General features: G+C 37.3%; 2 protein-coding genes and 3 pseudogenes across 2 annotated transcripts; all 5 read right to left on the minus strand.

Moving 5' to 3' along the window:
• Positions 1–2,955: 2,955 nt before the first annotated feature.
• Positions 2,956–5,456, minus strand: LOC142615118 (putative mannitol dehydrogenase; annotated as a pseudogene).
• A 5,417-nt stretch (positions 5,457–10,873) lies between these two features.
• On the minus strand, positions 10,874–24,900 carry LOC142615915 (putative mannitol dehydrogenase; annotated as a pseudogene).
• A 5,832-nt stretch (positions 24,901–30,732) lies between these two features.
• LOC142615113 (putative mannitol dehydrogenase) lies at positions 30,733–33,370 on the minus strand. The gene is made up of 5 exons (XM_075787807.1): positions 33,183–33,370; positions 32,587–32,700; positions 31,676–32,189; positions 31,428–31,581; positions 30,733–31,242 (listed from the first exon to the last, which is right to left on the minus strand). The coding sequence occupies exons 1-5, from the start codon at positions 33,278–33,280 to the stop codon at positions 31,037–31,039; spliced, it is 1,086 nt and encodes a 361-aa protein (XP_075643922.1). The 5' UTR covers positions 33,281–33,370; the 3' UTR covers positions 30,733–31,036.
• Positions 33,371–37,650: 4,280 nt separating this feature from the next.
• LOC142615916 (putative mannitol dehydrogenase) lies at positions 37,651–40,602 on the minus strand (annotated as a pseudogene).
• A 10,839-nt stretch (positions 40,603–51,441) lies between these two features.
• Positions 51,442–53,978, minus strand: LOC142617324 (putative mannitol dehydrogenase). Its single transcript, XM_075790116.1, has 5 exons — positions 53,830–53,978; positions 53,239–53,352; positions 52,323–52,836; positions 52,075–52,228; positions 51,442–51,889 (listed from the first exon to the last, which is right to left on the minus strand). Exons 1-5 carry the CDS (start codon positions 53,925–53,927, stop codon positions 51,684–51,686), a joined length of 1,086 nt encoding a protein of 361 aa, XP_075646231.1. The 5' UTR covers positions 53,928–53,978; the 3' UTR covers positions 51,442–51,683.
• Positions 53,979–72,089: the final 18,111 nt, after the last annotated feature.

Raw genomic sequence — 72,089 nt, forward strand, 5'->3', positions numbered from 1 at the left:
AAATGACAAAAATGCCCCTTAAACTTGTAAGTCGATAAAAATATACCCTAAACCAAAAAAATGACCAGAATCCCCTCTAAAACTAAAATGACCAAAATACTCCCTAAACATAAAATGACCAAAATACCCCCTAAACCTAAAATGAATAAAATACACCGGAAACCTAAAGAATGATCGAAATATCCCCAAAACCTAAAAGTGAATAAAAGACCTCCAAAACCTAGAAAATTACCAAAATAGCCCCAAAATGTAAAAATTAACGAAACACCCCTAAAATCTAAAAAATTAGTGACATTCCCTTGAAACTTGCAAGATGACTAAAATACTCATCGAACCTTTAATTTAACGAAAATACCCTCAAAACATCCAAAATACCGCAAACCCCTATTTTGGTAATTTTAAAGGCTTCAGTGTATTTTGTTCATCTTGGTATGTTGGTCATTTTGGATATTTTGAGGGATGTTTTGGCCGTTTTATAGTTTTAGAGCTATTTTGGTCGTTTTAGAGGTTTCAAGGTATTTTTGGTAATTTTAGAGGTTTTGGGTTTATTTGGGTCATTTTAAAGGTTTATGTGTATTTTCGTCACTTTATAGGTTTGTGGATATTTTGGTCATTTTTTAGGTTTCGTGGGTATATTAGTCATTTTATAGTTTTAGGGGGTATTTTGTTCTTTTTCTAGTTTTGGTTTATTTTCGTCAATTTTTAGGCTTTGGGGTTATTTTGGTCATTTTTTAGGTTTCAGGGGTATTTTGGTTATTTTAGAGGTTCAAGGGTATTTTTGGTCATTTTAGAGGTTTCGGTTATTTTGGTCAATTTTTAGGCTTCAAGGTTATTTTGGCCATTTTTTAGGTTTCAAAGGTATTTTGGTAATTTTTTGGATTTCAGGGTATTTTGATCATTTTTTAGGTTTCGGGGCTATTTTGGTAATTTTTTGGGTTTTAGGGGTATTTTGGTAATTTTTTGGGTTTAAGGTTATTTTGGTAATTTTTTGAGTTTTGAGGGTATTTTAGTAATATTAGGTTTCGGGGTATTTTGGTCATTTTTTGGGTTTCAAGGGTATTTTGGTCAATTTTTGGATTTTAGAGTATTTTGGTCATTTTATGGGTTTTTGGGGTATTTTTATCATTTTTTGGGTTTTAGGGGTATTTTGGTTATTTTTTGGTTTTGGGGGTATTTTGGTAATTTTTAGGTTTCAGGGGTATTTTGGTCATTTTTAGGTTTCAGGGGTATTTTGGTCATTTTTAGGTTTAGGTGTTATTTTGGACATTTTTTAGGTTTTGGGGGTATTTTGGTAATTTTTAGTGGTTTTGGGATATTTTAAAGTTAGGTGATTTGTAGAAATGATACTTGTATCATAATTGGGTCTAATTGGGTACTCAATTAAAACCCAATAAACATTAATGTTAATTGGGTTAATACCCATTTAACCCAATTAATAATTGGGTGGGTTTGGATGGGCAAATGAGTTTGGGTTGATTTTGCCACCCCATATTGTGACTTTGGTCAATTAAATGGACTTGGGTTGTTTTGGGATTGGGATAAGTCTAATTTGTCAAAATTTGCCGTTAGTTGGTGCCTATGTGCAAATTTCACATCACTTAAAAAATTAAGCATACTATTGGATGCTGAGGAGGGACTAAATTTTTTTTTTTTTTTTTAATTTTAGGGACTAAACCATCGTTTGGAAGGGGGAACTCAATGAAATGGAAATGAATGAATAGAATAATTTTAGAATATTCTTATCTTTCTTTTATTTGGGAGTTTTAATGGAAGAAATGAAATGTTCATTCTCTTGTTTGAGAGTTTAAGTAGGAGGGAACGAAATGAGTAGGAGAGAACACTCATTCCTCTCTATTCTCGCAAAACCTCAAATTTTCATTCTCCTGAAACTTTAGAAACCAGAAACACTAATTTGGCATTTTTAAACCACAAAATGCTTGGTTTCCATTTCGGTTGTAGGTGTAACCAACTTGCTATTAAGGATATGACAGAAAGAAATAATAGAAAAAGCACTCCAAAATTGTATTATTTATTTGACACTAATGGTTGAAGTGAATTTTTTGAAGATAAAATGGATTATAGGAGTGTGTGACTCAAACTTCCTTCTTGCATGCATCCTCTGGATTCAAATATTTTCTATTGATTCCTTTCAAAAAAACAAATAATTTGAATAGTTTGAATAGAAGGTCATATCTTTTCTTATCAAAGATCAATCCTGAACTTGACGGATCTTTCCCGAAAACCTAAGGGTTCCTCCACAAGGTTATTCCACAGAGGGTGAGTCAGGGCCTAAGATCAGGCCGAAAGGTGTAGAGAGTTGTTGTGAATCGATCCAAATTGAAGAAAGAATCGAAAATTTATTAATAAAATTTATCGTACGAGAATAAAGATAAAGTCCCATTTCGGCAATGCAATGTAGTTGGACTCTCATGTCGATTCGAATGAATCATCTTTTCCGCGGAGGTAAATCTTTGTCTACCCAAGTCCAACCCATTGGCACCCTTTAGGGGTTCTAACCAGGGAGCATGCAAATCCCAAAAACGCATAGTTTCTCCCCCAAAGGCGTAGTCGATGGACAATACGTGAATATTCCTATACTGCCCCTTGTTGGTCCCGAGAGACGGAGGAGGCTGGATTAGCCGAAAGATGCTTGGTAGGTAAATTTTAAGCACCAACAAAGTATTTTCACCATTCATTAATGTATGTTCTTTTGGTGATGTTTTCAAACTCTATGCATTACTTTTATTATGGTTATATTGATTGGGTAAATGTATACATTTTAAAAAAATAATAATAATTAAGATGCGAACAAGTAAAATGACATAGCATTGTAATAGAAGCCAGGCAATGAAGCAAACCGAAATTTATGTGTATATTAACACAAAGTTACCGGATGGGACTATATTCCCAATCCGAAAAGGAAAGAGATTGTATGGGACTATAACTCACCGGATGTTTATCCCAAACCAAAAATCACTTCATCCCTCATTTATCACAAATGCAACCCATTACATCTTTGTCTCACTGTGAGGAAGAAATATTCAGTAAACCGAAAAACAAAGATTAGAGTCTAGGAGATACCAGAAGATAACTTAATCAACTAAAAGATATTCTCATCTCACCAATGAGCCTTACTAAAAAAACAGTAAAAATCAATTGCTCGACTTCAATGTGTTCCCAATATCAATGACAAATCGGTATCTGACATCTGCTTTTAGAAGTCGTTCCATTGCAGTGTTCACATAATCAATTGGAATAACCTCAATGTCAGCTGTTATGTTGTGTTTGGCTGCAAAATCAATCATTTCTTGTGTTTCCTTCATGCCTCCAAAGCAACTACCACCCAATAATTTCCTTCCTGTCATTCCATAACATTTATTAATACACAATTTATCAATGGAAATGCATATGCAGCAATTAGGCTTGTACAACACTAAAGAAAATAATAATAATACACCCAGACTTATATAATTACTAAGTCATATCAACATAACAAGCAACTTTGGATCCCCTTTTCAGATTCAAATGTAACAATTGTATTACCCATTAGTAATGGAAAGACTGGTAACTCAAGTGGCTTCTCTGGTAAACCAACCATAACGAGTTTTCCTTGTGTCTTCAATAGACCAATTAGAGGCAAGAGAGGGTGTTGAGCAGAGACTGTATCAATGATACCATCCATTGTGCCCTGGGCAGCCTATATAGTAGATAAGTTAGAAACTTAGATAATGTACACTTATTGTAACTCACACATGCTAACTTGACAATGCAACATGTTAACATTTCAGTACCTGCATCTGGTCTTGGTCTTTGCTAACCAAAAAGGAGTCAGCACCAAGATGTTCCAAAGCTTCCTTCTTCTTGTTGGGTGATGTACTAATCACTGTCACCTTAACTCTCATAGCTTTAGCAAACTTCACTGCAACATGGCCTAGACCACCAAGGCCAACCACACCCACATGCATACCAGGTCTGTCAAGTCCATAAAATCTCAAGGGATCGTACACCGTGATCCCAAAGCACAAAGGAGAGGGGCACTGGCATCAAGTGGAAGGTTGTCTGGAATACGGACCACAAAGTGCTCATCTGAAACCATGGTGTTAGAGTAGCCTCCATATGTGATGGTTCCATCATAGTACTTAGCACCATAGGTGAGAATCATTTTGGGGCAGTAATTTTCAAGGTTGTTGTCACAGTTATCACAAGAATGACATGCACCAACCATACAGCCAACGCCAACCTTGTCTCCAACTTTGAACTTTTGTACCTTGCTCCCCACCTCCGTCACTACACCTACAAACTCATGCCTGCATTGTCCAATTCAGTTCCCATGGTTTCAATATTTTATGAAGTAATAAAATCCATTCACTCTGTTTCATTGATAATGTACTAACATGTAATGGACATATAGCATGTGAAGTATGGGAAAGTGTTGAATTGAAATGCATACAATGTTTAATCTATTTAAGTTACACATTTGTTTATAATGTTTAGTCCTTCCATAAAACCTTTATCCGAACTATGCTGTTACATTTTATTTATTTTCAAAAACATATTTATGTCATTTTGGCTTTAGCCGCGTTATATGGATGGAGTGGCTACATTGAAAACGTACATATATTATAGAAGTAGGATTCCTAGGAATCGTTAACATTAACATTAACATTCCCATGTATCAAAAAAAAAAAAAAAAAAAACATTAACATACCCAGGGATAAGTGGGTAGATAGACGAGCCCCATTCGTTCTTGACCATGTGAAGATCTGAGTGGCATATCCCACAAAAAAGAACTTTGAATGTTACGTCCTTCTCTCCCGTTGCCCTGCAAGCATACCATACCATGTTATATTTAGCAAAAACCAACAATTCAGAACTAAATTTTCTTTAAAAAAAAAATGTTAAAAAGGATGAATCATTATTGATAATAGTTGAGTAAACTCCATGCACCATGATTAATTTTGATCATGGTCTAGACTCAGATTCCCATCCACAAGTAACTAATTTTTTTTATAAAACATTCTCTATAATATCACAATAGAATAAATGAAAGCCTTTTCACTATTGTCTTTCATCCAAAAAAAGAAAAGAAAAAGGAATGCATAACAAAAAGATCCAATTTCATTTGAGATAAAAATGCGAATGATCCAATTTCATTTTTATTGGCTCCTCCCCATAGTATATGAGGAAAACAAAATGATTATAAGGCATAACAAAATGATCCAATTTCTTAAGATAATCAAAATTTTAGATTAAAAAGAAAAAAAAATCAAGCAAGATTGAATGAGAGAGAGAGGACCTTCTTGAGAAATTGAAGGGAGAGAGGAGGCCAGAAGTATCCCTGGCTGCCCATCCAAAGGCCTTGCTGGGGTGCTCAATCTCTGGTGATTTCGCCATTGAATTTTCTCTAGAAAGCAGGCTATATATGAAGCAACAATTGCAACGTTTTAGTAATGACTAGTAAATAAGTTTGTGATTTAAGTACAAATAATGTACCTATATATATATATATATATAGTAGTAGAAATGAGGGACTGTTAGTGTGGTGACGTATTGGCTCAGCAAATGGGAGCAAGAGTCTGACGTTAGACAAAATTTCAAACTTTCTTGTTGACCACTCTACTGTTTTCTCGAACCAGGAAAAGTTAAGGAAGAGGAGTTTCTTACGGCTTCTTAGTTCTTTTGCCAAGTCTTCTAAAAAAAAATAGTTTTTTTCCCACACTTTCGGTCGGTTTTGTTGATCCGTACGTTTTCTTGTTGTGTTGCCAAAAAGTGCCTTCTTTTTTTTTATAATATTATTCATTTCCTATTTGAAGATTTTGCTGTTTATGGTTCCATTGTGGTTGGTTAGGATATTCATATTCATTTTTTTCACATTCATTTTTTAAATTTAACATTTTAATTTTTAAATTTTTTTATTTAATGGTTGAGATTGAAAGTTTCTTTTTTGAATTTTCAATCTCAACTATTTATTACTATTATATCAAGTCCGTTGGTCTATTTTGTTGTTACCTACCCAAAAAAGATTGGGTTTCTATTACTAAAAAAATAAAAATAAAAATAAAAAAAATCTCCGAAATCCTTCTAAAGTGACATATGTCCTTTATTTTTTTTTTAATAACTAAAATATGATTAATAAATGCTATTTTCTTATATCTAACAATAAAAATGTTTATATATAATATTAATAAAAATTAACATAATTTTAACTCCAAACCATAAAATCAAAATTTATTATTTCATATAAAAGGGAAAAAAGTCCAAAAATAATGAAGAATGTTTTTACTAACAAGATTTCCTTATATATTCTATATATGTTATTATGGTATAAGAGTAATTAGAAGAAATAACTTAGTGTTGTTAAGTCGTTCCACATCGGTAAGGTGTAATATTGAGAAGGAGTTTATCATGTGTTCCGCGACCCTAACTGCCGCATGTAATTTTGGTGTTGGCGTATGAGTGTTTTCCCTTATCTCATTCCCCTTCCCCTATATATATATGTGCGTGCGTGCGTGTGTGTGTGTGTGTTTCTCAAAAAAAAAATTAATTAGAAGAAATAAATAGTGCATTCATAATATATAAATGTTTCTATTTTAATGAAAGAGATTAAATACATTTAGAATTAATGGGTTAATTATGGTATAAAAGTGATTAGTGGAAACAAAAATGATGCATTAATCATCTAAATAAATGTGTTGCATGTTTTTAGTAAAAGTTTAGGGGGCCATTATTTAAATTTATGTCTAATATTAATAATTTTTTTTCCTAAAAACATAAGAGGGACGAGTGACTTATGAAAAGTTGAGGGGCCATTATTTAAATTTATGTCTAAAGTTACATGTTTATTTTTAAATAGTTGCTATTATCTATTTGTCATTCATTTTTTAAAATATATTTTAAACTAATTGTAAAGTTGTTATTAACAACTATTTTGTGTTGGCTTTAATTCCGTGCCAAATTTGATTGTAAGTCTATTCAATCATGTTTACCCTATATTTTATGTGGGATTTCATTGTATGGGTTGTGTGTGAGAGAGAGTGTGAAGACTCAAGCTTGCATTGAAGAAGGAGTGGATTTCGCCGGTATCTCGAGAGTAAACTTCCCGCGAAGTAAGCCAGATGAAGAGCACATGACTGGAATGCGAAGAGTCATGACAATCCGGTGATAGTTGGTGTTTGCGAGTAATTTGTAGGTAAGGCCTTCCCGCGAAACATTCTTTTTTGCTATTTTGGCTTATCTGCTCCACCATGTCTTCACCCACACTATATATACCCACATTACCTACATATTGTAAGGAATGTTTTTCAGAGAGAAAACCCTAGCATACACACTTGAGAGTTAGAGATTGTTATACCCACAATCATCTACACAATCTTTTGTGGTTTTCCACACACTCATAAATCTCCATATCCATATCCTTGAAAGGTTGATAGCTCAAACACTTACCGCATCCAATCAGAGTGTCAAGTGAGGTTTTGGTGCTATCGGGAAGTATTGGAAGAAGCCAAGCTTTGGCGGATGCAATCGGGCGCATTGCGAAATCTGGAAAGCTAGACAAGCTACGGTTCCAAGAAGCCTTGTTGGAGTAGGAGTTTGGAGGGTTTAGGTGCATTAGGTAGATTAAGCTTGGAGGGTCTCTTGCTATTCATGTATCCTAACTTATTGTCTAGTGGATCGATTTACTGCTTGGAGGAAGGCAGAGATGTTTTTCCCCGAGTTCTTCGGTTTCCTCTTTGATAATACATCGGCGTATTATCTTGTGTTTACATTTCTCTTCCCTACTCTTTTAGCATTCATTTTACTGCTATTATATGATGAATATGGCTCAGAGTAGTTTTATTCTTGGTCACTTGCATTTACTCTATTTCGCACTTAGTTTAAGTTAGAGTAAAATAAATCGAGGCGTAATATTTTAATATGGGGTTTGAATAGCTCTTGTGGTTTTACAAAAATTCGAGCTTTCAATTGGTATCAGAGCGGGTGCACTTCTTATGGTTTCATTACCTAAGTGCGATCCTAGACCCTTTTTGTGATGGATCAACCACAATTGCTCAATGCTCCACCATTCTTTGATGGGAGAAACTATGCGTTTTGGAAAGTCCGTTTGAGGGCATTCCTTTGTGCTATAGATGAGTTCGTATGGGATTCCATTGAGAATGGGTATGTTAGACCCACGATTGCCAAGTTCAAATGGGACAAGGCAGCTTTTGCTTTGGCAAATGCCAATAGTAAAACAATTAATGCTATCTTTTGTGGTATGTCTACTGATGGATTTCACAGGATATCGCATGTGAAGACCGCCAAGGAAGCTTGGATGATTCTTGAGACTACCTATGAAGGTACCAAGAATGTTAAGTGTAATACCCCACATAATTTTATTTAAGAGTTTTCTTTGAAATATAATTGATGGGCTATAGGCTTTCTTTTAATTATTGCTGCAGCCCATTTCCCACTAAACCCACATCTTATAATACAAACTACAGGGTAGAGGAAGAGATAGTCAGGGTTTTATCTAAGAGGCTAAGAGGCTAAGAGGTGTTTTCCTTGGAGTTAGAGCACATACAATTGAAGAGACAATCAGATTGTTCAAGGTAAGATTTCTCTCAATTAGAAACAAGAAAAATTAGAATTTTATAAGGTTATTTTGAAATTTGATTTTGATCCTAAGATTTATATTCTAATGTTTAGATTTTCCGTTGGATTAGATGTTAGATTTGAGCCATGGGATTTCACGAATAAATATTGGTTTAAGTCTTCCATTGGATTTGTACATATAATCCTAGTTTGAAGTCAAACAATTCGGCCATTCTTCTTCCGTTGAATTGGTACATACATACATACATATATATATATATATATATATATATATATATATATATATATATACACACACACAGCTACACAACAAATCAATAAAATAACAAATCAAAGAAGCGGCTACACAACAAATCAATAAAATAATGGTAACGTGGCCAATGATGCAGCTACCCTTTGAATTTTAGATATTATATAGATGGATTATAAAATGAGAGAAAGGAAATTACTGTGTGGTAGTTGCACTAAAGGAACGAAGGAGACACAAATATATATATACACAAATCCAACAGAAGAACAATGGCCACCTTCTTTGACTTCTTCTATAACCATTATATATATATATATATATATATATATATATATATATATATATATATATATGCAGCTACCCTTTGAATTTTAGATATTATATAGATGGATTATAAAATGAGAGAAAGGAAGTTACTGTGTGGTAGTTGCACTAAAGGCACGAAGGAGACACAAATATATATATACACAAATCCAACAGAAGAGCAATGGCCACCTTCTTTGACTTCTTCTATAACCATTATATATATATATATATATATATATATATATATATATATATATATATATATATATATATATGCAGCTACCCTTTGAATTTTAGATATTATATAGATGGATTATAAAATGAGAGAAAGGAAGTTACTGTGTGGTAGTTGCACTAAAGGCACGAAGGAGACACAAATATATATATACACAAATCCAACAGAAGAGCAATTGCCACCTTCTTTGACTTCTTCTATAACCATTATATATATATATATATATATATATATATATATATATATATATGCAGCTACCCTTTGAATTTTAGATATTATATAGATGGATTATAAAATGAGAGAAAGGAAGTTACTGTGTGGTAGTTGCACTAAAGGCACGAAGGAGACACAAATATATATATACACAAATCCAACAGAAGAACAATGGCCACCTTCTTTGACTTCTTCTATAACCATTATATATATATATATATATATATATATATATATATATATATATATATATGCAGCTACCCTTTGAATTTTAGATATTATATAGATGGATTATAAAATGAGAGAAAGGAAGTTACTGTGTGGTAGTTGCACTAAAGGCATGAAGGAGACACAAATATATATATACACAAATCCAACAGAAGAACAATGGCCACCTTCTTTGACTTCTTCTATAACCATTATATATATATATATATATATATATATATATATATATATATATATGCAGCTACCCTTTGAATTTTAGATATTATATAGATGGATTATAAAATGAGAGAAAGGAAGTTACTGTGTGGTAGTTGCACTAAAGGCACGAAGGAGACACAAATATATATATACACAAATCCAACAGAAGAACAATGGCCACCTTCTTTGACTTCTTCTATAACCATTATATATATATATATATATATATATATATATGCAGCTACCCTTTTAATTTTAGATATTATATAGATGGATTATAAAATGAGAGAAAGGAAGTTACTGTGTGGTAGTTGCACTAAAGCCACGAAGGAGACACAAATATATATATATACACAAATCCAACAGAAGAACAATGGCCACCTTCTTTGACTTCTTCTATAACCATTGTTATCCTACTCTTATCAGTTACGAAGGGACGCATTGGCAATTTCTAATATGTACCTGTAATTATATAGAACCTTTAGAAAAGAAGAGGATGAAATGAATGTAACATTGCTATATGATACCTAGACAAGTAGCATATGTTCTGTTAGACATTTTAGTTTTCCGTCTAGGCAGCAGGAATCTATATAATTGTCCATTACATTGCAAGAACCTGGCCATTGTCTGATTGAAGTTAAGGGAACTTTTGAAAAATTCATGACGTGAATATTTTCCAACTTACCTTTGCGTTGGTACACAACTTTGTTCTAAAATCTTTACAATGCACCAACAAAGTGCTTGCTGAAACCGTTTGCATTAACAATATATAGAAAAAAAAATGTTCTCTGTTCTCTCTTCCTCTGTCAATTTCCAACCACATTGACGATAGAGCCATAGAGGCCATAGCATCAAGTATATTCAGCAACTCCCATCCCTAGCAGCTTGGAGTTTAGGTGTGGTCCAAATGTCTTAAACCCTATACCTAACAAAATGACATAGCATTGTAATTGAAGAAAGACAATAAAACAAACTTAAATTCCGAAGTGACTTATTAACCCAATGGTAGTAGTATTTAAGAAGACATTCCCAATCTGAGAAAGGGAAGAGATTGCATGGGCCAACAACTCACTGGGTGTTTAAGATCCCAAACCAAAAATCACTTCATTTCTCATTTATTAAATCTGGCCTTTTACGCCAGCTCCTGACCGTAGGTTTTCTTAACAAGCAACTTTGGATCCCATTTTCAGATCAAATGTAACAAATGTTAAATGTAATATACTTACTCACGAGTAATGGAAAGACTGGTAACTCAACTGGCTTCTCTGGCATACCAACCATAACGAGCCTTCCTTGTATTTTCAATAGACCAATTAGAGGCAGGAGAGGGCAGAGACTGTATCAATGATACCATCCAATGTGCCCTGGGTAGCCTATATAGTAGATAGAGTTAGAAACTTAGATAATGTACACTTATTGTAACTCACATAATAACTTGACAATGCATGTTAACATTCTCTGATTTTAGTACCTGCATCTGATCTTGGTCTTTGCTAACCAAAAAGGAGTCAGCACCAAGATGTTCTAAAGCTTCCTTTTTTTTTTTTTTTTTTTCCTGTGATGTACTGATAACTGTCACCTTAACCCCCACAGCTTTAGCAAACTTCACAGCAACATGGCCTAGACCACCGAGGCCAACCACACCCACATGCATACCAGGTTTGTCAAGTCCATAAAATCTCAAGGGACTGTACACTATGATCCCAGCACAAAGGAGAGGGACACCTGCATCAAGTGGTAGGTTGTCTGGAATACGGATCACAAAGTGTTCATTAGAAACCATGGTGTCAGAGTAACATCCATATACGTAGTGGTTCCGTCATAGTACTTAACACCGTGGGTGAGAATCATTTTGGGGCAGTAGTTTTCAAGAATGTCGTCACAGTTATCACAAGACTGACATGCACCAACCATGCAGCCAACGCCAACCTTGTCTCCAACTTTAGACTTTTGTACCTTACTCCCCACCTCTGTCGCTACACCCACAATCTCATGCCTGCATTATCCAATTCAATTCACATGATTTTAATATTTTGTGAAGTAAAATCCATTCATTAGTTTCATTGATAATGTATTAACATTAAATGGACATATATCATGTGAAGTATGGGAAAGGGTTGAATTAAAATGCATACAAATTACACCCTTTAACTGATTTTTTTTCCTTACATGTAGCTTTAATATTTCCATTTTGATCTATAGTTACACATTTGTTTACAATGCATATAGTCCTTCCATCAAACTTTATCAAAGCTATGCTGTTAAACTCATTTATTTTCAAAAACATAACTACGTCATTTATGGGCTTTAACTGCATAATATGTATGGAGTGACTATATTGAAAACATACATATATTAAAAGATTGAAAAAAAAAATTCTAAAGACAAAAGTAAAAACATATTAGAGTTAAAGAATGGAATTTGTAATTTAAACTACTAATAATAACAAGGGAATAATAAGTGCTAATCCAAGTATGATTATTCCAAACATGACAGCAAGCGATCCACTTTGTCTTCTTTGAGGTACAACACACATACAAAAGAACAAAAATAAGTAAATAAAAGAAGAGCAGAGGAACTAAACAGAATCAAAATTGATGATGCCGAAGAAATCACCAGTAAGCTGCGAGTACTCCTCCGATTGAAGCAAAACCTGCGAAGAGAAAGTAGGTGATCGACAGAGAGCACCGGTGTGGTGCCGGCCAAAGACCCTCCGACGATCAAGTTAGAGTCTTTAAAACAACCCTAGAGTGCCAGAGTTGAGGTAATTGTGCGTACCTTTTGTCATGAGGGTTTCTGGGGTTTATATAGTGGAGTAGAGCCGAAATAAACGCCTTGGCGAGGAAGTACTTTCCTTTTAGAAGAGCAATTCGCGGATCTTTGCATATCGTATAGAGCTCTTTTCCTTATAGGGATCCTTTTGACTAAGACCAAACGTGTAGCGAAAGGACTTTCCTTATATTCACGTATGTAGAAGTCAAGATAGATTGAGAATGGAGGTTGGATTACTCCTTCAGCTTTTTCCTGCATAGGTCGTCAACCAATGTGCACCTCCTATATTGCCGTCAGCCTAGGTACGTCTCCAAAGATATCGTCAGCTAAGGACCTTTTCACCTTGGCCGTCAATCTTGACTTCGCTATCTGGATTCCTTTAGCCTAACGTCGCCACGTATGGGGTCTGGCTTTGAACGTCAAAAGAGGTGTCAATGACAATGGCTGACGGATAGTGTATTTCCGTCAGCTTCTTAATGTGCCGTCAACATGTAATAACGTCACTATCAGCTGCCCCCCACTCCATTATCCCGTCAGCTATGGGCGACGGGTCATGGAGTTGGTGTTACTGGGGAAAAGGTGTTTGCATGGTGATTTGTGCCATGTTCATTAAATGGTGGGACACATGTCATAGACTGATTGGCTCCGTGTCTGGACGGGTGTGTCGCTTCGTCTTTCGCGCCTCCTCTCTCCTATATATACCTCACTATTTACCTTTTTTCCACTTTTTTCGCCTTGTTCATCTTGAGAGAAAGAATTCGTCATTGCCAATTTTATCACACCGTCGATCGTGCAACCGTCACCTTCTTGAGACTGTCCTCCTACACGTAAGTTTTCCTTACTTTACCTTTTACTTTTTCTAGTGACGCCCTTTAGTGAAGTCGTCTACCTAGGATCTTAGAAAAACCCGTCGTTTGTAGGTAGTCAGATGTCTAGGGAGACGCTAAGTGATCAATCGTCAATCCGCGATGGAGCGGGTTATGATGAAGTTTTCCCATCAGGTCGTGAGCCCGTGGAGGGCCTATCCTGGTCGTCAGAAAGAGACTCGTCAACTCCTTCTGACGGTGAAGTAGGGAGTTCTAGAGGAAGTGAGGTGAGTAGTGATGAAGAAGGGGTAGACGACGAAGACCAGGGGGTTCGTGGAAAAGCCAGTATCAGTGACGGGGGTGAGAGTGACGGCGACGAGGAAGCCTTAGAGAGCAACTTGGGATCCTCTAGTGATGATCGTCCCTTCATCTTACCCTCAGAGTGGTCCGTCAACAATTTTCTCCCGACGATGTCAGAGAATATTTTCAAAAGTTTACGGTCTCGTTACCAAATACCAGACGACATTCCCATCCGTCTGCCTGAGGAGGGTGAGAAGTGTTACTCGAGACTAACCGCGGACATCGGCATGTATGACGCCATGTTCGCGGCCGGACTGAGACTGCCGCTGACGGCATTACACCGTCAATTGGCTAACTTTCTCGGGATATCCGTCAGCCAGATTGCCCCCAATGCTTGGCGAACCTTCATTGGTGCCGAGATCTTGTGGGGTCGTCTGAGCGGTGGGAACCGTCGGCTGACCTTGGACGAGTTCTTTTGGTGTTATCGTCCTCAGCACATTTCCTCGTCAAAAGGAGTGTATCATTTTCCAGTGAGGGATAAGGAGTTGAAGTTAGTGTCAGATATGCCTGACTCCAATAGGAAGTGGAAGGGCAGATACTTCTTTGTAGAAGGAACAAATTGGGTATGTCGTTAGGAGGAGTGGGGGTCAATGCCCAATGGTTTTGATACCACATGGGCTTATGTTAGAGATTCAGGTTAATCTCGTCGACCCTTCTCGCCTCGTCTACTTTTTTGCTGTCCTAACCCGTCACTTTACACTGCAGCTAACAACTGTCCACGTATCATCGCGGAGCAAGAGGATTTCATTCGTCGAGTGACGGTCATTCCCTTGGACGAGAGGAAGTGTCAGGATCTAATCACATTAGATACTCTTCACTTATATTATGGTGGTCCTGAGCCGACGGAGGAGGCTTGCAAATTGAACGCTTATTCTCGCCGACGTGAGTGTCCTTCAACTTCTTGTCTTTATCCTGACGTTGTCTCTTTCTAACCCTAATTCTTCACAGAAATGGAGTCAGCTAAACAACGGGTTCGAGCTGCCGCTGCGGCCAAGAAGAAACAGCAAGAGAATGCTGGGGGCGAGTCAACCCCACCGTCAGCCCTCAGGCCTATTGGGAAGGTCGCGGCTAAGAGGAAACCTGACGGTAGGGAAGACCGTCTAAGGAAGAAAACTGCCCTAACTCCCGGGGACAAGTCTTCAAGAAGACCGTCACCTTCCAGGCCCGTTCATGGGGCAGGTAAGGGGCCCATGACCTCGTCAGGCCCTATCTCCCAGGGGTCTGCACGTCGCCTGCTGACCCACAAACATTATGCTGTAGAGGTGACGGAGTCCATTTTGAAGGATGAGGAAATGGACCCTTGTGGCGAGCAGACCGTTGACGAGATAAAGGTGTCAGGCCTTTTCGACCTTACCAGGGTGAGCCTCAATTTCTATTTTGATGCCCGACCAACTTTTTATACCCTGACATTGTCTTGTCCCCTTTTTCTTTCAGGCTATGGTTCGCATGAAGGCACTGTCAAGCAGGTGCTCTGCCAAGGAAGGGGTGATCACCCGTCTGAACGAGCGCGTCAAGTACCTAGCTGACGGTTAGGCGCAGTTCAAGGAGGCGAACCGCATCTTGGGCACGGAGCTGAAGGATTACAAGGAAAAACTGACGGAGGAGACCCGCCGACGGGAGATGGAAACGGAGGCCAAGGTGACGGCGGAGAAGGAGTTGAGGTCCATCCTAGTCCAAGTGGAGACGGCTAGGAACGACGCTGTGACAGAGTTCAAGGATTCGTCAGCCTTTATAGACGCTTGTGCTGCCTACTACGGTGACGGGTTCGAGAACTGCTTGAAGCAAGTAAAATCTGTCTATCCTGACTTGGATTTGTCAAGGATTTCCATGGATAAGTCCATCCTGTCAACCCCTGCAGGTGACGCCGTTCATGAAGAAGCTGATGACAATAATCAGAGAGACAACAGCGTCGTCCTAGCCCAGCCAGCTGCGGATCACTCCGTCACTCTGACTCCAAATCCTCACAATGGCGACCCAAATGCCGTCAGCCCTTCTCTCTCCTGTGCCCAGCCTTTCACTGTTGAAGACGATGGACAACACTGACGCCCTCTTATGAACTTAAAGCCCCTTTTTTTTTCTTTTTTTTGGAGAAGTGTAGACGGAGTTGTAGTATTTGGCGCCCATTTTTCTGGGCTTTTGTAAAGACATTGCCTATTTTAATTTTAATGTCATTTTATGCTTCAAGCATGTGTGTTTTTTATTGTAAGTCAAAATTGTCTGTGATGAGCTCGTCAGCTTAAGGGTGACGGGATTTTTCTCTTTCAATTCAATTTTTTGAACTGATGACGGCGTCAGCTTCTTTTCCATGAAAACATAGGGTCGTTTTTTACCGTTCCGTCAGTTACATGGGCGACGTCGTTGGACAACTTAATTGTATGCCTTAGTTTCCTAACAGCGTCAGCTTCTCTTTCAGCTAATCTAGCTCGATGTATCCATTTGGCAATACGCTCATCATTTCTACGAACAATGCCGTCAGCTAACTTATTATGCCGTCACTTTGAACATAACACCGTTACTTTGAACGTAACACCATCACCTTGTTGCACCATGGCAAGGTAACGAGCCCAAGAGGGAACATATCAGCATTTTATTGCCCTTGTACATCTTATGTGCTTGGTGGTAAGGCCTTCTAGTAATGAGGTCGTCCACCTTGTTGTCCTTAGATTGGGGTCGTCCACTTTATGGATTTTAGAAGAAGGTTGTCCACTTTGTGGACTTTGGAATAGGTCGTCCATTTTGTGGACTTAGGAATAGGCCGTCCACTTTGTGGACTTAGATGTAGGTTGTCCACTTTGTGGACTTATAAGTAGGCCGTCCACTTTGTGGACTTGGAAGTAGGCCGTCCACTTTGTGGACTTGGAAGTAGGCCGTCCACTTTGTGGACTTGGAAGTAGGCCGTCCACTTTGTGGACTTAGAAGTAGGCCGTCCACTTTGTGGACTTAGAGGTAGGCCGTCCACTTTGTGGACCTGGCCATAAGATTGTCCAACTTGTGGACTTAGTTGTAGAGGACTTGCTGTTTTCATCAAGACATAAAAAATTCACTAGTCGTTTCTGAATGAACCTCCTCTTATTATGATGAATGCATGAGTAAAATTTTGTTTGAAATAGGAAAAAATAAACTTTCAGCCCTTTGGAATTAAAACACACTGTAAACAGGAATAGGCTAAGACAGATAATTAAGGATCATAAACTGGTAGTGAGGAGTAACGTTCTGCTTGCTATCTTCTACTGGTAGTACTTTCTGAGGTGCTCGACGTTCCATGGGTGTCGTAGTTTCTGCCCGTCAAGGGTCTCTAGGTGATAGGTGCCCTTTCTTCGCCATGATACGATCTTGTAGGGTCCTTTCCAGTTCAGGCCAAGCTTTCCTTGTGTGGGATCTCTGGCTGCGCCCATCACTTTCCTTAAAACAAGATCTCTGACTTTGAAGTCTCGGTGCTTGACTCGAGAGTTGTAGTGCTTGCTTACAAGGTCCTGGTATCGTGCGAGTCTCTGCTCAGCCACCGCCCTTACTTCGTCAATTAGATCCAGTTGTAAACGAAGCTCTTGATCATTTCTTCCCTCGTCGTGATTGTCCACCCTATAACTTGTGAGTCCTATCTCAGCTGGAATGACCGCTTCACTTCCGTATGTCAGTTGGAAAAGGGTTTCTCCTGTAGGGGTTTGTACTGTCGTTCTGTATGCCCATAATACGCTGGGTAGCATCTCAGGCCATACGCCCTTTGCCCCCACGAGCCAAGTCTTGATGACTCGAAGCAAGGATTGGTTGGTGACTTCCACTTGTCCGTTTGCCTAAGGGTGGGCTGGGGAGGAATAATGGTTCTTGATTCCTAACTCTGAACAGAAGGCTCGGAAGGAGTCGTTGTCAAATTGTTTACCGTTGTCCGAAATTAAGACTCTTAAAATTCCATACCTACAAACAATGTTTCTCCATACACAACCCCTTATATTCTTTTCAGTGATTGTGGCTAGGGCTTCAGCTTCAACCCATTTGGTGAAGTAATCGATGCCGACGACGAGGAACTTCAGCTGCCTTGCTGCCATCGGGAATGGTCCCATGATATCCAACCCCCATTGGGCGAATGGCCATGGGGCAGTTATGGGGGTCAATTCTTCCGCCGGTTGCCGAATGATGTTGCTGAGCCTTTGACACTTGTCGCAAGCTCTCACATAAACCTGGGCGTCGTTTTGCATTGTTGGCCAATAGTATCCGGCCCGAATCAACTTTTATACCAATGACCGTGATCCGGAATGGTTGCTGCATATCCCCTCGTGTACTTCTCTTATAATATAGCTTGCTTCTTCGGGGTCCACGCACCTTAGGTATGGTCGAGAAAAGCCCCTTTTGTAGAGAACGTCCTTTATCAAGACAAACCGTGCAGACCGGACCTTCAGCTTCCTGGCAGCCTCCTTTTCATCAGGCAACATGCCATCTTTTAGGTAGGAGATCAAGGGCGTGGTCCAATTGTTTCCAGAACCAATTTCCTGTATGCAGACAACGTTAATTAATGGTGAGGACTGAATGAAAGAAAGTACCTTGTCGATGGGGGTCATAGGTTCCGCGGATGCAGCTTTGGAAAGTCGGTCGGCATGTTCGTTTTCTCCTCTTGGAATTTGGACTATTTTGGCTTGCAGCCCGTCCATCCTCTTTTTTGCTTGCTCCCAGTACTTCTTCATTCTTTCACCCTTGCACTCGTACTCACCATTTACCTGGCTTGTGACGACTTGGGAGTCGCAATGAACAACCACGTTCGTGGCCCTTACAACTTGAGCAAGGTCTAAACTTGCTATCAGGGCCTCATACTCAGCTTCATTGTTAGTTGTAGGAAAATCAAGGTGAATCATACATTTGAGCTCGTCGCCTTCCGGAGAGTTAAGCACAACCCCTACCCCACCAGCCTTCTTGTTGGATGACCCGTCAGTGAAAATGCCCCACTGGGGATTCTTTTCCTCTTCGCCTTCTGCTCTGGTGAACTCAGCAATAAAGTCAGCCACCGCTTATCCCTTGATGGCGATGCGGGGGCGATATTGTATATCAAATTCACTTAGTTCTACGGACCATAACGCCATTCGTCTGGCAGCCGTAGGGCTGCCCATTGCTCACCGCAAAGGTTTGTCAGTTAGGACGACTATTGTATGGGCTTGAAAATATGGCTTGAGCTTACAGGCCGCTGTAACCAAAGCGAAGGCAAGTTTCTCCATGGGGGGATATCTTTCTTCTGCACCGTGCAATGCCTTCCTCACGTAGTACACGGGTCGTTGGACCTTATCGTCTTCTCTAATTAAGGCCGCGCTGACGGCTGCTGGGAAAACGGCCAGATAGAGGAACAGTTCTTCTCTTGGTTGCGAGGGGCTTAGCAATGGCAGGGAAGAGAGGTAGGCCTTTAAATCTTCGAATGCTTGTTGACACTCGGCAGTCCATTCAAAGGATTTTTTCAATGTTCGGAAAAAAGGTAGACATCTATCTGCAGCCTTCGACACAAATCTGCTAAACGCGGCGACCCTGCCATTAAGGCTTTGTACTTCCTTAATATTTTTAGGAGGGGCCATCCCCATAATGGCCTGAATCTTGCCCGGGTTGGCCTCGATCCCTCTTTGGGAGACCATATACCCCAAGAACTTTCCTGCCGTCACTCCAAAGGCACACTTGCTTGGGTTGAGCTTCATGTTGTAGGAGCGAAGAGTATCAAATGTTTCCTTAAGATCCTCCAGATGAGCTTCTTCTTCTTGGCTTTTGACCAGCATGTCGTCGACATACACCTGGACGTTCCTTCCAATCTGCCGTGCAAACATCTTGTTCATGAGCCTCTGATAGGTTGTGCCAGCGTTTTTCAGGCCGAAGGGCATGACCTTGTAGCAAAAAAGGCCTTGGCTTGTTACGAACGAAGTCTTCTCTTGATCAGCCTCATCCATTCGGATCTGGTTATACCCGGAGAATGCGTCCATGAAGCTTAGCAACTGATGTTTGGCCGTAGAATCCACCAGGACGTCGACCCGTGGGAGGGGGTAGCTATCTTTGGGGCATGCTTTGTTTAAGTCCGTGAAGTCGACGCACATCCTCCATTTCCCGTTGTTCTTTTTGACCATTACGACGTTCGCCATACAATCGGGGTAATACACTTCCCTGATAAATCCTACTTCTTGCAGTTTGCGGACTTCTTCTGCTATTGCTTGGTCTCTTTCTTGGGCAAAGGTTCTTTTCTTCTGTCGGACGGGCGGAAAAGATGGCGACACGTTCAACCTGTGCACCATGATCGACGGGTCGATTCCCGGCATGTCTTCGTGGCTCCATGCGAATACATCTTTGTTTTCTTTCAAGAAAGTTGCGAGTTTCTAACGTACCGCCGGGTCGGCCAGGGTTCCGACTTTTGTCGTTCGCTCCGGGTGGGCTTCGTCGAGATGTACGTCTTCGAGCCTCTCGACGGGCTCTGTCACCACCTGACGTTCTTCTATGTTCATGGCTTGAATGTGATTTTCCATCTCCATCATGGCCACGTAACATTCTCTTGCGGATACCTGATCTCCTCTCAATTCTCCAATTCCATGATCAGTAGGGAATTTTATCATCAAATGGTATGTCGAGGTTACGGCTTTCCATGAGTTGAGGGTTGGACGTCCTATGATGGCATTGTAAGCCGACGAGCAATCAACTACCAGGAACGTTATGTTCCGGGTGACCTGCTGTGGGTATCTCCAACGGTTACCGCTAAAGTGACAGTGCCAAGTGGATGTACCCTCGCCCCTCCAAAGCCAATGAGTGGGGCATTAACCGGAATTAGTCGCTCCCTTTCAATTCGCATCTGTTGGAAAGCAGGATAGTAAAGGATGTCTGCTGAACTACCGTTGTCTACGAGAACTCGGTGTATGTTGTAGTCTCCTGCCCGTATGGTGAAGACCAAAGCGTCGTCATGGGGATGGTGAAGGCGCTGGGCGTCTACTTCCGAGAATTCAATGGGGGGATTTCCAATCTGTGACCTTCCAAGCGCAGGACTTGCCGACTGGACGTTCTGGATCATTCTGATGTATGTCTTTCGGGCTTTTTTGGAAGATCCGGCCCTTGCAATGCCTCCTACAGTCATCCTTATGTCTCTTACGGGTTGCCTGGGGCGATCATTATCTCGCCGAGGGGCTTGATTTTGTGGCGGGTCTGCCCTCTCTTTGTTGACGAACCTTTGTAATCTCCCTCGCCTAATGAGAGCTTCTATTTGCTGTTTCAGGTCGTAGCAATCGGCGGTGTCATGGCCGTGGTCTTGATGAAATCGGCAGTATTTATCCCTTGGTCTCCTATTGGGATCTCCCTTCAGTTTTCCAGGAAAGGCCAAAGTTTCCTCGTCTTTAATCTGCATCAACACCTGGTCGATGGGCATATTTAGGGGAGTGAAGTTCGTGTACCTTCCTGTAGGCGGCTTGGGTCGTCGATCATCTCGTCCTTCTCTGGTTCTCCCCCTTTTTCGTCCATTATCGGGTTTCGTATCTTCCTGTCTCTCCCTTTTCCTGGGTTTATAGTCGTCTCTGGCCAGCAAGGCATCCTCCGCGTTCATGTACTTTGTCACCCTGTAGTATACGTCGGACATAGTCTTTGGGTCATTCTTGCATAGAGAGAACAGGAACTTACCCTCTTGTAGCCCGTTCGTGAATGCTGCCACAAGTTTCTTGTCATCTGCATCGTCTATTGAAAGGGATTCCTTGTTAAAGCGGGCTATATAGGACCTTAATGTCTCGTCTTCACGTTGTTTAATGCCCAGTATACACACGATATACCTCTTGTGTCGATGACTTCCAATAAAGTGTGACACGAACTGTGCGCCCAGTTCCTTAAAAGTGCCGATAGAATTAGGCGTCAGCCTGGTGTACCAATCCCTCGCAGGCCCCTTCAAGGTGGTAAGAAAAGCCCTGCACATGATTTCATCCGGTACACCCTGAAGATGCATTAGGGTTCTAAAAGACTCCAGGTGGTCCAACGGATCCTTGGATCCGTCATAGTTTTCCACATGGGGCATGCGAAACTTTGGAGGAACGGTGCATGAATTCACCAATGCTGTGAAAGGCGAATCCATTCTATGAACTAGATCGTCCAGATTGCTTGATACCCGTCCTCTGAGGGCGTTCATCATCACATCCATGCGTTCCCTCATCTCCTGCATCTCGGCTGTGATATGATGTGGTAGGGAGTCCGAGGCGGATGACGGGTTTGTCTCCGGCCGCTCCAGCCTAGTCGGTGCGGTGCTACCTTCAGGCCTGATAGCATTCCTCCCCTCCGGGCTCGCTACTTCCTGGTCCTCCCCTGGCGCACTTTGGTGTGCGGTCATCTGCCGTAGTTGCTCTTCTAAGTCGTGATTCTGTTTAGTCAGGTGCTTAACAGTGGCAGCAAGCGTCTGAACTTGTCTCTCTAGCGCTGTAGCATGTGGTTCGTCGCCTTGGTTGTTATTCGTTGCCATCGATCGAGTGAGTACCATGCAACTTTTTGTCTCAGGGATAGAGCATGACTGAGATACTTGAGAACGTCACTTTTCCCCACAGACGGCGCCAACTGATGATGCTGAAGAAATCACCAGTAAGCTGCGAGTACTCCTTCGATTGAAGCAACACCTGCAAAGAGAAAGTAGATGATTGACAAAGAGCACCAGTGTGGTGCCGGCCAAAGACCCTCCAACGATCAAGTTAGAGTCTTTAAAACAACCCTAGAGTGCCAGAGTTGAGGTAATTGTGCGTAACTTTTGTCATGAGGGTTTCTGGGGTTTATATAGTGGTGTAGAGCCGAAATAAACGCCTTGGCGAGGAAGTAATTTCCTTTTAGAAGAGCAATTCACGGATCTTTGCATATCGTATAGAGCTCTTTTCCTTATAGGGATCCTTTTGACTAAGACCAAACGTGTAGCGAAAGGACTTTCCTTATATTCACGTATGTAGAAGTCAAGATAGATTGAGAATGGAGATTGGATTACTCCTTCAGCTTTTTCCTGCATAGGTCGTCAACCAATGTGCACCTCCTATATTGCCGTCAGCCTAGGTACGTCTCCAAAGATATCGTCAGCTAAGGACCTTTTCACCTTGGCCGTCAGTCTTGACTTCGCTATCTGGATTCCTTTAGCCTAATGTCGCCACGTATGGGGTCTGGCTTTGAACGTCAAAAGAGGTGTCAATGACAATGGCTGACGGATAGTACATTTCCGTCAACTTCTTAATGTGCCGTCAGCATGTAATAACGTCACTATCAAAAATCATGATTTTTATTTTAGGAAAACAATTTTTCCTTACAAGCGGGGTTTTATCTATATAGAGAATCAAGTAATACAAATAATAGTTTCTCAAAAAAAAGAAAAAGAAAAAAACAAAGTAATACAAATAACAACGGTCAAAGTCTTGACAACAAAAAATATATTGTGCTCTATAAAACTGATATGCTTTGTTTTGTTTTGTTGATAGGATGACATGCTTTGTTGAATAGTCAAAAGGAGCACATCCTTCTTTAAAATAAACAAAAGAGTACCACCATAGATTATAATACTATGGAATTTTGAATATTATAACACATAGAATATTGATCCATCTCTATACAATTATGTGAAATATTCAAGCTAACAAGCACAAATACAAGTATGGATATGCGTGATTATCAAAAAATATATATATACATGAATACAAGTATACATACGAGTACGATATGACAATACGACAATTTTTGAAAAAAATAAGACATTGGTACAAGTATAATGGGACATGTTTATTAAATAATTATTAAATTTTTTTATTTTCTATATAATATTAAGCTTTTTTTTTTCATATAATGTTAAATATTAAATATATATCAAATTAAGAGTAATAATAAATAATAAAGCAAATTTATGACTATTAAAGAGTGTTTAGAAATTAGAATATAAACCAAAAATATAAAATATTTATTAATTTTCAAATGCACTATTATTATTTAGAACATGAATGTTTTCTTTATTTTGTGAAATGACATGGTTGGGACATCCATGCAAAAGTGTCCTAGGCATGTCAAGTGTCCAACACAGGTGCGACATCTCAAATGAAGTGTCCGTGCTTCTTAATATTTAGTACATTATAATTCTTTATGACAAGGTAAAGATATAGTGATAGATGTATGATTCCTAGGAAACATTAACGTTAACATACCCAGGGATAAATGGGTAGGTGGATGTGCCTCATTCGTTCATGACCATGTGAAGATCCGAGTGGCATATCTTACAAAAATGAACTTTGAACGTTACGTCCTTCTCTCCCGTTGCCCTACAAAGTACAAACATACCATTCCATTTTATATTAAGCACAAACCAATAATTCAAAACTAAAAAAAAAGAAAAAAGAAAAGATGTTAAAAGTGATGGATCATTATCAATATTAATTGGCTAATCACCACGCACACCATGATTAATTGATCAAATAAAGCCAAGAGCCCTTCTCTTCAATGTAGGTGCTTCCCTTTCACTAATTATCGAAATTTTTATAGGAAGAAGAAGTTAAAAGTCTTATAACTCGATTGACACTTTTTGTATTTACAATATAAATGTCTAGATTTAGATCTCCTATCCCCAAGTATTGAATTATATATATATATATATATATATATATATATATATATATAATCTTTATAATAACACAGTAGAATGGTCAAATAAAACAAAATAAAAATTAGAATAAATGCAAGCCTTTTCAAAATATATAGCAAAAGTATAATTGAATAACCAATTTCGTTTTTATGGGCTCTTCTCCCCATAGTACACGAGGAAAACAAAATGATTAATTGATTATAATGGCATAACAAAATGATAACCAAAAAAAAAAAAAAAGGATAAGAGAGAGAGAGAGAGAGAGAGAGAGAGAGAGAGAGAGAGAGAGAGAGAGGAGGCCAGAAGTATCTTTGGCTGCCCAGCCAAAGGCCTTGTTGGGGTGCTCCACCTCTGGTGATTTCGCCATTGAATATTCTCTAGAAAGCAGCTCTATATGAAGAAACAATTGGAATGTTATAGCAATGCAATTCCCCAATGCCAGTAAAGACTAGTAAGTTTGTGATATAGTAATAAAATGTATCTGTTTATATATACAATACTAGATTATATAAGGGACTGTTGAAGGTTTGGTGAGGTATTATATATCTTAGCAAATGAGAACTCAATGTGTGTATATATATATATATATATATAAAAGTCTCGGCGATAAGTTTTACTTAATCCTTAATTTTATACGCTTTTGCACTTGTCTATTCTGCTTATAAGTTAATTTGAGCATATCTTGTTTTATTGATATATTATTGATATTGCTTTGTAACTTTGTTAATCTTGGACAATTTTCCAAACTATACTTCCAACATATATTGGAAGTATAGTTTGGAAAATTTTCCAAATTGATTAACAAAGTTACAAGGCAATATCAATAATATATCAATAAAACAAGATATGCTCAAATTAACTTATAAGCAGACAAGTGCAAAAGCGTATAAAATTAATGATTAAGTAAAACTTACTACCGAGACATGGAACTAAATTCGCTGTCCTTAAGAAGCGATTTCGCCCCCACTAGAATGAATTTGTAGGTGCAAATGGCTCAAGTGGTCGCTCTCCAGGATACAACGGCAACTCTGTTAATGTGCACTCACAAACAGAGATTCGAACTTATCACAAATAGCCAAAAGAAATTTTTTAGCAAAAACAGAGGAGCAAAAGTATCAAAGTAATATGTGTTTTATTATTTTCAACTAATATCATATATCCAGAATTTTGATAGTCTTAGAGCTCTAATATCATATATGTGTTTTCAACAAAGGAATTTTCTTTCCCATTGCCGCAGCAAGTTGTTATGTATTTTCTGCAAAATAGGGGAAATTGCGGCTGACTATTTTTTTAAGAAAATATGAGATGATTGAGGGTTTTGTTTACTGCCAAAAATTCCCTCGCCAGCTAAGGAAAATTCTAGAGCATGGACTTGGACTTTACAAAAAAATATTATGGGCTTCTGTCCTTTTTTTTTTCATTTCACTCAGGTTCTCTGTTCATGTTCTTTGCCTTCAAATTTCCAATCAATTCAGTGACTTCATTGGTAACTTCTCTCATTAACTTAATTATTCAATTTATTCTTTCAATTATTAGTTTAGCATAGCATTTTAGTTTATTTATGATTTTGTGTATGTTGTGGATTTGATTTAGAGAACTTTATTGTTTGTGAAATATTTACAGAGTAGCATTATTGTTTGGATGTAATGAACTTATTTGCTATTTGTCATTTGGATGTAAATGTAATGACTAATGAACTTATTTATTTGATTTTGTTGAAAGCTAATTATGTTAAGGATGATTGTTTGGTAATGTTATTATGTTAAATTCTTTAAAAAAAATGTTATATACTTATATTTTTTTTTAAAGAAAACATATTTATTACTATTGGTTTGTTAGTTTTAGTATATTAAAAAATTATTAATTATTTATATAATTTAAATAATTAATAATTAAATTATTTATGACGTCGCCGGTTCAACTATGAGTTGGACTCCGATCCAACCAAAAAACTGGTAATTAACTCCTTGACTGGTTCTTTCACCGTACCAGTTTTTAAAACCATGAGCCACACACAATTGTTGACTCCAAATTTCAAGCCCAAAGCTCAAACGTGTCATGATGGAAATTGTTTTGCTTATCTTATTTATTTACTAGCTATTTGCAACGATCCAGCCATCCAGATGTTGATTACTTAAAAAAAAAAAAAAAACTGTATACAGGTTTTGAATAATCATCACTCTTGAACCACTTTTCTGCTAATCCAATTTCATCACTTGAAACATTTTTTTTTCTATTGTGAATCCAAATTGTTTCCTTAAAAATTAGAAATAAATAATTTATTTTATATAGAATCATAGATTTGGATCTTTTATGTAGCCAGCTTCGGGTATGAACATGAAGAAGATCTTTTATGTATTGGCATTTTTTAAGCCAATTGTTGTAAAGGAGCATCAAGGGTTGATGTGAAGGGTGCCAAATGAGTGGGTTTAGGGTGGACATAATTGGGTTGGGTATCTAAAACTCATCTACCCATTAAAACCCATTTAACTAATTACTTCTAACACAAACTCAATCCAACCCAATTATTATGGGTAAACCCCAACTCACCCAATTATCCAATTATCAAAATCACCAAAATGCCCCTAAAGTGATAATGACTAAAGTACTCTAAAATCTTCAAAAATGACCAAAATACCCCAAACCCTTAAAGTTACCAAAATAACTCCAAAACCCAAAAAATTACCAAAATACCCCCAAAATCCAAAAAAATAACCAAAATACCCCGAAACTTACAAAATGACCAAAATACCCTCGAAACCCAAAAAATGACCAAAATACTCTCGAAACCTAAAAATTACCAAAATACTCTCAAAATCCAAAAAATAACCAAAATACCCCCCAAAACCTTAAAATTACCAAAATAACCCTAAAACCCCAAAAATGACCAAAATACCCCTTGAAACCTAACAATTACCAAAATACCTCTCAAACAAAAAATGACCAAAATACCCCCGAAACCTAAAAAATGACCAAAATACTCCTGAAACCTGAAAAAAAAAAAAAATACCAAAATACCTCTGAAACCTAAAAATGGCCAAAATAATGCCGAAGCCTAAAAATTGACCGAAATAACCTCGAAACCTAAAAATGACCAAAATACCCCCAAAACCTAAAAAATGGCCAAAATAACCTAGAAACCTAAAAATGACCAAAATACCCCCTAAACTTAAAAATGACCAAATTACCCCCTAAACTTAAAAAATGATCTAGATACCCTCGAAACCTAAAAAATGACCAAAATACCACTGAAACCTAAATATGACCAAAAAAACCCCTAAACTTTCAAATGACCAAAATATCCTCGAAACCTAAAATTGACCAAAATACCCCGAAACTTATAAAATGACAAAAATGCCCCTTAAACTTGTAAGTCGATAAAAATATACCCTAAACCAAAAAAATGACCAGAATCCCCTCTAAAACTAAAAAATGACCAAAATACTCCCTAAACATAAAAAATGACCAAAATACCCCCTAAACCTAAAAAATGAATAAAATACACCGGAAACCTAAAGAATGACTGAAATATCCCCAAAACCTAAAAGTGAATAAAAGACCTCCAAAACCTAGAAAATTACCAAAATAGCCCCAAAATGTAAAAATTAACGAAACACCCCTAAAATCTAAAAAATTAGTGACATTCCCTTGAAACTTGCAAGATGACTAAAATACTCATCGAACCTTTAATTTAACGAAAATACCCTCAAAACATCCAAAATACCGCAAACCCCTATTTTGGTAATTTTAAAGGCTTCAGGTGTATTTTGTTCATCTTGGTATGTTGGTCATTTTGGATATTTTGAGGGATGTTTTGGCCGTTTTATAGTTTTAGAGCTATTTTGGTCGTTTTAGAGGTTTCAAGGTATTTTTGGTAATTTTAGAGGTTTTGGGTTTATTTGGGTCATTTTAAAGGTTTATGTGTATTTTCGTCACTTTATAGGTTTGTGGATATTTTGGTCATTTTTTAGGTTTCAGGGGTATATTAGTCATTTTATAGTTTTAGGGGGTATTTTGTTCTTTTTCTAGTTTTGGTTTATTTTCGTCAATTTTTATGCTTTGGGGTTATTTTGGTCATTTTTTAGGTTTCAGGGGTATTTTGGTTATTTTAGAGGTTCAAGGGTATTTTTGGTCATTTTAGAGGTTTCGGGGTTATTTTGGTCAATTTTTAGGCTTCAAGGTTATTTTGGCCATTTTTTAGGTTTCAAAGGTATTTTGGTAATTTTTTGGATTTCAGGGGTATTTTGATCATTTTTTAGGTTTCGGGGCTATTTTGGTAATTTTTTGGGTTTTAGGGGTATTTTGGTAATTTTTTGGGTTTAAGGTTATTTTGGTAATTTTTTGAGTTTTGAGGGTATTTTAGTAATATTAGGTTTCGGGGTATTTTGGTCATTTTTTGGGTTTCAAGGGTATTTTGGTCAATTTTTGGATTTTAGAGTATTTTGGTCATTTTATGGGTTTTTGGGGTATTTTTATCATTTTTTGGGTTTTAGGGGTATTTTGGTTATTTTTTGGTTTTGGGGGTATTTTGGTAATTTTTAGGTTTCAGGGGTATTTTGGTCATTTTTAGGTTTCAGGGGTATTTTGGTCATTTTTAGGTTTAGGTGTTATTTTGGACATTTTTTAGGTTTTGGGGGTATTTTGGTAATTTTTAGTGGTTTTGGGATATTTTAAAGTTAGGTGATTTGTAGAAATGATACTTGTATCATAATTGGGTCTAATTGGGTACTCAATTAAAACCCAATAAACATTAATGTTAATTGGGTTAATACCCATTTAACCCAATTAATAATTGGGTGGGTTTGGATGGGCAAATGAGTTTGGGTTGATTTTGCCACCCCATATTGTGACTTTGGTCAATTAAACGGACTTGGGTTGTTTTGGGATTGGGATAAGTCTAATTTGTCAAAATTTGCCGTTAGTTGGTGCCTATGTGCAAATTTCACATCACTTAAAAAATTAAGCATACTATTGGATGCTGAGGAGGGACTAAATTTTTTTTTAATTTTAATTTTAGGGACTAAACCATCGTTTGGAAGGGGGAACTCAATGAAATGGAAATGAATGAATAGAATAATTTTAGAATATTCTTATCTTTCTTTTATTTGGGAGTTTTAATGGAAGAAATGAAATGTTCATTCTCTTGTTTGAGAGTTTAAGTGGGAGGGAACGAAATGAGTAGGAGAGAACACTCATTCCTCTCTATTCTCGCAAAACCTCAAATTTTCATTCTCCTGAAACTTTAGAAACCAGAAACACTAATTTGGCATTTTTAAACCACAAAATGCTTGGTTTCCATTTCGGTTGTAGGTGTAACCAACTTGCTATTAAGGATATGACAGAAAGAAATAATAGAAAAAGCACTCCAAAATTGTATTATTTATTTGACACTAATGGTTGAAGTGAATTTTTTGAAGATAAAATGGATTATAGGAGTGTGTGACTCAAACTTCCTTCTTGCATGCATCCTCTGGATTCAAATATTTTCTATTGATTCCTTTCAAAAAAACAAATAATTTGAATAGTTTGAATAGAAGGTCATATCTTTTCTTATCAAAGATCAATCCTGAACTTGACGGATCTTTCCCGAAAACCTAAGGGTTCCTCCACAAGGTTATTCCACAGAGGGTGAGTCAGGGCCTAAGATCAGGCCGAAAGGTGTAGAGAGTTGTTGTGAATCGATCCAAATTGAAGAAAGAATCGATAATTTATTAATAAAATTTATCGTACGAGAATAAAGATAAAGTCCCATTTCGGCAATGCAATGTAGTTGGACTCTCATGTCGATTCGAATGAATCATCTTTTCCGCGGAGGTAAATCTTTGTCTACCCAAGTCCAACCCATTGGCACCCTTTAGGGGTTCTAACCAGGGAGCATGCAAATCCCAAAAACGCATAGTTTCTCCCCCAAAGGCGTAGTCGATGGACAATACGTGAATATTCCTATACTGCCCCTTGTTGGTCCCGAGAGACGGAGGAGGCTGGATTAGCCGAAAGATGCTTGGTAGGTAAATTTTAAGCACCAACAAAGTATTTTCACCATTCATTAATGTATGTTCTTTTGGTGATGTTTTCAAACTCTATGCATTACTTTTATTATGGTTATATTGATTGGGTAAATGTATACATTTTAAAAAAATAATAATAATTAAGATGCGAACAAGTAAAATGACATAGCATTGTAATAGAAGCCAGGCAATGAAGCAAACTGAAATTTATGTGTATATTAACACAAAGTTACCGGATGGGACTATATTCCCAATTTGAAAAGGAAAGAGATTGTATGGGACTATAACTCACTGGATGTTTATCCCAAACCAAAAATCACTTCATCCCTCATTTATCACAAATGCAACCCATTACATTTTTGTCTCACTGTGAGGAAGAAATATTCAGTAAACCGAAAAACAAAGATTAGAGTCTAGGAGATACCAGAAGATAACTTAATCAACTAAAAGATATTCTCATCTCACCAATGAGCCTTACTAAAAAAACAGTAAAAATCAATTGCTCGACTTCAATGTGTTCCCAATATCAATGACAAATCGGTATCTGACATCTGCTTTTAGAAGTCGTTCCATTGCAGTGTTCACATAATCAATTGGAATAACCTCAATGTCAGCTGTTATGTTGTGTTTGGCTGCAAAATCAATCATTTCTTGTGTTTCCTTCATGCCTCCAAAGCAACTACCACCCAATAATTTCCTTCCTGTCATTCCATAACATTTATTAATACACAATTTATCAATGGAAATGCATATGCAGCAATTAGGCTTGTACAACACTAAAGAAAATAATAATAATACACCCAGACTTATATAATTACTAAGTCATATCAACATAACAAGCAACTTTGGATCCCCTTTTCAGATTCAAATGTAACAATTGTATTACCCATTAGTAATGGAAAGACTGGTAACTCAAGTGGCTTCTCTGGTAAACCAACCATAACGAGTTTTCCTTGTGTCTTCAATAGACCAATTAGAGGCAAGAGAGGGTGTTGAGCAGAGACTGTATCAATGATACCATCCATTGTGCCCTGGGCAGCCTATATAGTAGATAAGTTAGAAACTTAGATAATGTACACTTATTGTAACTCACACATGCTAACTTGACAATGCAACATGTTAACATTTCAGTACCTGCATCTGGTCTTGGTCTTTGCTAACCAAAAAGGAGTCAGCACCAAGATGTTCCAAAGCTTCCTTCTTCTTGTTGGGTGATGTACTAATCACTGTCACCTTAACTCTCATAGCTTTAGCAAACTTCACTGCAACATGGCCTAGACCACCAAGGCCAACCACACCCACATGCATACCAGGTCTGTCAAGTCCATAAAATCTCAAGGGACTGTACACTGTGATCCCAGCACAAAGGAGAGGGGCACTGGCATCAAGTGGAAGGTTGTCTGGAATACGGACCACAAAGTGCTCATCTGAAACCATGGTGTTAGAGTAGCCTCCATATGTGATGGTTCCATCATAGTACTTAGCACCATAGGTGAGAATCATTTTGGGGCAGTAATTTTCAAGGTTGTTGTCACAGTTATCACAAGAATGACATGCACCAACCATACAGCCAACGCCAACCTTGTCTCCAACTTTGAACTTTTGTACCTTGCTCCCCACCTCCGTCACTACACCTACAAACTCATGCCTGCATTGTCCAATTCAGTTCCCATGGTTTCAATATTTTATGAAGTAATAAAATCCATTCACTCTGTTTCATTGATAATGTACTAACATGTAATGGACATATAGCATGTGAAGTATGGTAAAGTGTTGAATTGAAATGCATACAATGTTTAATCTATTTAAGTTACACATTTGTTTATAATGTTTAGTCCTTCCATAAAACCTTTATCCGAACTATGCTGTTACATTTTATTTATTTTCAAAAACATATTTATGTCATTTTGGCTTTAGCCGCGTTATATGGATGGAGTGGCTACTTTGAAAACGTACATATATTATAGAAGTAGGATTCCTAGGAATCGTTAACATTAACATTAACATTCCCATGTATCAAAAAAAAAAAAAAAACATTAACATACCCAGGGATAAGTGGGTAGATAGACGAGCCCCATTCGTTCTTGACCATGTGAAGATCTGAGTGGCATATCCCACAAAAAAGAACTTTGAATGTTACGTCCTTCTCTCCCGTTGCCCTGCAAGCATACCATACCATGTTATATTTAGCAAAAACCAACAATTCAGAACTAAATTTTCTTTAAAAAAAAAATGTTAAAAAGGATGAATCATTATTGATAATAGTTGAGTAAACACCATGCACCATGATTAATTTTGATCATGGTCTAGACTCAGATTCCCATCCACAAGTAACTAATTTTTTTTATAAATATAAAACATTCTCTATAATATCACAATAGAATAAATGAAAGCCTTTTCACTATTGTCTTTCATCCAAAAAAAGAAAAGAAAAAGGAATGCATAACAAAAAGATCCAATTTCATTTGAGATAAAAATGCGAATGATCCAATTTCATTTTTATTGGCTCCTCCCCATAGTATATGAGGAAAACAAAATGATTATAAGGCATAACAAAATGATCCAATTTCTTAAGATAATCAAAATTTTAGATTAAAAAGAAAAAAAAAAATCAAGCAAGATTGAATGAGAGAGAGAGGACCTTCTTGAGAAATTGAAGGGAGAGAGGAGGCCAGAAGTATCCCTGGCTGCCCATCCAAAGGCCTTGCTGGGGTGCTTAATCTCTGGTGATTTCGCCATTGAATTTTCTCTAGAAACCAGGCTATATATGAAGCAACAATTGGAACGTTTTAGTAATGACTAGTAAATAAGTTTGTGATTTAAGTACAAATAATGTACCTATATATATATATATATATAGTAGTAGAAATGAGGGACTGTTAGTGTGGTGACGTATTGGCTCAGCAAATGGGAGCAAGAGTCTGACGTTAGACAAAATTTCAAACTTTCTTGTTGACCACTCTACTGTTTTCTCGAACCAGGAAAAGTTAAGGAAGAGGAGTTTCTTATGGCTTCTTAGTTCTTTTGCCAAGTCTTCTAAAAAAAAATAGTTTTTTTCCCACACTTTCGGTCGGTTTTGTTGATCCGTACGTTTTCTTGTTGTGTTGCCAAAAAGTGCCTTCTTTTTTTTTTTTATAATATTATTCATTTCCTATTTGAAGATTTTGCTGTTTATGGTTCCATTGTGGTTGGTTAGGATATTCATATTCATTTTTTTCACATTCATTTTTTAAATTTAACATTTTAATTTTTAAATTTTTTTATTTAATGGTTGAGATTGAAAGTTTCTTTTTTGAATTTTCAATCTCAACTATTTATTACTATTATATCAAGTCTGTTGGTCTATTTTGTTGTTACCTACCCAAAAAAGATTGGGTTTATATTACTAAAAAAATAAAAATAAAAATAAAAAAAATCTCCGAAATCCTTCTAAAGTGACATATGTCCTTTATTTTTTTTTTAATAACTAAAATATGATTAATAAATGCTATTTTCTTATATATAACAATAAAAATGTTTATATATAATATTAATAAAAATTAAAATAATTTTAACTCCAAACCATAAAATCAAAATTTATTATTTCATACAAAAGGGAAAAAAGTCCAAAAATAATGAAGAATGTTTTTACTAACAAGATTTCCTTATATATTCTATATATGTTATTATGGTATAAGAGTAATTAGAAGAAATAACTCAGTTTTGTTAAGTCGTTCCACATCGGTAAGGTGTAATATTGAGAAGGAGTTTATCATGTGTTCCGCGACCCTAACTGCCGCATGTAATTTTGGTGTTGGCGTATGAGTGTATTCCCTTATCTCATTCCCCTTCCCCTATATATATATATGTGCGTGCGTGCGTGCGTGCGTGTGTGTGTGTTTCTCAAAAAAAAATAATTAGAAGAAATAAATAGTGCATTCATAATATATAAATGTTTCTATTTTAATGAAAGAGATTAAATACATTTAGAATTAATGGGTTAATTATGGTATAAAAGTGATTAGTGGAAACAAAAATGATGCATTAATCATCTAAATAAATGTGTTGCATGTTTTTAGTAAAAGTTTAGGGGGCCATTATTTAAATTTATGTCTAATATTAATAATTTTTTTTCCTAAAAACATAAGAGGGATGAGTGACTTATGAAAAGTTGAGGGGCCATTATTTAAATTTATGTCTAAAGTTACATGTTTATTTTTAAATAGTTGCTATTATCTATTTGTCATTCATTTTTTAAAATATATTTTAAACTAATTGTAAAGTTGTTATTAACAACTATTTTGTGTTGGCTTTAATTCCGTGCCAAATTTGATTGTAAGTCTATTCAATCATGTTTACCCTATATTTTATGTGGGATTTCATTGTATGGGTTGTGTGTGAAAGAGAGTGTGAAGACTCAAGCTTGCATTGAAGAAGGAGTGGATTTCGCCGGTATCTCGAGAGTAAACTTCCCGCAAAGTAAGCCAGATGAAGAGCACATGACTGGAATACGAAGAGTCATGACAATCCGGTGATAGTTGGTGTTTACGAGTAATTTGTAGGTAAGGCCTTCCCGCGAAACATTCTTTTTTGCTATTTTGGCTTATCTACTCCACCATGTCTTCACCCACACTATATATACCCACATTACCTACATATTGTAAGGAATGTTTTTCAGAGAGAAAACCCTAGCATACACACTTGAGAGTTAGAGATTGTTATACCCACAATCATCTACACAATCTTTTGTGGTTTTCCACACACTCATAAATCTCCATATCCATATCCTTGAAAGGTTGATAGCTCAAACACTTGCCACATCCAATCAGAGATAGTCAGGGTTTTATATAAGAGGCTAAGAGGCTAAGAGGTGTTTTCCTTGGAGTTAGAGCACATACAATTGAAGAGACAATGAGATTGTTCAAAGTAAGATTTCTCTCAATTAGAAACAAGAAAAATTAGAATTTTATAAGGTTATTTAGAAATTTGATTTTGATCCTAAGATTTATATTCTAATGTTTAGATTTGCCGTTGGATTAGATGTTAGATTTGAGCCATGGGATTTCACGAATAAATATTGGTTTAAGTCTTCCATTGGATTTGTACATATAATCCTAGTTTGAAGTCAAACAATTCGGCCATTCTTCTTCCGTTGAATTGGTACATACATACATACATACATACATATATATATATATACACACACACAGCTACACAACAAATCAATAAAATAACAAATCAAAGAAGCGGCTACACAACAAATCAATAAGATAATGGTAACGTGGCCAATGATGCAGCTACCCTTTGAATTTTAGATATTATATAGATGGATTATAAAATGAGAGAAAGGAAGTTACTGTGTGGTAGTTGCACTAAAGGCACGAAGGAGACACAAATATATATATACACAAATCCAACAGAAGAACAATGGCCACCTTCTTTGACTTCTTCTATAACCATTATATATATATATATATATATATGCAGCTACCCTTTGAATTTTAGATATTATATAGATGGATTATAAAATGAGAGAAAGGAAGTTACTGTGTGGTAGTTGCACTAAAGGCACGAAGGAGACACAAATATATATATACACAAATCCAACAGAAGAGCAATGGCCACCTTCTTTGACTTCTTCTATAACCATTATATATATATATATATATATATATATATATATATATATATATATATATATATGCAGCTACCCTTTGAATTTTAGATATTATATAGATGGATTATAAAATGAGAGAAAGGAAGTTACTGTGTGGTAGTTGCACTAAAGGCATGAAGGAGACACAAATATATATATACACAAATCCAACAGAAGAACAATGGCCACCTTCTTTGACTTCTTCTCTAACAATTATATATATATATATATATATATATATATATATATATATATATATTTGTGCAGCTACCCTTTGAATTTTAGATATTATATAGATGGATTATAAAATGAGAGAAAGGAAGTTACTGTGTGGTAGTTGCACTAAAGGCATGAAGGAGACACAAATATATATATACACAAATCCAACAGAAGAACAATGGCCACCTTCTTTGACTTCTTCTATAACCATTATATATATATATATATATATATATATATATATATATATATATATATATATATGCAGCTACCCTTTGAATTTTAGATATTATATAGATGGATTATAAAATGAGAGAAAGGAAGTTACTGTGTGGTAGTTGCACTAAAGCCACGAAGGAGACACAAATATATATATATACACAAATCCAACAGAAGAACAATGGCCACCTTCTTTGACTTCTTCTATAACCATTGCTATCCTACTCTTATCAGTTACGAAGCGACGCATTGGCAATTTCTAATATGTACCTGTAATTATATAGAACCTTTAGAAAAGAAGAGGATGAAATGAATGTAACATTGCTATATGATACCTAGACAAGTAGCATATGTTCTGTTAGACATTTTAGTTTTCCGTCTAGGCGGCGGGAATCTATATAATTGTCCATTACATTGCAAGAACCTGGCCATTGTACGATTGAAGTTAAGGGAACTTTTGAAAAATTCATGACGTGAATATTTTCCAACTTACCTTTGCGTTGGTACACAACTTTGTTCTAAAATCTTTACAATGCACCAACAAAGTGCTTGCTGAAACCGTTTGCATTAACAATATATAGAAAAAAAAAAATGTTCTCTGTTCTCTCTTCCTCTGTCAATTTCCAACCACATTGACGATAGAGCCATAGAGGCCATAGCATCAAGTATATTCAGCAACTCCCATCCCTAGCAGCTTGGAGTTTAGGTGTGGTCCAAATGTCTTAAACCCTATACCTAACAAAATGACATAGCATTGTAATTGAAGAAAGACAATAAAACAAACTTAAATTCCGAAGTGACTTATTAACCCAATGGTAGTAGTATTTAAGAAGACATTCCCAATCTAAGAAAGGGAAGAGATTGCATGGGCCAACAACTCACTGGGTGTTTAAGATCCCAAACCAAAAATCACTTCATTTCTCATTTATTAAATCTGGCCTTTTACGCCAGCTCCTGACCGTAGGTTTTCTCAACAAGCAACTTTGGATCCCATTTTCAGATCAAATGTAACAAATGTTAAATGTAATATACTTACTCACGAGTAATGGAAAGGCGGTAACTCAAGTGGCTTCTCTGGCATACCAACCATAATGAGCCTTCCTTGTATTTTCAATAGACCAATTAGAGGCGAGGAGAGGGCGTAGATTGTATCAATGATACCATCCAATGTGCCACAGGTAGCCTATATAGTAGATAGAGTTAGAAACTTAGATAATGTACACTTATTGTAACTCACATAATAACTTGACAATGCATGTTAACATTCTCTGATTTCAGTACCTGCATATGATCTTGGTCTTTGCTAACCAAAAAGGAGTCAGCACCAAGATGTTCTAAAGCTTCCTTTTTTTTCTTTTTTTTTTCCTGTGATGTACTGATAACTGTCACCTTAACCCCCACAGCTTTAGCAAACTTCACAGCAACATGGCCTAGACCACCGAGGCCAACCACACCCACATGCATACCGGGTTTGTCAAGTCCATAAAATCTCAAGGGACTGTACACTGTGATCCCAGCACAAAGGAGAGGGACACCTGCATCAAGTGGTAGGTTGTCTGGAATACGGATCACAAAGTGTTCATTAGAAACCATGGTGTCAGAGTAGCATCCATATACGTAGTGGTTCCGTCATAGTACTTAACACCGTGGGTGAGAATCATTTTGGGGCAGTAGTTTTCAAGAATGTCGTCACAGTTATCACAAGACTGACATGCACCAACCATGCAGCCAACGCCAACCTTGTCTCCAACTTTAGACTTTTGTACCTTACTCCCCACCTCTGTCGCTACACCCACAATCTCATGCCTGCATTATCCAATTCAATTCACATGATTTTAATATTTTGTGAAGTAAAATCCATTCATTAGTTTCATTGATAATGTATTAACATTAAATGGACATATATCATGTGAAGTATGGGAAAGGGTTGAATTAAAATGCATACAAATTACACCCTTTAACTAATTTTTTTTCCTTACATGTAGCTTTAATATTTCCATTTTGATCTATAGTTACACATTTGTTTACAATGCATATAGTCCTTCCATCAAACTTTATCAAAGCTATGCTATTAAACTCATTTATTTTCAAAAACATAACTACGTCATTTATGGGCTTTAACTGCATAATATGTATGGAGTGACTATATTGAAAACATACATATATTAAAAGATTGAAAAAAAAAATTCTAAAGACAAAAGTAAAAACATATTAGAGTAAAGAATGGAATTTGTAATTTAAACTACTAATAATAACAAGGGAATAATAAGTGCTAATCCAAGTATGATTATTCCAAACATGACAGCAAGCGATCCACTTTGTCTTCTTTGAGGTACAACACACATACAAAAGAACAAAAATAAGTAAATAAAAGAAGAGCAGAGGAACTAAACAGAATCAAAATTGATGATGCCGAAGAAATCACCAGTAAGCTGCGAGTACTCCTCCGATTGAAGCAAAACCTGCGAAGAGAAAGTAGGTGATCGACAGAGAGCACCGGTATGGTGCCGGCCAAAGACCCTCCGACGATCAAGTTAGAGTCTTTAAAACAACCCTAGAGTGCCAGAGTTGAGGTAATTGTGCGTACCTTTTGTCATGAGGGTTTCTGGGGTTTATATAGTGGAGTAGAGCCGAAATAAACGCCTTGGCGAGGAAGTACTTTCCTTTTAGAAGAGCAATTCGCGGATCTTTGCATATCGTATAGAGCTCTTTTCCTTATAGGGATCCTTTTGACTAAGACCAAACGTGTAGCGAAAGGACTTTCCTTATATTCACGTATGTAGAAGTCAAGATAGATTGAGAATGGAGGTTGGATTACTCCTTCAGCTTTTTCCTGCATAGGTCGTCAACCAATGTGCACCTCCTATATTGCCGTCAGCCTAGGTACGTCTCCAAAGATATCGTCAGCTAAGGACCTTTTCACCTTGGCCGTCAGTCTTGACTTCGCTATCTGGATTCCTTTAGCCTAACGTCGCCACGTATGGGGTCTGGCTTTGAACGTCAAAAGAGGTGTCAATGACAATGGCTGACGGATAGTACATTTCCGTCAACTTCTTAACGTGCCGTCAGCATGTAATAACGTCACTATCAGCTGCCCCCCACTCCATTATCCCGTCAGCTATGGGCGACGGGTCATGGAGTTGGTGTTACCGGGGAAATGGTGTTTGCATGGTGATTTGTGCCATGTTCATTAAATGGTGGGACACATGTCATAGACTGATTGGCTCCGCGTTTGGACGAGTGTGTCGCTTCGTCTTTCGCGCCTCCTCTCTCCTATATATACCTCACTATTTACCTTTTTCCCACTTTTTTCGCCTTGTTCATCTTGAGAGAAAGAATTCGTCACTGCCAATTTTATCACACCGTCGATCGTGCAACCGTCACCTTCTTGAGACTGTCCTCCTACAGGTAAGTTGTCTTTACTTTACCTTTTACTTTTTCTAGTGACGCCCTTTAGTGAAGTCGTCTACCTAGGATCTTAGAAAAACCCGTCGTTTGTAGGTAGTCAGATGTCTAGGGAGACGCCAAGTGATCAATCGTCAATCCGCGATGGAGCGGGTTACGACAAAGTTTTCCCATCAGGTCGTGAGCCCGTGGAGGGCCTATCTTGGTCGTCAGAAAGAGACTCGTCAACTCCTTCTAACGGTGAAGTAGAGAGTTCTAGAGGACGTGAGGTGAGTGGTGATGAAGAAGGGGTAGACGACGAAGACCAGGGGGTTCGTGGAAAGGCCAGTATCAGTGACGGGGGTGAGAGTGACGGCGACGAGGAAGCCTTAGAGAGCACCTTGGGATCCTCTAGTGATGACCGTCCCTTCATCTTACCCTCAGAGTGGTCCGTCAACAATTTTCTCCCGACGATGTCGGAGAATATTTTCAAAAGTTTACGGTCTCGTTACCAAATACCAGACGACATTTCCATCCGTCTGCCTGAGGAGGGTGAGAAGTGTTACTCGGGACGAACTGCGGACGTCGGCATGTACGACGCCATGTTCGCGGCAGGACTGAGACTGCCGCTGACGGCATTACACCGTCAGTTGGCTAACTTTCTCGGGATATCCGTCAGCCAGATTGCCCCCAATGCTTGGCGAACCTTCATTGGTGCCGAGATCTTGTGGGGTCGTCTGAGCGGTGGGAACCGTCGGCTGACCTTGGACGAGTTCTTTTGGTGTTATCGTCCTCAGCACATTTCCTCGTCAAAAGGAGTGTATCATTTTCCAGTGAGGGATAAGGAGTTGAAGTTAGTGTCAGATATGCCTGACTCCAATAGGAAGTGGAAGGGCAGATACTTCTTTGTAGAAGGAACAAATTGGGTATGTCGTTAGGAGGAGTGGGAGTCAATGCCCAATGGTTTTGATAACACATGGGCTTATGTTAGAGATTCAGGTTAATCTCGTCGACCCTTCTCGCCTCGTCTACTTTTTTGCTGTCCTAACCCGTCACTTTACACTGCAGCTAACAACCGTCCACGTATCACCGCGGAGCAAGAGGATTTCATTCGTCGAGTGACGGCCATTCCCTTGGACGAGAGGAAGTGTCGGGATCTAATCACATTAGACACTCTTCACTTATATTGTGGTGGTCCTGAGCCAACGGAGGAGGCTTGCAAATTGAACGCTTATTCTCGCCGACGTGAGTGTCCTTCAACTTCTTGTCTTTATCCTGACGTTGTCTCTTTCTAACCCTAATTCTTCGCAGAAATGGAGTCAGCTAATCAACGGGTTCGAGCTGCCGCTGCGGCCAAGAAGAAACAGCAAGAGAATGCTGGGGGCGAGTCAACCCCACCGTCAGCCCTCAGGCTTGTCGGGAAGGTCGCGGCCAAGAGGAAACCTGACGGTAGGGAAGACCGTCCAGGGAAGAAAACTGCCCCAACTCCCGGGGACAAGTCTTCACGAAGACCGTCACCTCCCAGGCCCATTCATGGGGCAGGTAAGGGGCCCATGACCTCGTCAGGCCCTATCTCCCAGGGGTCTGCACGTCGCCTGCTGACCCACAAAGATTATGCTGTAGAGGTGACGGAGTCCATTTTGAAGAAGGAGGAAATGGACCCTTGTGCCGAGCAGACCGTTGACGAGATAAAGGCGTCAGGCCTTTTCGACCTTACCAGGGTAAGTCTCGATTTCTATTTTGATGCCCGACCAACTTTTTATACCCTGACGTTGTCTTGTCCCCTTTTTCTTTCAGGCTATGGTTCGCATGAAGGCACTGTCAAGCAGGTGCTCTGCCAAGGAATGGGTGATTACTCGTCTGAACGAGCGCGTCAAGTACCTAGCTGACGGTCAGGCGCAGTTTAAGGAGGCGAACCGCATCTTGGGCACCAAGCTGACGGAGGAAACCCACAGACGGGAGCTGGAGACGGAGGCCAAGGTGACGGCAGAGAAGGAGTTGAGGTCCATCCTAGTCCAAGTGGAGACGGCTAGGAACGACGCTGTGACGGAGTTCAAGGATTCGTCAGCCTTTATAGACGCTTGTGCTGCCTACTACGGTGACGGGTTCGAGGACTGCTTGAAGCAAGTAAAGTCTGTCTATCCTGACTTGGATTTGTCAAGGATTTCCATGGATGAGTCCATCCCGTCAACCCCTGCAGGCGACGCCGTTCATGAAGAAGCTGATGACAATAATCAGAGAGACAACAGCGTCGTCCTAGCCCAGCCAGCTGCGGATCACTCCGTCACTCTGACTCCAAATCCTCACAATGGCGACCCAAATGCCGTCAGCCCTTCTCTCTCCTGTGCCCAGCCTTTCACTGTTGAAGACGATGGACAACACTGACGCCCTCTTATGAACTTAAAGCCCTTTTTTTTTTTTTTTTTGGAGAAGTGTAGACGGAGTTGTAGTATTTGGCGCCCATTTTTCTGGGCTTTTGTAAAGACATTGCCTATTTTAATTTTAATGTCATTTTATGCTTCAAGCATGTGTGTTTTTTATTGTAAGTCAAAATTGTCTGTGATGAGTTCGTTAGCTTATGTGTGACGGAATTTTTCTCTTTCAATTCAATTTTTAGAACTGATGACGGCGTCAGCTTCTTTTCCATGAAAACATAGGGTCGTTTTTTGTCGTTCCGTCAGTTACATGGGCAACGTCGTTGGACAACTTAATTGTATGCCTTAGTTTCCTAACAGCGTCAGCTTCTCTTTCAGCTAATCTAGCTCGATGTATCCATTTGGCAATACGCCCATCATTTCTACGAACAATGCCGTCAGCTAACTTATTATGCCGTCACTTTGAACATAACACCGTTACTTTGAACGTAACACCGTCACCTTGTTGCACCATGGCAAGGTAACGAGCCCAAGAGGGAACATATCAGCATTTTATTGCCCTTGTACATCTTATGTGCTTGGTGGTAAGCCTTCTAGTAATGAGGTCGTCCACCTTGTTGTCCTTAGATTGGGGTCGTCCACTTTGTGGATTTTAGAAGAAGGTTGTCCACTTTGTGGACTTTAGAATAGGTCGTCCATTTTGTGGACTTAGGAATAGGCCGTCCACTTTGTGGACTTAGATGTAGGTCGTCCACTTTGTGGACTTATAAGTAGGCCGTCCACTTTGTGGACTTGGAAGTAGGCTGTCCACTTTGTGGACTTGGAAGTAGGCCGTCCACTTTGTGGACTTGGAAGTAGGCCGTCCACTTTGTGGACTTAGAAGTAGGCCGTCCACTTTGTGGACTTAGAGGTAGGCCGTCCACTTTGTGGACTTGGCCATAAGATTGTCCAACTTGTGGACTTAGTTGTAGAGGACTTGCTGTTTTCATCAAGACATAAAAAATTCACTAGTCGTTTCTGAATGAACCTCCTCTTATTATGATGAATGCATGAGTAAAATTTTGTTCAAAATAGGAAAAAATAAACTTTTAGCCCTTTGGACTTAAAACACACTGTAAACAGGAATAGGCTAAGACAAATAATTAAGGATCATAAACTGGTAGTGAGGAGTAACGTTCTGCTTGCTATCTTCTACTGGTAGTACTTTACGAGGTGCTCGGCGTTCCATGGGTGTCGTAGTTTACGCCGTCAAGGGTCTCTAGGTGATAGGTGCCCTTTCTTCGCCATGATACGATCTTGTAGGGTCCTTCCCAGTTCGGGCCGAGCTTTCCTTGTGTGGGATCTCTGGCCGCGCCCATTACTTTCCTTAAAACAAGATCTCCGACTTTGAAGTCTCGGTGCTTGACTCGGGAGTTGTAGTGCTTGCTTACAAGGTCCTGGTATCGTGCGAGTCTCTGCTCAGCCACCGCCCTTACTTCGTCAATTAGATCCAGTTGTAAACGAACCTCTTGATCATTTCTTCCCTCGTCGTGATTGTCCACCCTATAACTTGTGAGTCCTATCTCGGCTGGAATGACCGCTTCACTTCCGTATGTCAGCTGGGTAGCATCTCAGGCCATACGCCCTTTGCCCCCTCGAGCCGAGTCTTGATGATTCGAAGCAAGGATCGGTTGGTGACTTCCACTTGTCCGTTTGCCTGAGGGTGGGCTGGGGAGGAATAATGGTTCTTGATTCCTAACTCTGAACAGAAGGCTCGGAAGGAGTCGTTGTCAAATTGTTTACCGTTGTCCGAAATTAAGACTCTTGGAATTCCATACCTACAAACAATGTTTCTCCATACAAAACCCCTTATATTCTTTTCAGTGATTGTGGCTAGGGCTTCAGCTTCAACCCATTTGGTGAAGTAATCGATGACGACGACGAGGAACTTCAGCTGCCTTGCTGCCATCGGGAATGGTCCCATGATATCCAACCCCCATTGGGCGAATGGCCATGGGGCAGTTATGGGGGTCAATTCTTCCACCGGTTGCCGAATGATGTTGCTGAACCTTTGACACTTGTCGCAAGCTCTCACATAAACCTGGGCGTCATTTTGCATTGTTGGCCAATAGTATCCGGCCCGAATCAACTTTTGTACCAATGACCGTGATCCGGAATGGTTGCCGCATATCCCCTCGTGTACTCCTCTCATAATATAGCTTGCTTCTTCGGGGTCCACGCACCTTAGGTATGGTCGAGAAAAGCCCCTTTTGTAGAGAACGTCCTTTATCAAGACAAACCGTGCAGACCGGACCTTCAGCTTCCTGGCAGCCTCCTTTTCATCAGGCAACGTGCCATCTTTTAGGTAGGAGATCAAGGGCGTGGTCCAATTGTTTCCGGAACCAATTTCCTGTATGCAGACAACGTCAATTAACGGTGAGGACTGAATGAAAGAAAGTACCTTGTCGATGGGGGTCATAGGTTCCGCGGATGCAGCTTTGGAAAGTCGGTCGGCATGTTCGTTTTCTCCTCTTGGAATTTGGACTATTTTGGCTTGCAACCCGTCCATCCTCTTTTTTGCTTGCTCCCAGTACCTCTTCATTCTTTCACCCTTGCACTCGTACTCGCCGTTTACCTGGCTTGTGACGACTTGGGAGTCACAATGAACAACCACGTTCGTGGCCCCTACAACTTGAGCAAGGTCTAAACCTGCTATCAGGGCCTCATACTCAGCTTCATTGTTAGTTGTAGGAAAATCGAGGCGAATCATACATTTGAGCTCGTCGCCTTCCGGAGAGTTAAGCACGACCCCTACCCCACCAGCCTTCTTGTTGGATGACCCGTCAGTGAAAATGCCCCATTGGGGATTCTTTTCCTCTTCGCCTTCCGCGCTGGTGAACTCAGCAATGAAGTCAGCCACCGCTTATCCCTTGATGGCGACGCGGGGGCGATATTGTATATCAAATTCACTTAGTTCTACGGACCATAACGCCATTCGTCCGGCAGCCGCAGGGCTGCCCATTGCTCGCCGCAAAGGTTTGTCAGTTAGGACGACTATTGTATGGGCTTGAAAATATGGCTTGAGCTTACGGGCCGCTGTAACCAAAGCGAAGGCAAGTTTCTCCATGGGGGGATATCTTTCTTCTGCACTGTGCAATGCCTTGCTCGCGTAGTACACGGGTCGTTGGACCTTATCGTCTTCTCTAATTAAGGCCGCGCTGACGGCTGCTGGGGAAACGGCCAGATAGAGGAACAGTTCTTCTCCTAGTTGCGAGGGGCTTAGCAATGGCGGGGAAGAGAGGTAGGCCTTTAAATCTTCGAATGCTTGTTGACACTCGGCAGTCCATTCAAAGGATTTTTTCAATGTTCGGAAAAAAGGTAGACATCTATCTGCAGCCTTCGACACAAATCTGCTAAGCGCGGCGACCCTACCATTGAGGCTTTGTACTTCCTTAATATTTTTAGGAGGGGCCATCCCCATAATGGCTTTGAATCTTGTCCGGGTTGGCCTCGATCCCTCTTTGGGATACCATGTACCCCAAGAACTTTCCTGCCGTCACTCCAAAGGAACACTTGCTTGGGTTGAGCTTCATGTTGTAGGAGCGAAGAGTATCAAATGTTTCCTTAAGATCCTCCAGATGAGCTTCTTCTTCTTGGCTTTTGACCAGCATGTCGTCGACATACACCTGGACGTTCCTCCCAATCTGCCGTGCAAACATCTTGTTCATGAGCCCCTGATAGGTTGCGCCAGCGTTTTTCAGGCCGAAGGGCATGACCTTGTAGCAAAAAAGGCCTTGGCTTGTTACGAACGAAGTCTTCTCTTGATCAGCCTCATCCATTCGGATCTGGTTATACCCGGAGAATGCGTCCATGAAGCTTAGCAACTGATGTTTGGCCGTAGAATCCACCAGGACGTCGACCCGCGGGAGGGGGTAGCTATCTTTGGGGCATGCTTTGTTTAAGTCTGTGAAGTCGACGCACATCCTCCATTTCTCGTTGTTCTTTTTGACCATTACGACGTTCGCCAACCAATCGGGGTAATACACTTCCCTGATAAATCCTACTTCTTGCAGTTTGCGGACTTCTTCTGCTATTGCTTGGTCTCTTTCTTGGGCAAAGGTTCTTTTCTTCTGTCGGACGGGCGGAAAAGATGGCGACACGTTCAACCTGTGCACCATGACCGACGGGTCGATTCTCGGCATGTCTTCGTGGCTCCATGCGAATACATCTTTGTTTTCTTTCAAGAAAGTTGCGAGTTTCTGACGTACCGCCGGGTCGGCCAGGGTTCCGACTTTTGTCGTTCCCTCCGGGTGGGCTTCGTCGAGATGTACGTCTTCGAGCCTCTCGACGGGCTCTGTCACCACCTGACGTTCTTCTATGTTCATGGCTTGAATGTGATTGTCCATCTCCATCATGGCCACGTAACATTCTCGTGCGGATACCTGATCTCCTCTCAATTCTCCAATTCCATGATCATTAGGGAATTTTATCATCAAATGGTATGTCGAGGTTACGGCTTTCCATGAGTTGAGGGTTGGACGTCCTATGATGGCATTGTAAGCCGACGAGCAATCGACTACCAGGAACGTTATGTTCCGGGTGACCTGCTGTGGGTAGTCTCCAACGGTTACCGCTAAAGTGACAGTGCCAAGTGGATGTACCCTCGCCCCTCCAAAGCCAATGAGTGGGGCATTAATCGGAATTAGTCGCTCCCTTTCAATTCGCATCTGTTGAAAAGCAGGATAGTAAAGGATGTCTGCTGAACTACCGTTGTCTACGAGAACTCGGTGTATGTTGTAGTCTCCTGCCCGTATGGTGACGACCAAAGCGTCATCGTGGGGATGGTGAAGGCGCTGGGCGTCTACTTCCGAGAATTCAAAGGGGGGATTTCCAATCCATGACCTTCCAAGTGCAGGACTTGCCGACTGGACGTTCTGGATCGTTCCGATGTATGTTTTTCGGGCTTTCTTGGAAGATCCGGCCCTTGCGGTGCCTCCTACAATCATCCTTATGACTCTTATGGGTTGCCTGGGGCGATCATTATCTCGCCGAGGGGCTTGATTTTGTGGCGGGTCCGCCTTCTCTTTGTTGACGAACCTTTGTAACCTCCCTCGCCTAATGAGAGCTTCTATTTACTGTTTCAGGTCGTAGCAATCGGCGGTGTCATGGCCGTGGTCTTGATGAAATCGGCAGTATTTATCCCTTGGTCTCCTGTTGGGATCTCCCTTCAGTTTTCCAGGAAATGCCAGAGTTTCCTCGTCTTTAATCTGCATCAACACCTGGTCGATGGGCGTATTCAGGGGAGTGAAGTTCGTGTACCTTCCTGTAGGCGGCTTGGGTCGTCGATCATCTCGTCCCTCTCTGGTTCTCCCCCTTTTTCGTCCATTATCGGGTTTGGTATCTTCCTGTCTCTCCCTTTTCCTGGGTTTATAGTCGTCTCTGACCAGCAAGGCATCCTCCACGTTCATGTACTTCGTCGCCCTGTAGTATACGTCGGACATAGTCTTTGGGTCATTCTTGCATAGAGAGAACAAGAACTTACCCTCTCGTAGCCCGTTCGTGAATGCTGCCACAAGTATCTTGTCATCTGCATCGTCTATCGAGAAAGATTCCTTGTTAAAGCGGGCTATATAGGACCTTAATGTCTCGTCTTCACGCTGCTTAATGCCCAGTATACACGCGATAGACCTCTTGTGTCGATGACTTCCAATAAAGTGTGACACGAACTGTGCACCCAGTTCCTTAAAAGTGCCGATAGAATTAGGCGTCAGCCTGGTGTACCAATCCCTCGCAGGCCCCTTCAAGGTGGTCCTGAAACCTAAAAAATGACCAAAATACTCCTGAAACCTGAAAAAAAAAAAAAAATACCAAAATACCTCTGAAACCTAAAAATGGCCAAAATAATCCCGAAGCCTAAAAATTGACCGAAATAACCTCGAAACCTAAAAATGACCAAAATACCCCCAAAACCTAAAAAATGGCCAAAATAACCTAGAAACCTAAAAATGACCAAAATACCCCCTAAACTTAAAAATGACCAAATTACCCCCTAAACTTAAAAAATGATCTAGATACCCTCGAAACCTAAAAAATGACCAAAATACCACTGAAACCTAAATATGACCAAAAAAACCCCTAAACTTTCAAATGACCAAAATATCCTCGAAACCTAAAATTGACCAAAATACCCCGAAACTTATAAAATGACAAAAATGCCCCTTAAACTTGTAAGTCGATAAAAATATACCCTAAACCAAAAAAATGACCAGAATCCCCTCTAAAACTAAACAATGACCAAAATACTCCCTAAACATAAAAAATGACCAAAATACCCCCTAAACCTAAAAAATGAATAAAATACACCGGAAACCTAAAGAATGACTGAAATATCCCCAAAACCTAAAAGTGAATAAAAGACCTCCAAAACCTAGAAAATTACCAAAATAGCCCCAAAATGTAAAAATTAACGAAACACCCCTAAAATCTAAAAAATTAGTGACATTCCCTTGAAACTTGCAAGATGACTAAAATACTCATCGAACCTTTAATTTAACGAAAATACCCTCAAAACATCCAAAATACCGCAAACCCCTATTTTGGTAATTTTAAAGGCTTCAGGTGTATTTTGTTCATCTTGGTATGTTGGTCATTTTGGATATTTTGAGGGATGTTTTGGCCGTTTTACATTTTTAGAGCTATTTTGGTCGTTTTAGAGGTTTCAAGGTATTTTTGGTAATTTTAGAGGTTTTGGGTTTATTTGGGTCATTTTAAAGGTTTATGTGTATTTTCGTCACTTTATAGGTTTGAGGATATTTTGGTCATTTTTTAGGTTTCAGGGGTATATTAGTCATTTTATAGTTTTAGGGGGTACTTTGTTCTTTTTCTAGTTTTGGTTTATTTTCGTCAATTTTTAGGCTTTGGGGTTATTTTGGTCATTTTTTAGGTTTCAGGGGTATTTTGGTTATTTTAGAGGTTCAAGGGTATTTTTGGTCATTTTAGAGGTTTCGGGGTTATTTTGGTCAATTTTTAGGCTTCAAGGTTATTTTGGCCATTTTTTAGGTTTCAAAGGTATTTTGGTAATTTTTTGGATTTCAGGCGTATTTTGATCATTTTTTAGGTTTCGGGGCTATTTTGGTAATTTTTTGGGTTTTAGGGGTATTTTGGTAATTTTTTGGGTTTAAGGTTATTTTGGTAATTTTTTGAGTTTTGAGGGTATTTTAGTAATATTAGGTTTCGGGGTATTTTGGTCATTTTTTGGGTTTCAAGGGTATTTTGGTCAATTTTTGGATTTTAGAGTATTTTGGTCATTTTATGGGTTTTTGGGGTATTTTTATCATTTTTTGGGTTTTAGGGGTATTTTGGTTATTTTTTGGTTTTGGGGGTATTTTGGTAATTTTTAGGTTTCAGGGGTATTTTGGTCATTTTTAGGTTTCAGGGGTATTTTGGTCATTTTTAGGTTTAGGTGTTATTTTGGACATTTTTTAGGTTTTGGGATATTTTAAAGTTAGGTGATTTGTAGAAATGATACTTGTATCATAATTGGGTCTAATTGGGTACTCAATTAAAACCCAATAAACATTAATGTTAATTGGGTTAATACCCATTTAACCCAATTAATAATTGGGTGGGTTTGGATGGGCAAATGAGTTTGGGTTGATTTTGCCACCCCATATTGTGACTTTGGTCAATTAAACGGACTTGGGTTGTTTTGGGCTTGGGATAAGTCTAATTTGTCAAAATTTGCCGTTAGTTGGTGCCTATGTGCAAATTTCACATCACTTAAAAAATTAAGCATACTATTGGATGCTGAGGAGGGACTAAATTTTTTTTTAATTTTAATTTTAGGGACTAAACCATCGTTTGGAAGGGGGAACTCAATGAAATGGAAATGAATGAATAGAATAATTTTAGAATATTCTTATCTTTCTTTTATTTGGGAGTTTTAATGGAAGAAATGAAATGTTCATTCTCTTGTTTGAGAGTTTAAGTGGGAGGGAATGAAATGAGTAGGAAAGAACACTCATTCCTCTCTATTCTCGCAAAACCTCAAATTTTCATTCTCCTGAAACTTTAGAAACCAGAAACACTAATTTGGCATTTTTAAACCACAAAATGCTTGGTTTCCATTTCGGTTGTAGGTGTAACCAACTTGCTATTAAGGATATGACAGAAAGAAATAATAGAAAAAGCACTCCAAAATTGTATTATTTATTTGACACTAATGGTTGAAGTGAATTTTTTGAAGATAAAATGGATTATAGGAGTGTGTGACTCAAACTTCCTTCTTGCATGCATCCTCTGGATTCAAATATTTTCTATTGATTCCTTTCAAAAAAACAAATAATTTGAATAGTTTGAATAGAAGGTCATATCTTTTCTTATCAAAGATCAATCCTGAACTTGACGGATCTTTCCCGAAAACCTAAGGGTTCCTCCACAAGGTTATTCCACAGAGGGTGAGTCAGGGCCTAAGATCAGGCCGAAAGGTGTAGAGAGTTGTTGTGAATCGATCCAAATTGAAGAAAGAATCGATAATTTATTAATAAAATTTATCGTACGAGAATAAAGATAAAGTCCCATTTCGGCAATGCAATGTAGTTGGACTCTCATGTCGATTCGAATGAATCATCTATTCCGCGGAGGTAAATCTTTTTCTACCCAAGTCCAACCCATTGGCACCCTTTAGGGGTTCTAACCAGGGAGCATGCAAATCCCAAAAACGCATAGTTTCTCCCCCAAAGGCGTAGTCGATGGACAATACGTGAATATTCCTATACTGCCCCTTGTTGGTCCCGAGAGACGGAGGAGGCTGGGTTAGCCGAAAGATACTTGGTAGGTAAATTTTAAGCACCAACAAAGTATTTTCACCATTCATTAATGTATGTTATTTTGGTGATGTTTTCAAACTCTATGCATTACTTTTATTATGGTTATATTGATTGGGTAAATGTATACATTTTAAAAAAAAAATAATAATTAAGATGCGAACAAGTAAAATGACATAGCATTGTAATAGAAGCCAGGCAATGAAGCAAACTGAAATTTATGTGTATATTAACACAAAGTTACCGGATGGGACTATATTCCCAATCTGAAATGGAAAGAGATTGTATGGGACTATAACTCACTGGATGTTTATCCCAAACCAAAAATCACTTCATCCCTCATTTATCACAAATGCAACCCATTACATCTTTGTGTCACTGTGAGGAAGAAATATTCAGTAAACCGAAAAACAAAGATTAGAGTCTAGGAGATACCAGAAGATAACTTAATCAACTAAAAGATATTCTCATCTCACCAATGAGCCTTACTAAAAAAACAGTAAAAATCAATTGCTCGACTTCAATGTGTTCCCAATATCAATGACAAATCGGTATACGACATACGCTTTTAGAAGTCGTTCCATTGCAGTGTTCACATAATCAATTGGAATAACCTCAATGTCAGCTGTTATGTTGTGTTTGGCTGCAAAATCAATCATTTCTTGTGTTTCCTTCATGCCTCCAAAGCAACTACCACCCAATAATTTCCTTCCTGTCATTCCATAACATTTATTAATACACAATTTATCAATGGAAATGCATATGCAGCAATTAGGCCTGTACAACACTAAAGAAAATAATAATAATACACCCAGACTTATATAATTACTAAGTCATATCAACATAACAAGCAACTTTGGATCCCCTTTTTAGATTCAAATGTAACAATTGTATTACCCATTAGTAATGGAAAGACTGGTAACTCAAGTGGCTTCTCTGGTGCACCAACCATAACGAGTTTTCCTTGTGTCTTCAATAGACCAATTAGAGGCAAGAGAGGGTGTTGAGCAGAGACTGTATCAATGATACCATCCATTGTGCCCTGGGCAGCCTATATAGTAGATAAGTTAGAAACTTAGATAATGTACACTTATTGTAACTCACACATGCTAACTTGACAATGCAACATGTTAACATTTCAGTACCTGCATCTGGTCTTGGTCTTTGCTAACCAAAAAGGAGTCAGCACCAAGATGTTCCAAAGCTTCCTTCTTCTTGTTGGGTGATGTACTAATCACTGTCACCTTAACTCTCATAGCTTTAGCAAACTTCACTGCAACATGGCCTAGACCACCAAGGCCAACCACACCCACATGCATACCAGGTCTGTCAAGTCCATAAAATCTCAAGGGACCCTGCTTTGTGATCCCAGCACAAAGGAGAGGGGCACTGGCATCAAGTGGAAGGTTGTCTGGAATACGGACCACAAAGTGCTCATCTGAAACCATGGTGTTAGAGTAGCCTCCATATGTGATGGTTCCATCATAGTACTTAGCACCATAGGTGAGAATCATTTTGGGGCAGTAATTTTCAAGGTTGTTGTCACAGTTATCACAAGAATGACATGCACCAACCATACAGCCAACGCCAACCTTGTCTCCAACTTTGAACTTTTGTACCTTGCTCCCCACCTCCGTCACTACACCTACAAACTCATGCCTGCATTGTCCAATTCAGTTCCCATGGTTTCAATATTTTATGAAGTAATAAAATCCATTCACTCTGTTTCATTGATAATGTACTAACATGTAATGGACATATAGCATGTGAAGTATGGGAAAGTGTTGAATTGAAATGCATACAATGTTTAATCTATTTAAGTTACACATTTGTTTATAATGTTTAGTCCTTCCATAAAACCTTTATCCGAACTATGCTGTTACATTTTATTTATTTTCAAAAACATATTTATGTCATTTTGGCTTTAGCCGCGTTATATGGATGGAGTGGCTACATTGAAAACGTACATATATTATAGAAGTAGGATTCCTAGGAATCGTTAACATTAACATTAACATTCCCATGTATCAAAAAAAAAAAAAAAAAAAAACATTAACATACCCAGGGATAAGTGGGTAGATAGACGAGCCCCATTCGTTCTTGACCATGTGAAGATCTGAGTGGCATATCCCACAAAAAAGAACTTTGAATGTTACGTCCTTCTCTCCCGTTGCCCTGCAAGCATACCATACCATGTTATATTTAGCAAGAACCAACAATTCAGAACTAAATTTTCTTTAAAAAAAAAATGTTAAAAAGGATGAATCATTATTGATAATAGTTGAGTAAACTCCATGCACCATGATTAATTTTGATCATGGTCTAGACTCAGATTCCCATCCACAAGTAACTAATTTTTTTTATAAAAAATTCTCTATAATATCACAATAGAATAAATGAAAGCCTTTTCACTATTGTCTTTCATCCAAAAAAAGAAAAGAAAAAGGAATGCATAACAAAAAGATCCAATTTCATTTGAGATAAAAATGCGAATGATCCAATTTCATTTTTATTGGCTCCTCCCCATAGTATATGAGGAAAACAAAATGATTATAAGGCATAACAAAATGATCCAATTTCTTAAGATAATCAAAATTTTAGATTAAAAAGAAAAAAAAAATCAAGCAAGATTGAATGAGAGAGAGAGAGGACCTTCTTGAGAAATTGAAGGGAGAGAGGAGGCCAGAAGTATCCCTGGCTGCCCATCCAAAGGCCTTGCTGGGGTGCTCAATCTCTGGTGATTTCGCCATTGAATTTTCTCTTGAAAGCAGGCTATATATGAAACAACAATTGGAACGTTTTAGTAATGACTAGTAAATAAGTTTGTGATTTAAGTACAAATAATGTACCTATATATATATATATATATATATATATATATATATATATATAGTAGTAGAAATGAGGGACTGTTAGTGTGGTGACGTATTGGCTCAGCAAATGGGAGCGAGAGTCTGACGTTAGACAAAATTTCAAACTTTCTTGTTGACCACTCTACTCTTTTCTCGAACCAGGAAAAGTTAAGGAAGAGGAGTTTCTTACGGCTTCTTAGTTCTTTTGCCAAGTCTTCTAAAAAAAAATAGTTTTTTTCCCACACTTTCGGTCGGTTTTGTTGATCCGTACGTTTTCTTGTTGTGTTGCCAAAAAGTGCCTTCTTTTTTTTTTTATAATATTATTCATTTCCTATTTGAAGATTTTGCTGTTTATGGTTCCATTGTGGTTGGTTAGGATATTCATATTCATTTTTTTCACATTCATTTTTTAAATTTAACATTTTAATTTTTAAATTTTTTTATTTAATAGTTGAGATTGAAAGTTTCTTTTTTGAATTTTCAATCTCAACTATTTATTACTATTATATCAAGTCCGTTGGTCTATTTTGTTGTTACCTACCCAAAAAAGATTGGGTTTATATTACTAAAAAAATAAAAAAAAAATAAAAAAATCTCCGAAATCCTTCTAAAGTGACATATGTCCTTTATTTTTTTTTAATAACTAAAATATGATTAATAAATGCTATTTTCTTATATATAACAATAAAAATGTTTATATATAATATTAATAAAAATTAACATAATTTTAACTCCAAACCATAAAATCAAAATTTATTATTTCATATAAAAGGGAAAAAAGTCCAAAAATAATGAAGAATGTTTTTACTAACAAGATTTCCTTATATATTCTATATATGTTATTATGGTATAAGAGTAATTAGAAGAAATAACTCAGTGTTGTTGAGTCATCTCACGTGGGTAAGGTGTAATATTGAGAAGGAGTTTATCATGTGTTCTGCGACGCTAACTGCCGCATATAGTTTTGGTGTTGGCATATGAGTGTAGTCCCTTATCTCATTCCCCTTCCCCTATATATATGTGCGTGCGTGCGTGTGTGTGTGTGTGTTTCTCAAAAAAAAAATTTAATTAGAAGAAATAAATAGTGCATTCATAATATATAAATGTTTCTATTTTAATGAAATAGATTAAATACATTTAGAATTAATGGGTTAATTATGGTATAAAAGTGATTAGTGGAAACAAAAATGATGCATTAATCATCTAAATAAATGTGTTGCATGTTTTTAGTAAAAGTTTAGGGGCCCATTATTTAAATTTATGTCTAATATTAATAATTTTTTTTCCTAAAAACATAAGAGGGATGAATGACTTATGAAAAGTCGAGGGGCCATTATTTAAATTTATGTCTAAAGTTACATGTTTTTTTTTAAATAGGTTCTATTATCTATTTGTCATTCATTTTATAAAATATATTTTAAACTAATTGTAAAGTTGTTATTTACAACTATTTTGTGTTGGCTTTAATTTCGTGCCACATTTGATTGTAATTCTGTTCAATCATGTTTACCCTATATTTTATGTGGGATTTCATTGTATGGGTTGTGTGTGAGAGAGAGTGTGAAGACTCAAGCTTGCATTGAAGAAGGAGTGGATTTCGCCGGTATCTCGAGAGTAAACTTCCCGCGAAGTAAGCCAGATGAAGAGCACATGACTGGAATGCGAAGAGTCATGACAATCTGGTGATAGTTGGTTTTTGCGAGTAATTTGTGGGTAAGGCCTTCCCGCGAAACATTCTTTTTTGCTATTTTGGCTTATCTGCTCCACCATGTCTTCACCCACACTATATATACCCACATTACCTACATATTGTAAGGAATGCTTTTCAGAGAGAAAACCCTAGCATACACACTTGAGAGTTAGAGATTGGTATACCCACAATCATCTACACAATCTTTTGTGGTTTTCCACACACTCATAAATCTCCATATCCATATCCTTGAAAGGTTGATAGCTCAAACACTTACCACATCCAATCAAAGTGTCAAGTAAGGTTTTGGTGCTATCGGGAAGTATTGGAAGAATCCAAGCTTTGGCGGATGCAATCGGGCACATTGCGAAATCTGGAAAGCTAGACAAGCTACGGTTCCAAGAAGCCTTGTCGGAGTAGGAGTTTGGAGGGTTTAGGTGCATTAGGTAGATTAGGCTTGGAGGGTCTCTTGCTATTCATGTATCCCAACTTATTGTCTAGTGGATCGATTTACTGCTTGGAGGAAGACGGAAATGTTTTTCCCCGAGTTCTTCGGTTTCCTCTTTGATAATACATCGGCGTATTATCTTGTGTTTACATTTCTCTTCCCTACTCTTTTAGCATTCATTTTACTGCTATTATATGATGAATATGGCTCAGAGTAGTTTTATTCTTTGTTCACTTGCATTTACTCTATTTCGCATTTAGTTTAAGTTAGAGTAAAATAAATCGAGGCGTAATAATTTTAATATGGGGTTTGAATAGCTCTTGTGGTTTTACAAAAATTCGAGCTTTCAATTGGTATCAGAGCGGGTGCACTTCTTATGGTTTCATTACCTAAGTGCGATCCTAGACCCTTTTTGTGATGGATCAACCACAATTGCTCAATGCTCCACCATTCTTTGATGGGAGAAACTATGCGTTTTGGAAAGTCCGTTTGAGGGCATTCCTTTATGCTATAGATGAGTTCGTATGGGATTCCATTGAGAATGGGTATGTTAGACCCACGATTGCCAAGTTCAAATGGGACAAGGCAGCTTTTGCTTTGGCAAATGCCAATAGTAAAACAATTAATGCTATCTTTTGTGGTATGTCTACTGGATTTCACAGGATATCGCATGTGAAGACCGCCAAGGAAGCTTGGATGATTCTTGAGACTACCTATGAAGGTACCAAGAATGTTAAGTGTAATACCCCACATAATTTTATTTAAGAGTTTTCTTTGAAATATAATTGATGGGCTATAGGCTTTCTTTTAATTATTGTTGCAGCCCATTTCCCACTAAGCCCACATCTTATAATACAAACTACAGGGTAGAGGAAGAGATAGTCAGGGTTTTATCTAAAAGGCTAAGAGGCTAAGAGGTGTTTTCCTTGGAGTTAGAGCACATACAATTGAAGAGACAATTAGATTGTTCAAGGTAAGATTTCTCTCAATTAGAAACAAGAAAAATTAGAATTTTATAAGGTTATTTAGAAATTTGATTTTGATCCTAAGATTTATATTCTAATGTTTAGATTTGCCGTTGGATTAGATGTTAGATTTGAGCCATGGGATTTCACGAATAAATATTGGTTTAAGTCTTCCATTGGATTTGTACATATAATCCTAGTTTGAAGTCAAACAATTCGGCCATTCTTCTTCCGTTGAATTGGTACATACATACATACATATATATATATATATATATACACACACACACACACAGCTACACAACAAATCAATAAAATAACAAATCAAAGAAGCGCCTACACAACAAATCAATAAAATAATGGTAACGTGGCCAATGATGCAGCTACCCTTTGAATTTTAGATATTATATAGATGGATTATAAAATGAGAGAAAGGAAGTTACTGTGTGGTAGTTGCACTAAAGGCACGAAGGAGACACAAATATATATATACACAAATCCAACAGAAGAACAATGGCCACCTTCTTTGACTTCTTCTATAACCATTACATATATATATATATATATATATATATATATATGCAGCTACCCTTTGAATTTTAGATATTATATAGATGGATTATAAAATGAGAGAAAGGAAGTTACTGTGTGGTAGTTGCACTAAAGGCACGAAGGAGACACAAATATATATATACACAAATCCAACAGAAGAACAATGGCCACCTTCTTTGACTTCTTCTATAACCATTATATATATATATATATATATATATATATATATATATATATATATATATATTTTCAGCTAGGCTTTGTATTTTAGATATTATATAGATGGATTATAAAATGAGAGAAAGGAAGTTACTGTGTGGTAGTTGCACTAAAGCCACGAAGGAGACACAAATATATATATATACACAAATCCAACAGAAGAACAATGGCCACCTTCTTTGACTTCTTCTATAACCATTGTTATCCTGTTGGATTTGTGTATATATATATTTGTGTCTCCTTCGTGCCTTTAGTGCAACTACCACACAATAACTTCCTTTCTCTCATTTTATAATCCATCTATATAATATCTAAAATTCAAAGGGTAGCTGCATCATTGGCCACGTTACCATTATTTTATTGATTTGTTGTGTAGCCGCTTCTTTGAAGGTGTTTTTAATAATACTTTAAATAGTTTTATCTTTACATATTCATCTACATTAATTTAGATAGAACTCCTTTCACACTTTTCTTCTTTGATCATTAATCTTACATCAATTCATTGTCTCTTCCTCTCTTTTAGCCCTTCCTCTACCCATCAAACTTGAATGACTATATATTATTAAAAAATTCAAAGAACAAATCAACAAGAAAAAAAAATGGTCATATAGCTTATGATTCGATCCCCTTTAGTAAATTTCTGTCAATTACGTCCGTTCAGTTTAGTTCAATCAATTTGGTAAACTTTAGTCCAAATTGGTCTTTGGCGGTCCACTTTGGTCTATTTCAATCTTATTTGGTCTGTTCAGTCCATTTCGTTAGCTTTAATGTTTTTTGGTCCGTTCAATTCATTTTAGTCCATTTGGGCCACTTCAATCCAAGTTGGTCCATTTGATTCATTCAGTTTATTTTGGTCAAATTCAATCAATTTCAATGTACTTTCTTAAGAATGATAAAAGATAGGTTTGGGTTGAGAGTAACTATTCTGAATCCAAATTTATTCAAAATTATATATGATAAAAAAAAATATTATTTGTAAATGCTTAATTTAATAATTTGTGGTATTATCTTTCTTAATGTTCTTTTTTCCCCCCGTAGCTGATATTAGTATTTTGGTTTTGAATGAATTGCACAAATTTAGTGTTTTGATATGATATAATTTGTATATATATAGGGATAAAAAATTTGAAAATTTATGATATTAAGTTGAGTATCAATTCTTTGATGAGTTGGATACTATTATGAAGTTGCACTAAATGCATCTTTTTAGTTGTCGAAAAACCTTGCTGAATGAAAAGGTAATATCCAAGCCTATAGATATGGAAAGCATAACATCAAAGTATATTGAACAATTTTTGGACCCATTGGACCAAATTTAGAGACAAGTATAAAAGAAATTGTTAAAATAATTATTGCGTGTGCAGTACAACTAATGAATTGGAAAAAATAAAATTTTAGTTTAATTTTTAGTGTTTGTTTAATGAGTATATATTTGCTGCTCCATATTGGATCGGAGTTGCATTATGTAGTTTTATTTACAGTTTTGGAAGTTCTTTTTGAGAGAAGGAGGTCCTTCTTGAGAATTTGAAGGGAGAGAGGAGGCCAAAAGTATCCGTGGCTACCCAACCAAAGGCCTTATTGGGGTGTTCAACCTTTGCTGATTCCACCATTGATTTTTCTCTAGAAAGCAATTGGAATGTTATAGAGTAATGCAATGCCCCTAGGTCAGCAATGACTAATAAGTGTGTCATATGGTACTATAATGTACCTATATATATAATACTAGAAAGTAGAAACGAGGGATTGTTTGAGGTGTGGTTACATATTGTCTTAGCAAATGGTAGTGCAAACTGCAAATTAGTTGGGGATACAAATTTCGAACTTTCTTGTTAACTACTCCCACTACAAGAATTTTGTACTATTGCGGCGTTTTTTGGGACCGCCGCTATAGGTATAGAATTTTGCGGCGTCCTACAACGGTGAGACATAAAACCGCCACAATATATATGTTTTAGTGGCGGTAACTTAGATATAGCGACGGCCCTAAAACCCGTCGCGCCAAATACATCATTTTGTGTAGATACTATAGCGGGGGTAGAGAAAAACGCTGCAATATGCGAGCTGTAGCGGCGTTTGTATGACCGCTACAATAGGTACTCCTTTTTTCAGTGATTTTCCTTAGTTATAGGGGTGGGTTGAATCGCCGCTATAGACCTTCTAAATTCCCGCCTCTCCCCAAATCTTCTCTCTGTTTTTTATTGGCTTTTCATTTTTACCAAAAACATTGTATCTCTCTATCTCTCATTCACTGTATCTCTATCTTATTCACCTCAGAGACCCAAAATCCTAGCTTGCTCTCTTTAGCTCTCACTCTCCCTTGCAGACCCAAAATCCCACCCAAACACTATTTATCTTTTAAACCTCTCTCTCTCTCTCTCTCTCTCTCTCTCTCTCTCTCTCGTAGACCCAAAATCCCACCACCGCCGCCACCTTCACAACAACCCCACCACCACCACCAAACCACGTTGACTTAGTGGCCGCCATCTAGCAGCCCAATCCACCCCATTAGCGCCAACTCATTTCAATCCACCTCATGAGTTTTTTATTTTTATTTTTTATCTGATGTGTTATGTTCAATGTGTTATTTGTTTTTTTGTTGTTTGTTTGGTAATATATTAGGATGTTTTCTAGTCAAAAACCAAATTATTCCTCTGAATTCTTTAATTCTTTAATTTTTAAAAATGGGTTATTGATGTTGGACTTGTTTATCGGGTTGATTGTGTGAAGAAAATGAAATGCAATTTGAGCCAAAGTTGTTCAATTTCTCTCTCTCCGTGGGGAAATTGTGAGATTATCATAATGTTTAGACTATATTGAATCAGTCACGTAATTTGAGATGAATGGGGAGTGAATGTGCTTATAATCTTCTCAAACTGATATGCTATTCAAAAGGTGGAAGCACTCTCCTTCAACATAGAGCATTATAGCACATTTATCATCAAATTATAGGGGTTTCTTTAGCTGCAAATTATATTATAGGTCACTTGTTAGTGCTCTGTAGTATTCTACAATCTGGCATTGTGTTTTAAATTTATTGTAGAGATTTATGCCAGTAACAAATTCACCATTAGTTGTCTATTTTCATAGAGATGGCTATGCAATTAGTAGAAAACATGGTGGTTTTGGAATAGAGGAGCACAAAGACTTTGATTAGTTTTTCCAAGTTTTGTTATTTATTTATTTATTTTTAATCAATGATCAAATTGTTTTAAGGGGGACAACTATAAGATTGTAAGGCATCAAAAACCCAATAGTATGAGGTGAATCGAAAGTCAAACGTCTTCGATTTTTTTTTTTAATATTACTAGTCGCTAACTTATGCGATGTAAGAGAAATCTATTGAATATGAGAAGTTGTATTATGCCTAACAATCTTGATGCAAGGATTATCCTCCTATAATCCCATTTATTTTCTTTAAACCTACACGCCAACCTCCTCCACAATGCAAGAAGACGTGAATGATAGAACCTACAATATGATATAATTCAGTGCTTAGCACCCTGTGTAATTATGAACTCAAATTCATTGTTTCAAACTTTCAATACAATTATAGTTTTACATGCAGCAGCTGCCCTGGATATGGCAACCTATTCTTAAAAAATAGCAACTAACATAATCATTTGACAAAGGGAAGGAAATCCTAAATGAAAACTCTTCCTAGAAGATTTGCCAACTTATGCAAGGCATTTGGAGCAATCATAATCGATGATGAGATCTACATCTCTATTCTGGTTGCACCCACAAGAAATCTAGGTTGAATCCTGTGAAAGCCATAAAAACATATAGGTAAAATGCCACACTCGGTTTGCTCTATTATTAAGACTAGTTTATAACCCGCACAATGTGCGGGATACTTTTATTTATTACAAAATGCAAACTATAGGTGAAAATTTAAAAATTTCATAATTAGATAATACAAAAAAAAAAAATTGCAAGAAAGAAACCTAAATTCAAGGAGTCTTACATTGAGACAATGAAATGTAATCTTGAAATTTCTTACTCATTCAACAAAATTTGAAATAGATCCCAAAAAAAAAATGTTTTCCTTCATCACACATGCACTCAAGAAAATTAAAGAAAGTGATTTTTTTTTTTCTTTCATTCAACTCCAAGAGTTAATTATTTTGTTTCTAAAAAAAAGGGTTAATTATTTAAAGCATGTTCCAAAGTTCCAAAAAGATAAACAAAATAAATTCAAGGCGGTCCAAGAGAGATAATAGTTGTCTTTGTTTTTGCTAGAAGCAAGTACCAATGTCTTCAACTAACAGTAATTAATAATTAAAATGTCATGAAATTCAAATCCTATACTAATAACCTATGAATTAGGTCAACCACAGTAGTTAATAGTCTCACAGAATTCACTTAGCCCCCAAAAAAAAAAAAAAATTCACTTGGCCCAAAAAAAAAAAAAAATCACATTCTCAATATAAGAGTGATTCCAAAAATGTAGTGCCACTAATTTATACCAAATTATCAATTTCACTTTTTTTTTTTTATGACAATACCTACTACACCAAAGGAAAATGCAGACAATGTTTATAATGTAAAAATATAGAAATGTAAGAAACAATGGGTGAAGCCTACCAATTGTATTAAAGCAACAAAATTTTGAATAGAACCCAAATGAAGGCCAGTTTAACTGTGAGAAATCTGAACCATGTATAAAAATCAAACTAAATATTACAATTTTTTGTATATAATTGAGAAATCTCAACCTTGTATAAAACTGAATGTGTTATTCATTTAACTACTGATATAGATTGTCTATTTAAGGTAGCAAGATCATACGCTCTACCAGCAACCTGCTCATCATAATATTCACCTGTATACAAAACGTAAATAAACATGTCTATGTTTTCTACTTTTAACTATCTAAGAATTGGAAACATTTGCATAGGTGATTAGAGATGGCATCACAAAATTGTCTCTAATAGCCATATATGAAAGAAGAGCCAACAGGAAATAACAAAAAGCTATTCTAAAGAGAACCAAAAACTCAGTAATTAACATAAAAACCCAATAATTTTACTTACAAAAAATTACAAAATAACTGTATTCCCCAAACATTCAGATTTTAAACCATCCATCTTACAAATATGGCTATTAACAAAACATAGAATACAAAACATAGGTGATTAGAGATGGCATCACAAAATTGTCTCTAACAGCCAAATATGAAAGAAAAGCCAATAGGAAATAACAAAACGCTATTCTAAAAGAGAACCAAGTAAAAGCATTGTTAAATATTATGTGCCATGTCACCATAAGTGTTTTTTAGAGCATCTAAATCTAGAGTTGGTGATGTCAAAGCCCACCAAAAAATCTTAAAAGAAAATCAACCCTTAATGGACACAAAGAAAAAGCTTCATCTATTATTACCTCCAAATCATGTCACTTTGCAATCTGCAAGCACTTATGTAAAAATGAAAACAGAATTTGACCTGTCAAATTAATTCAGTAACTCTTAATGAAGTATAATAAATGGTCTTATCAGTGAGAGGACCCTTTGTAGCATTAAGTAGTTGGGAATGAGAAGTTAAAGACTTTAGATAAATTGAAAAAAGACTTTGATTTAGTAATCCCTTAGCATGCAGTCATCGACAAAACACAATCAGTTCAAGAAAACTAAACAAAACAGAACTCAAGAAATTGGGAAAAAAAGAGAGGAAATTATAGAAAAAGGTAGCCAAACCTTAAACCTTGATTGAGTAATGCAGCAACCCTTAACGGGCACATATAATAAATATAACCTCTGTTACCAGAAAAAGTAAACCTAATATGTAACCCCTTCTTTTGATTCAAAATGTTGTATTGCTAAAGCACATCCCTAACATTCCATTACTCATCAATAGAAAATCAGCCCACTACCTTCTTTTTATCTCTTCATTGGGTTGCGAAGCAAAATTTTCAATAAAAATTCAAGAACTAACACCAAAGGGTGGATGCACGCACATATGAAAAATTATGTGAATTATAAAAATCAATAGTTACAGTACATGAAACACTTTATGAATCATACACTTATTCAGAGCAGCCCAAAACACCAAAACCCACAAACATTGAAAAAAAAATGCTAGAGACCAAAAATTAAATATACAAAACTGGCTTAAAATTGAAATTAGCAATTATAGAACCCTCAATATTACAAACTAAAATCTCTCAAAAACCAACACAATGTCATCACTGAGCTAGTCTGAATTGTAGTGAAAAAATTTATGGAGAATTCCAACCTTCTATTAGGCTGCTGCAAAAATGGAAAAAAAAAACTAAAACAATTCCAAATTTCCAACAATTTTACGGGACAACAATGAAATAATAAGATTTTCTTTGATAAAATAAAAAAGAGCACAACTGTACATGCTAACAACATCAGCACAAACAGAAATCAGAAAGATGGCAGTGAAAGCAGCGACAACAAAAAAAACATATTCCTCAAAATTTTTAGGCCAACTTATGTTCTGATATTGGGTAGCAAAGTATTTAGCATGTAGTCATCGACAAAACATAATCAATTCAAGAAAATAGAATAAAACAGAACTCAAGAAATTGAAAAAAATAAAAAAATAAAAAGGGAAAAAGTCAGCCAAACCTTAAACCTTGATTGAGTAATGCAGCAAAACCAAGTTCTCACTCCCAAATTAAGACAGATAAATAGCTTTTGCTTTAGGTTTTCATTTGTTCTGCTATAAAATTTCTATTGCCAACAATGCTTAGCTTCATTTAAAGTCACACATGACCAAGTATATATGTTGAAGAGCATTCCAAAGCAAAAACAAAACAAAAACTATAATCAATCTATTGTAAAAGCTTGTTAACGGAAATTTTTATATCTGATCATGAGTTTCACTTATAATTTTCCTCCTCTTTTTTTTTTTGGATATGATTTTTTTCAAAAGATAAGAGTTATGAAAATGATAACCTATGCATAATTATAGAAATACGTGGAATGATGAGAGTATATACGATTGTACATAATTGTAAAATGGTTTCATTAGAAGCAATAAAGTTATAAGATTTTGATATCATTATGTTTCTTTAAAAAAAAAAAGGAAGAGAAGAGAAGCAATGGAAAGAAAAAGTTGGATTGCTAGATCTATATATCTTAACATAATATGAATCAAATTTTGATGAACATTATGATGAGAAATCACTCGCACTTATCATTATCCTTTTCATTATTATCTAACAATTATAATCTGGTCTGTCCCTATGGGTAAAACACCATAGTGTTCCACTAAGCAATTGATCATGCACTCAACTACTCAAAAGATGATGAGAAGAAACAATAGTCTATGTAATATTACATGCAATACCAAAATAACTTGTATAAGATTATCAAACTTCTGTATCAAGATTGTGCTTTACTGCTTTTACAATTTACCTTGAAAATATGAAAAAATGGTGAACAATATTTAACATCAATACATTATAGTCATGATACAAAATCTTATGCAAAATTCAATAGACATTATGAGGAAAATTTTGATGCATACAAGCAAATATATAACTGATCTAAACAGTCACAATACAATTAAATATGCTATACTGACTCAGTCGAAAAATAAAAATAACTAAAAACATAGGAATCAGAGATGTAAAAAGTACCCTTTCCAAGCTTTCCAATTTGTTTCATAGCAATAGGCACAAAAAAATTATTAATAAAACATGGAAATTCAAATAAAGTTTAATCCCTTGCATGTTTAACTTAGCTCTGTCTCTCTGTTACAACAGGAATGAAAAAAACTGGAAAAATATAACCATAAAAATTTAATGCTTCCTCAGTTTCTTTTATATATAGTGTGTGAGGACACCATTTTCATTGATGAAGATTTAATATCATGCTTTATTCAAATTGTAAGTAGGTACTCAGTACATATCTCAGTACATATTTGAGTAAAGGGAGGTAGTAGTCTCCAAATTTGTGAGAATGTTCCTGAAAGTCAAAATGGAAAATTGCTATCAAAGTACAAAATGCAGTAAATCCATCCACTTTCCAGCTACTAATTCCCTCTCAACTACACAGAATAAAGAAGCCTGAAACTTGGAAGAAAATTCCAAAAGATAGTTTAAGCAGTCTACATAATTCATTCATTGAAATAATCATAAATCAAATCCTAATTTATGGTCAAGTGCAGGTTTCTTCTCGGCATTCTCTGTTTTTTAAAGAGTTTTGAGAGAGGGCTTTTTTTTTGTTCTTTTGAATCATAGTAGTATAAATCTCAGTCACAACTCTAATGCAAGTCCGATTGACAACTATAATCAAACACATTCAAGGCAACTCATCAAATGACAAAACACCCAAATCATGAACTTATGCAAATTATTCTATTAAAAAAATGCAAATCAGAAAATTTCAAAACTGTGGTGTTTACTGGCTTCTCTTCAAACTTGTTTTGGCCAAAAATCTTCAGTTAGGCTTCAGCACTTTCTGATTAAAATCCACTTCGTTCTTCAAACCCACAAACACCAAAAAAGAATAAATGCTATAGAGACCACAATCATAAATCATAATGTATATGTGAGGAAAAACTCACAAAATCAAATTGAGTTCAAAACTTCAAATAAACAGGAAAAAAAAAAAAAAAAGAGGAAAAAACCAATTTAATTAAGTATCCAAAAAATCATATATAAGTACATACCCATATAGGCTCTTATAGAATCAAAATCCCATAACCTTGCTAGCAAGAAAAGTATTAATATAATATATACAAACATATATAAGAACCGTATACAGATATAAAAAGAAACCAACTTGAACTAATTGATCCTAAAACCCAAAAATTCATATATAACCCAATTAGCAAATTATGGTCTTTTAAGAAAAAAAAAACCCAGAAAATTTGCAGCAACCACTGTTTCAATATGTCAGGATAGTTATGAACAACGAAAATTATTCTATAATCCTAAACAGGTAAATATCATAAAATTAGTATTTTAGAAAATTATTTATGAAACATTAAAAGAAACAAAAAAAAAATGTAGATTTACAGAAATTAAACACCAATTCAATAATTAAAAAGAAAACACAAATAGAAAAATACCTGTCTTTTCGAATCCTCGCCGTACTTCGCGTCGGAATCGACGGTGGTTACAGAAGGCTAATCTGAAGCCTCATTAGTTGGCTCTTCCTCTTCTTCTTCTTCTTTGAGGCGATCTGGTGGGCGTGACAGCAGTAGTAGTAGTGTCGTCGTCTAGGGTTTGAAGTTGAGTTGGTCTGATGAATCGGTGGCCATTGTGTGAGAGAATCGGAGATTGCGTGAGAATGGCACCTCTGATCGCTTACTTCTTTCTCATCTAAGTTTTGGATTTTGATTTTGGGGAAGGATTTGGTTTTGATTTTTGGGTTTCTGAGAAGAGAGAGGAGTTACGAATTTCTCTCCTTTCTCCTTGAAACGCGTTGCCATTGTTGGGATCTTTCTTTCTTTCTTTTTTTTCAAGCGGTTAGTTTCCTTTTATACCAAGAGGCTCCCAAACATTCTTTTAACATAATGAATCATTGTAATTTTTCATTTTTTCCGAACGCACCTTACGGTATTTTTTTACTTACTAGTCAATGACTCCTTAATTATAGAAAACAGCTTCTGCTTTTATATATATAAAAATCCAACCATTGTATCGTACGGATTTTTTAAAAAAAAGTGTACACATGTCTGAATTTTAAATAGGTAGTTATCCTATTTGTCAGCACGCCCTTAAATATAGGAACTAATTTTCTCTCAGCTTCGTCTATTATATATATATATAGATTTGAAGGTCTAGTACATGATCCTATGAAATGCTTCCACATTCTCTTTAAATTTGTAATGGCCCTAAGCTCCACCAGCATAAAAATCATAGTGTTTTTTTTTTGGAAGGACTTCCCTACCCAATTATTGGAACTCTTTCACATTAACTGCCCTACCAAATGTTTGTGCTTCAAGTGGAGTGTGTTGACTGACTTTGGTTAATTATAATATTCACTTTCAGCCATTGCACTACAATCCACAAATAGTCCTTCCTGCCGTCTTTGAACTTTGAGTGTTGATACATGCCTCATTTAGAAAGGTACAAAAGAATCAAGATCATGCATTGTAAGACTTTGGAGGATGCCTCTTAGAGTGATACCACTTGAAAAAGATGTTTTATTTTCATGAATATCATTACTCAAATAAGATAAAAAGTATAGTTTCTTAAATTTAATGGTATGTGATATACACTTACCTCAAATCCCCGAGCCTCCTTTTTAGTTTGGCTTAGGCATTTTGTCAAACATTTTGAGGGTGATAAAATTGGCCACTCTTTACATGCGATGAAGAACTACCAAAAAATACTAATTTCCTTTCATTCTTCCTAACTTTTGAAAAAGGTTTTCCACCATTCATGTTGACTTCTCACCCAGTAGCAAATTGGTGTTTTTATCTTAGCCATCCCTTGTTTACTGATAAATTTGCTGTAAGTTCTGTCTAGCACCATTTGTGTATAATATATTTACTTTTTGAGAAGAGTAATTGAAAGGATTGGGTGAGAATATTGCAGAGAAAATTGTCTACATTTGGTGAGAATATTGCAACCTGAAGAACAGAAACAATGGCAAAACTCAAAAGATATGATCTTTATAGATGGATAGAGTTGAATCTAAAAAATAGCAAGCCAAAAACTAAAGTCCCCCCAAAAGCATGAAAAGAAAAGTCTAGAAGAAAATCTAAAGGGAAAATATCTTTTATAAAATGCATGACTAATTACATTGAGAATCTTTGATTTGTTTATATACTAATGAAGAGAGAGAGACTCAGTGCAAGATAAGGAAATCTGTTATAATAGATTAACCACCAAATACACGTGCTAATAACAGACATTTAGTAAACGATGTATTTTGAACTTAAAAATCAAGTGATGCCAAAACGCTGTGTATTAGACTTGATAACTAAATGATATGGTGCGTTTTGGCCTCAGGCTCTAATCTTCATTGGTATCATCTTCTTCACAAACCACTTGCTGCCTTACATCCCCCCTCAAACTTAGGAGAGATGAACACGAGTTTGGAACTTAACAGATGAAAACGTGGAGAAGCAAGACCTTTAGTCAAGAGATCAACCAACTGATCCTAAGAAGCAACAAATTTAACTTGAAGATCATGCCTAAGAACACGTTCCCTGATGAAATGATAGTCAACTTCAATGTGCTTTGTACAAGCATGAAACACAGGATTAGAGGCAATGGCAAGAGCAGACACATTATCACACCATAAAATAGGAGTAGTACAAAGAAAAACCCCCAAATCCTTGAGAAGCATACGGATCCAACAATGTTCAACAGCTGCAGAAGCTAAAGCTTTATATTCAGCCTCAATCGAAGAACGAGAGATTGTAGGCTACTTCTTAGCAGACCATGTAATGGGAGAATTGCCAAGAAACACTAAGATACCAGAGATGGATTTTCTATCCAAAGGATCACCTGCCCAATCTGCATCACTATAGGCAAAGAGAACAAGAGGATTAGGTGTAAAAGCCAAGCCTTGATGAATAGTCCCTTGAAGATAATGCAAGATTCTTTTTGTAGCTTGAAGATGATTAGAAGTGGGATTGGCCATAAACTGACAAGCCTGTTGAACAGTAAAGGACAAATCAGGCCTCGTGAAAGTAAGGTATTGCAAAGCACCCATCATGCTTCTATACAAGGTAGGATCAGGTAGTAAGGGACTATCATGAGGCACAAGATGAGTATTGGGAGAGCAGAGACTCTTGCAAGGTTTACATTCTAACATGGAAAATTTGTCAAAAAGATCCAAAGCATATTTAGATTGATGAACAAACAAACCAACAGAGGTATAGTCAATTTGAAGCCCCAAGAAGTAGTGTAGTCTGCCCAAGTCTTTAAGATCAAACTCTTGGCTCAAGGAATGAATTAGAGATGAAATAAAGGAAGGATGGTTACTAGTAACAATGATGTCATCTACATAGAGCAGAAGGAAAACCAAATGAGTATCATGATTGTAAATAAACAAGTTACCATCAACACTTGAAGCCACAAACCCAACATGAAGTAATTCAGTGCTAAATCTCTCAAATCAGGCCCAAGGGGCTTGTTTCAAGCCATATAAGGCCTTATGTAAAAGGAAAACATGGTTTGGACATGATGGATCCACATAACCTTGAGGTTGAGCCATATATACCTCCTCTTTAAGCAAACCATGAAGGAATGCATTACTTACATCCAATTGCTTAAGATCCCAACCATAGTTGACTGCCAAAGCAAGAAGCAATCTCACAATAGTAGGTTTCACCACAAGGCTAAAAGTCTCATCATAATCCAAGCCATACAGTTTGAGATAACCTCTTGCCACCAATCTAGCTTTATACCTTGCTATAGTGCCATCATTGTGCCTTTTCAGCTTAAAAACCCATTTACAAGTAACTATGTTCTTGTCTGTAGGTGGAGGAACAAGAGACCATGTATTCTATCTTAAGAGAGACTGAAACTCTGAGTCCATAGCAGCAACCCACTTAGGGTATTTAATAGTAGCATGGTAAGAGGGAGGTTCATGGTAAGTGTAGTCAGAGCCAACCTTCAAAACCTTAGGCTTATGAATACCATGTTTTGAACTTGTAACCATAGGGTGATGATTAACAATGGGTACAGGATTATGAGAAACAGAAGCATTAGGAGCAAGTATAGCAGATGAAGAAGATGAAACAGGATCAAAAATAGGAACACTAGGAATTGAAGGAGTAGAAGATAAAGATGAACTAGGCAAACATGAAATAGGATCAGAAGAGGAAAAAGCTGATGGAAAAGGAATGAACTCATCAAATGACTTTTGTGGAGAAGAAGAAGATGCAGAAGTGGAATCAGTGGGTGGAGATGTAGAAAGAATCCAAGCAGGATCAATACTAGAATTAGAAAAAGGCATATGTGGATTGGTAAGACCAGACTTTTGGGCAAAAGGAAAAACATTTTTATTAAACAAAGCATAGCAAGTGGTATATACAATATTAGTATTGGGATCCAAACACAAATACCCTTTTGAGAGTGGAGGATAACCAAGAAACACACACACTTTGGATAAGTAAGACCATGAAAGTTAAGTTTTTTGAGAGATACATTCTAAGACTTTCAAGAGATGCATTCAATCTGCGAAGAAACATTATTGTGGTAGATTTATGTTATATGCAGAGGCAGACCTAGGATTTCAAGCAAGGGGGGCCGAAATATAAGAAGAAGAAAAATATTCAAATAGGTGTCCATGTAGTATTAACAAACTATCAACCAAGATCAATACAAAAAAAAATCATTATTTCTTAATACATTAAGATGCAGTTATCTACCAATAAAGACAAAAAACACAAAATAATATTGTTTCTTAAGAGCATTAATTGTTGCCAAAATATATATATATATATATATTTTTTTTTCACAAACCAAAACTTACTTTTGCTACTTTAATGCTAGTACTGTAATACTGGGTTGACTGAGTTTTTTTTTTTAATTTTGTTTTTGTTAAGTTTTTGAGTTTGGTAGTTGCTAGTTGGGTTATGTTAATTAAAAGGGAGGGGGTCTAAGTTTTTAGAAGAGTGAGGCTAGAAATAAATTAAAAAATGTAACCATTAAATTTTTTTTTTCTTTGGGCTAGGGGGGCCTAATTAATATTATTTCCTTTTAATTCTTTGGGCTAGGGGCCTGGGCTAGGGCCCTATAGTTCCGTCCCTGGTTATATGTGTAAGTGATGGATAGACTTTTGTGGGCTATTTACTACCTCATAGCCCTATAGCAACAAAGATGTGGTCTATGGGCTTTGGTTTATTTTTGAGTTCATTGGGTTATGTTGTAGAGAGTTGTTGATAAGCTAAACATAGCAATTTCGAAAGTTGTGCCTCATTGTTTAATGTGATGCAGGGCCAACCCTTCCACTAGGCCAATTGCCTAAGGCCCCCAAGTGGAAGGGGGGCCCCAAAATTTTAGGAGAGAAGGGATAGTAGGGGAAATTTTTTTTGGTTTCAGATGAATCTAAAAAATCCAGGAAATCCTTTTGACCAAAAAGCAAAATTTCTGTTATACTTGGTTAAACATTGGTAGCAAAAAAAAAAAAAATTGGTCTAAATACAATCAATTATCCCAAAAATGACATCATTATCCTCTAAACAAACCAAAATTCAACAAGATAAACTACAAATCTGGTCTAAGAAATTAACCACAAAACAATCAATGAT

This window comes from Castanea sativa, chromosome 11 (genome assembly GCF_040712315.1).
Source record: "Castanea sativa cultivar Marrone di Chiusa Pesio chromosome 11, ASM4071231v1".
Taxonomy (NCBI): Eukaryota; Viridiplantae; Streptophyta; class Magnoliopsida; order Fagales; family Fagaceae; genus Castanea; species Castanea sativa.

What these genes read in the sequence shown, in the direction of transcription:
- LOC142615113 (XM_075787807.1), bottom strand. Translation starts at nt 33,280, where the DNA reads ATGGCGAAATCACCAGAGATTAAGCACCCCAGCAAGGCCTTTGGATGG. An exon ending in CCCTTCAATTTCTCAAGAAG is followed by an intron (nt 32,701 to 33,182) that starts GTCCTCTCTCTC and finishes GTATGCTTGCAG; the next exon opens with GGCAACGGGAGAGAAGGACG. An exon ending in ATCTACCCACTTATCCCTGG is followed by an intron (nt 32,190 to 32,586) that starts GTATGTTAATGT and finishes TGGACAATGCAG; the next exon opens with GCATGAGTTTGTAGGTGTAG.
- LOC142617324 (XM_075790116.1), bottom strand. Translation starts at nt 53,927, where the DNA reads ATGGCGAAATCACCAGAGATTGAGCACCCCAGCAAGGCCTTTGGATGG. An exon ending in AAGACCAAGACCAGATGCAG is followed by an intron (nt 52,229 to 52,322) that starts GTACTGAAATGT and finishes TCTACTATATAG; the next exon opens with GCTGCCCAGGGCACAATGGA. An exon ending in AGTCTTTCCATTACTAATGG is followed by an intron (nt 51,890 to 52,074) that starts GTAATACAATTG and finishes ATGGAATGACAG; the next exon opens with GAAGGAAATTATTGGGTGGT.